Genomic DNA, 72,089 nt, shown 5'->3' with positions numbered 1-72,089 from the left:
TTTCATTGTCAGGAAGCTGAGACAGACTCAGAGAGAATTTTTGAGGAATTGTGACAAACCAATATTATTAGCATTGATGGAGTCTGCTGTGGAGCTGAGGTTGTGAGGGTATGCTCAGGCTGATAGGTAACCTGACAGAGAAAATGGCTAGAGTCTGGCCGAAACTGATTTTGGCAACTGTCCAGAGCCTGCTGCTGATACTAAGCCATGCATACAGCGGCCATAGACCTTTTCGTGACATAGCTTTCATTCATTACTCACAGTCTGTTTCTTTCCTTGTCAGAGTTTGCCTATGGAGGGCATCCCTACCCTTTCAGTGGGATTTTCGAGATCACACCTGGCAGTGCGGTAGAACTTGGCGAGACCTTTAAATTCAAGTAAGGGTGCTTTTCCACATCCTCCTTCCACCTTGTAACCCCCAGTGTAAGAAGAAGTCTCCTCTAGAACTTTCCCTCTCCTCCTTACTGCCTTCTTACACAATCCTGGCTCAAAGGCAGCCCTGCGGGGATTTTGAAAGTGTACACCATACAGGGAATAGTGCTGAGCTGCCTTCTGCAGAGTTTTAAAGCATACTTACAAATGAAGGTAGTTCTCTTTCCCTGTTAGGTTTGTTTTCAGTGCTACAAGTTTCACATGTCAGTGAAAATGAGAATAACAGTATGTTACGCAGAGCCAGAGCACAGGAAAATAGAGCTAGTCTTTTCATGAGTACCACCTATTTATGGATATCACACAAAGTATTGGAGGTACTCTCCTATGTTTATTACTACTTTATTGCAAGGGACAGATTAGCTGCTGGAGGAGTCTGAGAACAGGCCACATTAAGACACTATTTAAGGTGTTCAGTCTTTGGGAGATGGGGCTTGACCTTCATAGATTGCCACTTGACATTAGGGGTGTTGGAGGCTTAGCCTTCTAGAAGATTGGACACTATAGAGTGAATATTGAGAGAAATGATAGGCTTAAGGTATATGCTTTTCTACAAGATTCTCATCTTAATTCTTCCCCCCTTGCCCCCACCATGAAAACTGTCTACATCATGGGCACTTCTGTCCTACTGGAAGTTTCTGCTGAAGGGCGAAGGACAGGGTGGGAAGCAAGCAGACCCCTAGAATTGAGACTTCCCAGGTGGTGAGCAGGAAGCTGTTAGGCTGTTGCTTGTGCTGTACCTGCTTTGTGGATAATTTGAGGATATTAGTCTGCTATTTTGTTAGTTAGGGTTTCTTTGTCAGCCTCAGATATGCATGCTTGTGTTTGAAGCCTAGCCTTCTTGCCAATGCCTTGTTATCTCCTTTTGTCTGGAGCCACATCAGCATCTTTACCGTATCTTTCCATGTCTCCTGTTGTGTGTTTTGTTTTCAACTAGAGAATCCATTGCCTTGGGCACCACAGATTTCACAGAAGAGGATGTGGATAAAATAATGGAAGAGCTGGGCAAGGAGTACAAAGGCAACGCATACCATCTGATGCACAAGAACTGCAATCACTTCTCTGCTGCTCTTGCTGAGGTTGGCATAGCTATTCTTTCTGTATGTGAGCATTACTGCAGACTTCAAGCAGCGAAGATCAGGGAAGTGGGTTACCACAGCCTGCAGGCCAGAGCCCATAGTTGGATCTACTGTCTCTGTCCTTAACAGTTTTGGAAGCCCTTTGCTATTTAAAAGGGTCAGTATGGTGGAGATGCAGCAGGTTGATTGCAGGTTTTGTCTAAACTATGTGGGAAATCAGGAGTCTGGGGAATCAGGAGTGTAGAGCCATGCATTTTAGCTTCTGAGCAGGAATTCGAAGGCCTATCTAGCATGCAAATTTGCACTTTTTTATAGCAAGAATACAAACAGCTTTATATGATCTGCAAAGGTCTTTAATGGCAAAGGAGTAAAAATGGCTTATCAGTGTTCTGCTAATACAAATTTATGATATTCATGAAGTAAGCGCCTTTTTCCTCATTTAATATATACCATTCACCCCCCCCCAAAAGGCACGGAAAAAAGTATTGAGAAAACATAGATTTTTTTTCTCTGTTGCTTATACATTTTAATGGACAAAAAATCACTGTGAATTACAATAGAGCAGTTATAAAACTGAATAGAAGTTATTTAAACTCTGCTAGATGGAAAAAACGTTGGTCATCTGAACATCAGAAGAATCTTGAAAAAGAAAAAAAAAAGTTAAAATAATTAGTTCCTGCCATAATGTGTCTTGTAATTTCCTTGTTGAATATCTTTGTAACTTCTGTCATAATGCTTATCTTACACCTCCTTGTTTTGAAAACAAACTGCTGTAGAATAGATTTAAAGTGAGGGAAATCCACCTGTGCCCTTATGAAAAAACAAACTGAAAGTAATTCCTGGGATAACTATAAGTTTTCCTGCAAGGACCTGCAGGTTTGAGGTCCCAACAATACCAGTGCTTTGCAGGAATACTCACTGCAGCAGTGGGCAAAGTGGAAGTATGCTGTGAATAATGTCAGAGGTACGGAGAAAGACATGTAATTCCACATACTGTCCCCAAAAGTGCTTTTGGGCATAGAAAAGGATAGGTGCATGCAGACGCAGGGAATCATGAAACAGCTTGTCAGAGGGGCTCTTTTCAAGGTAGGAACATGGCTCATGATTGCCCTGCAAATCCACAATGCAATTTGAACTTGCAGAAGGCAGATAGTAGGCAAGGCAAATGCGTGCTTGGTAAGGCTTGCACCCCCAAATGCAAAGGTGAAAAGTTGACTGTCGGGGTTCAAATGTGAGCATGTAAGAATATGCTGCTGATGCACAGACACATGGTACAGGTACAGTTCCTGAGGACAGGTTCTTTAGAGAAGCAGCAGGTTACAGTGATGCTTTGATAACAGTAGCTTGAGGATCAGAGGAAGGTCAGAGTAGTTTTTTTTTTTTCTGTGAAAGTTTTCTGCTCCAGGTTCTTATCAAGTCTGATGATACTATTCAGTGCTGAGTGTCAGGATCACACCATGCCACTGTAAAAGATTCTGAAAAAGCTATTGCTGCTCAGCCCATTCACAAACAGCAGATCCCTCATTTGACATTCCACCAGCACCTTCACCATGGGAAGGGAGAAAAACATCCTTGAATGAGCACCTGAACTGGAAAATAAGTGGAATGAGTCAAGGAAATCACACTTTCTTTCTTAATCAAGGAACCAGAATGATCACCATATAAAGAAACTCTTCAGCAGCTTGCTTTGGGCCACACGACACAATTATTAAAGTGTGGCTTTCAAGCACCAGAGAAGATAACTCCTCTTATTCCCTTGTAGTCTTAACAGTGTTGGGACAGCAATAATGTCAGTGGATTCTATGAAGTCTTTTGACAAGATACAAAGATAATGTTTATTATTAGGAAATGGATTGAGAAGCATTGGTTTGATTCACCTTGAAGACTGCTGATGTTGCAACTTTTTCTGAGGACTGCAGCAACAGAAGGCCACTGTTTTACTCTTATCATGTCTCTGCTAATTGTTCTTGAAAGGAGTATGATTTCTTTCTGATCTGTATGCATAATTTAAGTACCACAGAAAAGGTCATAGCCCTCTGTATGTTTTAGCAGTTTCTCAGCTTGGAGTTATTCATTTGTCTCACAGCTGCTGTAAAACCACGCTACATATATATTAAAAGAGAAGAGCAGGCAGGAGAAGGGTGAGCCTGTGTCAGTAGGACCATTTTGGATCCCTAAGAACACTGTTTGAGAATCCCTAGGAGCCCCCAGAACAAAACGTGGTTCAGAAATACTTGGGTGAACTGGGAGGAATTCCATTTGAGTCAGCAAAAGCTGAATTTGGCTGCAGGACTGCTAAACTTGCTCTGAAGAGTGACCTGAGGGATGGCAAAGCAGAGTTAAATGTCCCTATTCACTTCCTAAATGATCACATCATTTTCATTTCTATCTAGAGAAAACTATCTAAAAAGACTAGAACTGACCCAGTGGTTAGTGAATGGTACACACCCACATGTGATCTTTCTTCAGAAGGTTCTTTAAGGCCATCTGGACTTGAAGGATTGCAATCCTTTGAGGAAAACAGATTGGCATTTCATTATCCAGCTTCCTTTTATACTCATTAATTCTTTTCACTCCTTTAGTCCTTTACATATTAAAGGATCCATTCCCTCTGTGCTCAGCATTTTGAATCCAAGAGACAGAGCTCAGATGCCATTTGCGTAAATGGCTGGAACTCAAACTAATCGTTAGAGCTGAACTTGAGTTTTCCGAGTAAACATTTTTGGTTGAAAATAACAACTCATTGAAAGTAGAGCTTTTAAGAGGGATCTACCTTCCCTCTACCCGCCTTTAATAAAACTTGTAGTAGAAGAAGTGTTGTGGGTTCAAACAGAGCTTTTAACTGGAGAGGGGCACACATTTTCAAGTGACAAAAAGCTCCCTGGATGAAGAGAAGCTGGGGTGTGGGAGAGCAAGTTGGACCAAAGATTTATTCCAACTTGCTCTTTTCTGCTGTGTTCCAGCAAGGACTCTCCCGAATACTAGCCATGAGGCATTCTGGAGTAGGATGTCTTTCTGTCTCTCCTGTGGGAAGCATCCCACCTCAGCAATTTACATGAAGAGAGATAATACATTTTGGCAGGAGAAAAGAGAAATCCTAAATTGAAATTAGCATGCTCGCAGTTTTAGAAACTCATTTTTAAAGTCATGGGATTTGTGGAAGTTTCCAGAGGGAAAAAAAAAAAGAAACTATTTGGGGGATTGAAAGGGGGGGTTGGTTTTGCTCTGAGGTGGCCATAGAAAATAGGCCTGGGAGATAACAAAGTGAGCTTGGACTCATTCTTCTTTGACATAGGAGGGGATGAGAATCTTCTAAGCACCTGAGGTGATTTAGATCAGCATTGGAAAATCCTTTAACATCCTAGATAGGGCGGGCCCCTACAGGTAAGGATTATAGACTCTGTCACAACCAAATGCTTTGCAGCCACAGATTGTTTCAGAGGTCTTAGTGCCACAGTGCTAGGATCTGCACCCTGGGAAGTAAATAGCTCCCAGCCTCCTGGAGTTGGCAGGACTCTCTCAACTGTGATAGTCCAAAAGGAGGTCGCCCATTGGAAATACCCTGGTGATTAGCATGTGGGGTCTGCACAGTGAATTCTGCAACTTGATGATTATTGAAGACTAAAGGAGGCATGTGGCATACCAACTATTGATGCTGACACCATGGATTATTAAACCTGCAGGCCAGATTGAATTGAAAAGCTTGGGAAAGCCACACAAAGTGAATCTTTCTGGGAGGCACTGGGTGATCTTGGTACAATTAGGCTTGCATGTGGATCACATCTAGGTTGGACGCTAGGGTTTCTTTCCCCTTCTCTGTGTATTATGGGTAAAGAGCTGTCTTAGTGATAGTAGGGATGGGGAGGAGGAGAGGATTTGTCCTTGTGTCAGTGTTATAGCAGCCAAGGCAATATGCATCTCCTGTAACTGAGCTGCAGTGTAAGGTATCTCTGCAACTGGTATTAGAGCTATGTCTGATAGATATTTCTTTGGTGGTGTGGCTGCCTTGGTTGTCCTTTGTCACAGAGGTTGGAGTCTTGGTGGGAAGAAAGGGAGCTTGCTTTACTGGCATAGGGCATGCAGCTGCACTGAACTACTAGCAGCTGGGAGCCAGAGCGTATCCTTTTCTCTCCAGCTATTCGCTTTTACTTTCTCAAACAAGGCAAAACTGATGGCACATATCAACTTACCTCAGAGTACTCTTTTCCTTAAAGGAGTTTGACTTTCAGCAAATTCTCTGAAAGAAGTAGGTTTGCTGAGTCACAGAAACAAGAGGGCAGCTTTTTAACCATCAATGAATAATTCAACCCTAAAGCTTTTCAAGGCTGTCCCCAGACACATGTGAGCCCTGGCTATAATGTTATTTAAATCTAGGAAGCTTTTCTTAGCCTGAAAAAGCTATTGGAGAGAAAGGATTAAACACCAGAAAAGAGAACTTCAGATGTCATTTGTGTCACAGTCGGAAGAACAATGGCTCTTACAAACTAGACTTCAGCATGTCCTAAGTAGCCAAGTAATCCCCATGGTTTCCTTAGTCAACAATTCCTTTTTGTTTGACTCTTTTGTGATGAGGAGAGAGGCTTTGTGAGAAAGGTGTTTTGCTATATAAAAGCACTTGTGCCATTCTGTTGTAGTGGGGACAGAACACTTCAGTCAGATAATAAGGGTCGGGATGGGGGGGGGGGACACGAAATAACCCTCAGTTCTTTCAGGGCATGAAAGAACAGCAGGAAAGGTTTATTTCCTGGTGCCTGTGTCAGTCCTCACTGAAACTAATGGAAAGATGTTCTTGATGTCACTAGCCTTGGAATAACATTAGCTCTACGGGGAGCAGGCTGTGCTTGTTTGCTGTTTTTAAATACCACACACATTTAGAAGAAGTTTATTAATAAAGACATCTTGCATCCATAAGTTATCCCCATGGTTTCAGATGGATGTCATTTTTCTTTCATTTCTGCCTGCAAGTATGCATTGTTTGACTGCATGCTATTTAAGCAACTGCTATATTACATTCCAGATGTGGCTCATTTGCAGGAGAGGAAAAAAAAAGAGGTTTCTAGATGTAGCTTGTAAACTAGTTCAATTTATGAAGTATTTGGAGACCCCTTGGAATGAAGGCTGCTGTAAAAGTATAAACTTCTTTTCCATCATCAACATTTCTACCCTTACTGTCCTGAAGGAGTCTTCTAGCCTAACAAAAACGCTTAGAGCAATAACCCAGATAAACACCTTTCAGCTCTCTTAGTCCATCTCTTAGTCCCCATCTATCTGCTTGCACAGGAGAATGGTACTAGATGGCAAGTAATTTGATTCAGAAATCAGCTGTCCCCCAAATGGCAAATTATTAGCACATCATTTCAATTTTTTTGAAAATGGTCTGATTTTTGCCATTTATGTCTCTGCAGTTACTCCAGGTTTTCACTTAAAAGTGGTCTATCTAGCCTGGTGGTGGTGTTAATATGGATGTTTTGCACTATCTATTTTGCAGCTTGCTTTATCTGCTTTTTTTCAGCTGTCTTCCCAAAACCAAAAGCCCTGTGTCCTTACCTGTTACAAATAAACATAATTCCTTGGAGCTAAGTCAGTTCTTACCATCTGGGGAACTAATCTCTAGTCATGTCACCAGGAAGCCTTGAAGTCTATGTGTGCATGGGAACAGATGCCTCCTTTTCACAAATGAAGACAGCAAGGAAAAGCCCTGTACTTTTCACCAATGTCAGTTGATAAATGGAATGTGTCGGAAGAGTAAATGAACACCTAGTGTGTTGATAGGTTTTTGAGGACTGGAAGCGTAGCATGGTAGTTCAGTGAACTATGGATAGCAGAAAGTCTTCTTCTGTTCCTGGAGTGTCTCTCTCTTCTCATCATGTCCTCGTCCTCAACAACTTGCTGTTTACTAATATTAGGAAACAATGCTTGAGACTGAAAAACAGGCTTTTCTTGGTTAGCTATTCAGAAAAAAAGATGCTATCTGTGTCCATCATTCTATTGGCAAAGCTTGGCATAGTCATGTTCATCATAGCCATAACACCTGAAAGGATGACCATATGAGGCACAGCTATTCTCAGTCATTGGTCTGGAAACAGGACCTGCTAGAGGAAAAGAGTTTGTTTTTGCACCATGAAGAATGGCATGATTATACGAATGAATTACAGTTGTGCATTTATTTGGTGAGAGAGCCATTATTTTAAATGTCACCAACAAGCCTAGACTTAATTATATTCTTCTATGGTCATCTATTATGAAGCCGCTTGCTGCCTACCATGTCACCCTGCAGCTGCTGGCTGTACTTCTAAGTGTTGATTATAAGGGCTTTCAAGCTCAGAGCAGCTACAGCCTTGCTGCAGGTACATAATTAAATAGTGATGCCAGTCATAGTTTGGCTCTGAATGTGGTTCATCAAGATGTCATGTAGTCACATTTGCAGCCACTGTCCCTTTCCACTGGAGGCCTGGTCAGTGAAGGTAAAACAGCACCGTAAGTGCTGAGGTGTTGTAAACTAGCTGTCTCATTTGGCCCAGAGCGACTCCATCTTCTCTGCCCTTGGCATCTCTCTGTATGGAGACTCCCACGAGGAGGCAGCTCTATCCCACTGCCATTGGGGTGCAGAGATTTGTCTGATATGTTCCCATTAGCATCATAGGGGGAGCAAGACTGTTGGTATGAGTGACCTATCACTCTTCTTACCACTCTCCCTTTTCCTTACTCTTGGCTAGTCTCAGTGAGGTGGTGCAAATGTTCCTTCTGCTTTATCTGGGAGGAATGCCAGCAATCCCAGGGAGAGCTTGTATGAGAGGCAGTGTCCTGCCCGCTGTGGAACAGAAAGGGATTGCACAGAAGATCAGGGGCATTTTAGACAGCTGCTTGGATTCATTTGAAAGGCTTTTACCCTTCTTCCCTTTGCCTGAGGATACTATCTCCTAGAATAGTGTTAATATGGATGTTTTGCACTATCTATTTTGCAGCTTGCTTTATCTCATCCTAGCCTCATTACTGAGCTCATTCATCATCATCTACTATTTCTCAGCTGCTCCCTTTCCCCTGTAAGACAGAGGCCATTTTTGGCTCTACTGAATGTGAACTGCATGCAGCTTCATGGCCCAGTGCCACTTAGTCTATTCTGTTGTCTCTACAGGCTAGTTATATTCCCTAAAGTGTAAATTGTAGTTTTTACCCTCTAACTATACAATAAATCAATTTTAAGCAATTGATTCTAGCATGCCAAATACACTAAGGTGAGACTGTGCTTTCAGATGTGTTGCAAAGACTTGCATCTCTTTCAGGAATGTTATTTTGCATACACATACCCTATGCATCAGCCAATAAGGAATGCAAAGCTAGAGTAATACTCCTTGTTGAGGTACTTAAATTACCCTAGCTCTGCCAACACTGGGCACTAGTGCTAACAGTTTAGCTTTTGCAAGGTGATAAAAAACAGTCTTCCTTTGTATTGGGTTTATGGTTTATTCCATATTTGGCCAAGTACTAATTTTATTACATTGCCATGCTTCTGTTTTTACATATGTTTTCTGGCTGCCCTAACAAACCCTGCAAGCTTTGCCTGGGCAGATGTGCTAGTTTGTATATAATGGCCTTTTTGTGAAATTATAATCATAGAATCATAGAATGGTAAGGTTGGAAGGGACCCCTGGAGATCATCTAGTCCAACCCTCACCATAGCCTGTACAGGGATTGAACCCACGACCTTGGCATTAGCAGCACCACACTCTAACCAACTGAACTAAACCTGCCCCAATAAGAATCTGTGCCATACTACCTTGGCCTCATAGGAGTCAACTCATGCAAAGACTGTGGAAAGACTCTAAAAGCTTTGCTCCTACAGTGCTGTGAGAAACATGTCAAACTCCTTAGGTACCGGAAAAACCCTTTGCATTTTCTAAGGTAGACTAAGGGAAATATTATACAACAGCACAATGGATACATGCCTTATGTGGAGGCCGCCTCAATTTTAGCATAGCTGCTATGCGAGTGGCAGTGGGTGGTTTAGTAGATATTCAGTGCTGAACTCTCAAAGGCTCAATGTCCAAACAGAAATTGGACTAGTTCAAATTTTGTTTGAGAGACTTAACATTGCCACTGCACATCTTGATTTTAATGGATGGGAGCATTATGTAGTGCATTTGGGAGAGACTGTTGAGGTATATCTGCCCCAAACGTATGTAACAGCTAGTTGCAGTTCTGACAGACCAAAACAAGAGATCAGGCTGCCTACCCTCTTCATGAAGGGCGGTCTGCATTTCTTCTGAGGTTTGAAGGAGGGGTTGCTCTCCCCTCAGACTTTGGACATCTGTAGAGACAGCGATGAGCGAGGAGGAGTGGATCTGACTTCAAGTATGCTGACACATTAGTGGGGCAGCTGGACCCTTCTGGCCCACCGTCTTGGTAAATCTGGAAACGTCCTGTGTTCTTTGGCAGGGTAAGAGGTGGGAGAAGGAATGGATGAAGAGTAGAGTACACCTAGAAGGCATTCCTACTTTTCTACAGCCTGCCTGAGTTTAGCAATCACATCATCCTCAGAGTTCTGTCCCCATGGGAAAAGGACATCCATTTGCCACCAGTAGTTTAGGGTTTTGTAGTGGTGAGTTTAGTGAAGCCAGTAACTTCCAATACTCTGTCTGGAGACTGAGCAAGCATTGGTGAGAGTATTATTCAGAACACAGTTTGTGGCATTAGTATTATGCAGACTTCACTGACTACTGTTTTGTCAATTGTTCTCTATAGCTTTGGCTCTGTAGAAAAGCCTGAGATCTATTTACCATGTCTTGCTAACTAGACTGCATCTTTTTCCTCTGTCTCACATTATCATCTTCAGTTTATTTTCTAGGTATCAAAATGTCCAAGGTGATTTTGAGGATATGCTTATAAACCTGAATATATCACTACTATTTAAGGAAACACTGAACTGGCTGAGAAGTGTAAGGTTGCAGAATGTAGGATGAGGAGAAAGAGTATAGGATTTAGGAGAAATTTAGATAACTGCATCCAAAGTGGAGATTCTAAAAATCTATGCTGTGCTAGAGCTATTAGAGCTCCATCAGAACTTACTTAAAAAATAAAAAAAAAAACTTTTTTCCTAAGTACCTTGTGTTACACTTTTGTGCATGGCCTTACTCACCCTAATTGTGTCATCCAGCACAGCTCAAAACCTATTGCATGCAAGAGCTTTCTCCTAGCATCTAGAACTAATCAGCCCTTCAACTTCTTTTGAAGGCTCAATCTGTTGGACTATCTCAGCTCATGCTTTCTATATGCTAATAGCCTCAAACTGCTCACAAAATATAGCACAGACTTTTACTCTTTGTTAAAACATAGCTAGAGAAGTAAGAGGACAACAGCAGGTCATTGATTAGCATTATCCTCCAGAAGGCAGAAGATGGGATTTAAACCTGTGTCTCCCAGCTGCTAGGCTAAAAGTGCTCCCCCAGCCACAGTAAATCTTTAAGGTCTCATTGAGTGACTATGTGAATCCTAGATTTTAGGGCATTTTGGGGAGGAAAGAGTCATTGGTTGCTGTCCTTACTCCCAGGGCTGTTTGTTCATTTTACCCAGTGACTGTTTAGTGCAAAATGGTGTGGCTTAGGATGTTCAGAGGCTCTTTTTATATCCCAAATTAGTTGCTTCTTGATGAGTTGAAATGCTGGTGTGGATTTGACAGCTGCCCAGAAATAGCACCCAAACTGTCAGGTTCCATTTCTCCCTCACATTTGGCTTCTGCCATGAATGTCTGAACTGCTATTTCCACTTGAATCTACAGATGCCAGCTGGGTCATCTGCAGCTGTTGTGCAGAGTCCACAGAAGAAACTGTAGCTATGAGAGACTCATCTCTCTATCATGAAGTGCCACACAGTGGAAGCTGTAAGTATGTGCAGCCTCCAGAGAATTTCTGCCAGAAATGGGAATTGGTCTCTCAGTAGGTAATTAGAAGCTACACCCACTATCCCATAATGCTGGATTTCAGTCTGTGGTAGTGAGGATCTCAGCAGGGTAAGCAGAGAATCTTCAGGGACCTCGCAGTGAGGGAAAGATGAGGAAAAGCTATGCTCAGCAATCTCCTACTCATGAGAGGCTTGTAAAGCTTATGGAATCCCTACCTTGGCTGAAGTGCTTCAGATTTTCTTGCTAGTAGCCCAGCCTCTCAGGTACTCCTCAGGGTTGCCCATCTCAAACACTGTTCTGCCTCAGCTAGATGTCTAAGCTATAACTAACTCCTGATATATTTTTCAGACTTACATTTCACATAGGCTTAGCCCTTTCGTCTCCCTGTTTGCTTCTTAAAGATTCTTCTCCAGTCAGCCAGATACCGACAGGGTCAGCTGCTTTCTTGAGAAATGTCAAGGTTAAGCTCCGCTAAAGGTGTATTACATTTTCTAGAGTGGTGGGTTGGTATTTCCTGAAAGGATGATAGCAGGTTAATTTGATTTGATGGTCAAGACCAGTCATTCCAACCCGTAACAGTTTATCTGCTGAGCCTGAAAAGACAGGCGCATGACCTTTTGCAGAGAGGATTGTCTCCTTGAAGAAAAACACTTGTTTGGCAAGTGCGATACCTAAAAAAGAATTCTGCCAGTGGAAACAATTGGTGGTTCCAGCGTTATGATGTGAATTGTTGTTCCAGTGTGCAGTTTTCATTCAATAATTGCTCTGAAGAGCTGCAGTAGGTAGATTTTCTGTGGATCTAGATACAATTGGAAAACACCTACTTCATCTTGCTTGTACTGCTTTATTTAAGCTTCGCTGGCTTAAATCTCATTACAGTCAGGTTTATTTGATGTTTTTCTATTAACTATGTAGTGCTGGATACTGCAGGACAACAGACTTCACAGCAAGGAGTTGAAAAGAGAGGACCAGGCTGTGGTGTTATTGGCATTCCCTACAGTTGCCTTTCTGCTCCTGTTGAGCCTCACGCTCTGCTCTACAGCAGTGCCGAGGCTGAACTGGCAAGAGACAAGGACAAGCCAGACTGAGGAAAGGGAAACCACTTTGACTTCATCAGTATTTTTAATCTTCTTAAACTGCCCTTTGCTGATTGATAGCCTGCTGCCCACATATCTCTCAGTTCTTTTTATGGCTCTTCCTTGCCTCACTGATTCATTCTGGGTGAAGAAGCTCCTATAAACAAAAAGAAAAGTCCTCAGCATCACTTCCAGACTGAGAAGTGTTATTTCAGTTGCCAGGGATCTGCTTAGGAAAGAAAGCCAAATCTTAAAACAGTATTGCCATTCCAGGCACTCTTACCTTTTACTGTTGCTTCTGCTAATTTTCCAAAGCATCATTGTTATCCTAGTAATATCTGTGGGAAATTCTTAATGGCTTATGACTGCTTGAGAACTCAACTCACATACATGCACACATCACAAGCAATCTAAACAGAGTCATTATCTGCATTGGTAATATGTTGCCTAAGTTTCTGAAGAGGAAGAAAGAGAAATGCTACAAAATCCAGAGGCAATTCTACTGCATTTGTTGGCTTTGGCTCAGGTTCACTGCTTCGGTAGATAAAACTTTAAAAGTGTTGTGCAATTCAGCATTCTTCTTCTGAAAATGATCAGAAGTGTCTGATGAGAACATCAAATGGATCAGCAAATTTTCTATGAATGAGTCTAACATGCAGGTGGAGAGGACCTATGTTTATGACAGACTCTAGCAATGGAAACTAGGGCTGCTAATAAAGGAATTGCCCCAGAATACAAATTCTTAAGACTAGAGATTCATGTGGTTGAGTCTGAGGTTAAGTAGAACGCAGCAGTGATAAGGACTGCAACCAAAGTTCTCAGGTTGTAATTTATAAAGTAGTGGGTAAAGAACAGGGGTCTGTGCTTGCAAGTGATTTTAGCAGTCAAATCATTCTGTTCACTCTCTGATGCCTAATAATAATGTCTTCAATTTCACATACTGATTTCTCCACTTTGAAACAATGCATGCCAATGTAAAGTGAGTTCCCTAGTCAAATTAGCACAGTCACAGTTTTGATTTTTTCCACACCTTACTGGAAATTCCATGCTGCTGGAGTAAGCTAATTTCCTTGGGGTAAGCTAATTTCCTTCCTCAAAGTGACTATTGGAGCAGGACTTTTTTTTTTTTTTTTTTGTCAAGGATATGCACATGAAGGGTCTACTGGGCATTTGCCATAAGAATTACAGTGCTACATGGCCCATTCAAGGACTGTGTTCGTTGTACAGAAAACCTGAAAAAATTTTTAAGTATCTAAACAATACATTTCCATAGTTAGCAGCAGACATCTCAACAAATATTCTCTTCGGTGATGACAAACAGACACCCTATTAGTTTTTGCAGCAATTAGTATTTAATTAGCTAAGTATAATTTTAAACTGGGAGAAGGTGGGAGGAAGAGCAAGGGAATTTATTACCTGCCTAAGATGCAGTATGGACAACTCTGGGACCACTGAGCCACATAAAACATGAAACAAAGTCTGCAGGGTAGAATTTCCTCTCCTCTGTCTTGCTCTAGAGCAGACAGCGGTGGGAGGGAAGGAGAACTCAGGTATTGTGACTGTTGTAGCTGCCTCAGACTGCAGGCTCTAGTATGCTTGTGTAGGGCCATACAGGCAGTATATTTACTACAGATCGATTCTTGAAGCATCCCAGCTGGTTACTTCCACATGCTCTGTCTGTGTCTGGTAAGGGAAATGGTAAAATGCCAAGGGAAATTTTCCTTATGTGGCCTAATCCAGATACAGCTACTAAAATCTGGCACCTGTGCATATATGTGGCCAAATGCTAGAGAAGAAAGGTCTGCAGTATGCATCAAATTGTTTCATTCTACTGAATATGATATGACTGCTAGCAAAAGAATATATTTGCTAGCAGCATGTAACCCAAGTCAATGCCATGAGCATGTATGATGAAACATGGGCTTTATGAGATGCTGGGCATTTATGCTTGTTGCTTTCTTTCTCAAATTTAGGAAATACTATACAAAGAAAAATTAAAAGACAATGTGCTACAATAGGAAAAGGACCATTAGATACTGTGATTAGTGCTATTTTGTGGCTTGACTGACCTGGTGTGTTAGTATGAGGGAAAAAGTGAGCAGAAAGAATAGCTTTCCAGGCATCTTCATTCACCTAATCAGGCCCAGCTGTCAGACTCCTCAAGGTCCAGCCAGCAACAGCCTGAATCTTTTTCTAATATTTTTGAGCAACTTGCAACATGAGTGTCATGGTCTTAATTGAGAGGCACCAGCTAGGCCTTTCTTCTCACCCCTGGACTACCTGGAGAACAGAGCAGCCAAATGAGTTGAGGGCCACAGACTGTATTCCCCTGTCTCCTCTATGTTGCCGATCAAGGGCTGTAGCTGGCAGGGCTCTCTATGTGCGTCTAGTAGGCTAGTCACTTGAGTCTAAAGCTGTTTCTGACTGCAAAAGATACACTCTGTTTTCAAACAGCTATTTTCTGAGCAATGGAGAATTCATGCTGCTGAGATGGTGATGCTGATGGGGATAACATTGCCACCATATGTATGTTTTGGTACTATTAACCATGCTCCTTTCCTGTTTGCTCCACAGATCCTATGTGGGAAAGAGATCCCTCGCTGGGTAAACCGCCTGGCCTACTTCAGCTCGTGCATCCCCTTCCTCCAGAGCTGCCTCCCCAAGGAGTGGCTGACCCCAGCAGCCCTGCAGAGTCACATCAGCCTCGGCCTCCACAAGGAGGAGCAGGGGGACACAACAGACGAGGAGTCTCCCTCCACCTCTGCAACCCCCTCAGCCTCAGGCACCTCGCGAACCTGTAGACATACTCGAGTCTAAGTTGTGCCCAGCATGCCCTCGAACACTATTCTCCTCTCTCTAGTACTATTTCTTTCTGATGCACCCTTTCGCACACCTTGGTTTCTCTCTCCTCTTTTTCTTTGCTTGAAAATGCAGCCGGAGGGAAGCCCCCTTCTACTCAGAGGGTGAAGCTACAGTCCCTTTTCGAAGGGCTGCCATGATTGTTGCTTGGCAAAATGACTGTGAATTTCAACACTGAGCTGAGGAGTGTGGTGACTGAACTGGATTCTCCTCCCAGGGCCTCTGTGCCCCTCGATCCACGGTGAACTGCTGGCTCTCTAGGGCATGAGAGCATGCGTATGGGCAAGGGATCACCATACTGTGAAGTTCCTTGTCTGGAACTGTTTTACCTTTCTATCTTTTCCCCCACCCACTTAAGCCTACCAGCCTCCTCTCCATTTTTGGCAGGGGTTGCCATTCCCCTGTGACATATTTCCTGCCAACACTTAATGAAGGAAGCTGAGCCAGAGCCCAGCTTTCTTATCTCTTAGACCAGCAACAAGCCCCAGTAAGCCCCCACCCTTTTGTAGTTATCAGGTTTCTAAATCATTTGAAGGACAAATGAAAGGTGCTGCTGTTCTACAACCACCAGTTTTCAGTACTCAAATTTAAAACCTTGAATGACTGCTCTACTCTTGAAAACAAAAACAAAAAGAACCTAGAAAATAAATGTGTTACCATGACTTTTCTTTGGGATCAAAAAAGAGGATGGAGCGAGTGCTTAGAGGCAGCTACCGAGTAGGTGCAGAGACGACTGTTTCCCATATCAGTGCTCCTTAGCACAGACCCCTTTCAGTTCCCCTACTTCTAGGCAGTGTTCCTCATTCGCTCTCTTTCCCTTTTCCCCTGGTAGGGGAATATCTCTCCTTGTTGCAGGTTATACTTTGAGGAATGGCCCTCTCAAGCAGTAGGGTGAGGAGAAGGAATTTGCTGGTAAGTTCAGTATTTCTGTCAGCTTTTCCTCCTGCACTCACAGACCTAAAACAAACGACCCTCCCCCAGGGTATCTTTGAGCAAATCCAAGAAGATAAAAACTATGTAACTGGTGAACCCAAAGAATGTCCACTAGGGCTATGCCAGGAAGCATGGATGACCCTTCCCACGTGTGGGCCACCAAGGTGCCTTCTGTTATGTGCACTATTTCAGTGGCGTGAAAAATGGGCACAGCTGGCTCACTGGTTTCTCCAGGCTAGATCTTGAGAAGAATCTGCCTGGTCCTTGTATATATTTATTCTCATTCTGATGGCTGAGGAGAAAGCTGAGGAGGAGAAAAGGACAGATGCAGCAATTCTTCCACTGAGTTACCTAACCAGAAGTTCTACTCAGAAGGTGCAGGAGAGTACCAAAGGGGAAATCCAGGCCGCCTTTCTCCCTTGCAACTCTTTTGGCTACACAAAGGAGGATGTATAGAGCATTGACAGGGGGCTGCCATTTTAGGAACGATGTTCTCAACAGCTCCTACCAAGTCGTAATTTCCTTCCTCCGTACAGAAAGAAACCCAAGCCATGTTTTTTTCCCTTTTATTGGTCACAGTGAGACCAAGAGCATGCTAAGTCAAACCAGCTGTTTCTTTAGCTCAGGTATGCAGAGGTGCGTCCTCTCAGGGTGGAAGGTCCTTATTATAAGCAGCCCTGATCTACTCTTTTCTGCACTTAGTGGTTTGTTATGTGTGTGCGTGCATATGCATGGGCATGCAGGTACACGTGTGCACAGAGAAATGAAGGAAGATAAAGCATGATGTGAAGTTATTGGAAGGAGGATTAGAGAAAGCTGTCAGACTCTAAGGGAGGCTTAGAGGCTTTAAGATCATCTATTGGTTGGAAATACAACTGTCAGAGGATGGTCAAACTCCACCTCCTCCTGTGGGAATGCATGTTTGTGCAATAAAACCTTTACAACATGCCCCCATTTTCATCCTGTGAACAAATTGCTGCAAGTTCTGCACAGAACGAAAATCATGTTCCTTATTAACCTCGGCTACTCACAGCCAATACTGCATTATGAGTAATTTTACAACTCCTGGTATCCAGACATAGCACCCTTCTTGATCACCTTGGTTTGTTTAGGGATGTTTAATAAGATTTCTGTCCCGTTCTCCATTCTGCTGCCCAGAAGCAACATTATGCAATGTACTGTTGCACTCTCTGTATCTCTGCAGTTATGGTCATTGTAGCCTAAACCGGCAGTGCAAGCTCCATTTTTCTGAAGTTCCCAGGTGCCCACCAATAACCAGCAGCGCATTACATGCAGTGGCTTTTACAATGCCTTTTTAAGGTCCGTCTCTGGAGGGAAGTGAGAAGAGGCATTCCCAGTGCTTTTTCTCAGGTGGGGAAAAGTGCGGTCGTAAACAGCTAGCTCCTGATGCAACAAAAGCCAGCCAGTCATCACCCTAATGTTTCCATTCTGCACCTGAGCTCCAAAAACCATCACGTACTGAGGGCAGAACTAGGGATCCAGTGGCACAAGTTTCACAAGGAAAAGTCTCTCACAGTATTTCAAAAAGTAAAGCACTCAACTGGCTGTACTGTAAACCAGGCAGGCAAGCTGCATTCAACACCCTTGGGGAGATGGGTATGTGCTTGAAGAGCAACCACTGGGGCAAGCGGTCAGTATTATAAAAAACAGATGTTTATCTACTCTGTTTGGCAGTCTGTTTATGGTAATAGGAGCCACAATAAGGATGACGAATATGAAACCTCTGCTGTAAGTCAAAACCAGAATACGTTCCAATCTTCAAAAGGATTTCTCCCTACCCCTCTCTGTTCAAGATTATTGACCAATAATGACAAGAACAAAGGGACACTGTGGAAATAAAACATACATTGATGATAGCTTTATCTCTGTAATTTAACAGCATTTTAGATTATTAAAAATGGAGACATTTTTGAAGTCTAATTTACTGTTCATCTCTGGCACAGTCTGTTTCAGGCACTTTTCTTATCCTTCCAAACACCAGATTTGACTGCTGATACTTAGCTTCACATTCCCTTTCTCTTGCACATTCCAATTCTGCTGTTTTAGATTCTAAAACCATGGGAAAGTTTTAGACACCAACAGTTATCAATGAAAACAAAAGAGCAGTTTGTGAATCTTGAAGAGAATTTCCAGTAGCATTAACACCCACTCAACCCTTCTTCCTATTGCCAGGAGCTTTTAAAGTGGGGAGGGAGGAGGCTGCTGACTCTACACATGGGCATCAGCAGCTGTGGGTCATTTTGCTTACAGAGAGCTAACAGTAGCCAAGTGAGACAGCAAGAGTGAAGGTAAGGTAGAATATTATGAGAAAAGACAAACTGTTTCCAGGGAAAGTTAGGCTGAGAGGAAAGAGATAAGCAATAATCTCTTTTCTCAGCACTTCTGTATCTGTAACAGCGACTCTCTTAATTTCAGGATATTGTTCCTATGGGATGTTTTTGTCTTCCTCCCGAGTGATTTGAGACCTACAGCTCTCAAATGCTTACAAAGTTCAGAAAGAAATAGCTTTTATTTCAGAGACCCTGTGTGAATTAGTCCATGAGTCTATGCTCTGTGACAAGTTCATCCCAGTCTTTGCGCAGTGCAGAGAGGAAAACAGCTGTCCTCTTGCTGTCATCACTCCCAGCTGAGAGTTTATGTTTCTGTAATTCAGGCCCATGCTGGCTTCATGTTTCTGATGTATGCAAGAAGCAACCATATCCTACTATATTAATCTTTTTTTTTTATTATTCTTCAGTTCTGTTTGTTTGTCTTTAGTGTGGAAAGGCTTCCAGAAAAAGTGGTCACTGAATTGCAGTAACACTAGTTTTGGCTTGTTGTTATGTATGTATGTTTGACTTTCCTTTCTAGTTTGTGTATGCGTGGTGGCTTGTTGGCATGTTCAGAAAACTTAAGTAAAGCACCTCCACTGTACGCTTGGAGAAGACCAAAGGAAGTAATCATCAGAGTTGCATTTTCCAAAATTTTTTAAATTACTCTGCGTTGAAGCAGCAGGTGCTGCGTTCCACTTTGTTAAAGGGAGAGCTTTCATTCTTCCAGTTCCACTCTGCCCTTCCCACAGGCTACCAGCACATGGCAGAGCCTTTGGCTGCAGTAATATGTGAAAACGACACAGCTTGTGCCTGGAGGATACTTATCTTATGTACTCTTATCCCCCAAACTTCAGCACTCTACAGCTGCGCATGTAGCTGTGGCTGAGTAGTGCTTGAGAGGATGACAGAGCATACGCAAATACAACCAGGAATGAATGATTTATGGTTCCGAGTCTCAGAGCAGACCATCCTTTAATACTGTTATAGCTACCTAGTTTTCAGGGGGCTATAAAAGCTTCTGCATCTGTTGGTTTAGTATTTTATTTTAGTGATTAATTCCAGTAGTCTCTGGTTGCAGGCTAAATGGGGCTGTTTTTCACGGGGTTATGCTTCTTATGGCTGTGGCTGTGTCCCACAGTTGATTAACCTGTCTGCTTAGGAAGAGGAGACTCACAGTGCAGCCTTTTCCAGAGCTCATCTGCGTGCTCTCTCTTCTCTCCAGTTGCCATTATGATTTTTGAGCTCTTGACTCCTCTGTCACATGACTGAAATGAACCAGGAAATACAGTGTGATTGGGATGAGGGATAAAAGTGCAAGCAAACAGATTGTATAACCATGGCAATCTTATTTCCTTAGGAAACCAGACCAAATGAAAGACATTGTTAGTCACTTGACCTTGAGGACTGCTTTCACGGTGAACTTTGATGGCAAATTCAAAACTACAGCACAGCCCTCAATGAAGATGTGTGTTCACATACAAAAGCTCGTGAGTGTGTATGTGTGCGTGTGTGTAGCTTAACAGTGTTGGGACAACTTGCCTTTTGCTACAAGCTAGCTATGTTCTGGTCATTGACTGCGTGAATACTAACACAGCCCTCAGGTCTCACTAGGGTGCGTAGGAGTTGCATGTGTTTCTCACCAATGGCACCCTCATTGCTTATCAATCCTGAATGGTAATGTCCCCCGCTATTCCAGTCCTGCTCTCCTTCCCAACCCTGCCAGGGCATCACAACTGTAAGCTGCAGAAGCCACTTGCTTTCCTGACATGCCTCTGTCCCAGATCAGGCCCTCAGTTCTGCAGGCTGGCTTTAGAGATGTGTGAAGCGAGGTGAAATCCCTAGGTCTGAGGAGACTCAGTCCATCTGAACCAGGCAGCATTTGAATGTTTTTGCAGAGGGGTAGATTTTTGTCTTTGACTCCCACTTTGCCCAAGCCAAGTTCTTTTGCCAAATAATCACCCTGCTGAAGCACTTTTATCGTTGATCACAGAATCACTTCAGAACACACAAAAATTTCAAGAATTTGAGTCAAGGGCTCTCACCTGAAGGTCACGTTTTTTTCAGTTCAACATAAAACAGACAAGTATATTCAGTGAGCCTATTAACCCTACACATTTGAAACATGTTTCTGATGCTGGAAGTCTTTACATAGTACATATGAATGTGCAATCCTAAATTTTCTTTGGCCCCCAAATTACAGTATCTAGAGCTCACTGAACAAGAAAAGGCAATCCTCAGCTTGCTGACACATGGAACAGCACTCTCTTCACTGCTGGGAATGCTGCAGAAACTATCAATGCTCACATGGATTTTTCTTCATTATGCACAGCATGAGCTTTTGTTTCATCCCAAACGATTCGCTGCAGGCTTTTCCATTTTTTTACCTCCCTCTCTGACAACCATTCTCTGTCACCATGGGGAAACATGTTCTTTCTTTCACCTTCAAGACTTTTGAAGGGAGCTTCTCCTGAGGGACTCCCTGTGGTAAACCACCTGGCCAAGTGGTAGCACTGAGCTCCCTGTCAGCCTCGGGGTTACCTGGAGAGCCTTTTTCTCTCTAGTCTTTTGCTGTTTTTTTTTTTTTCCTAGTTTCTGTGGCTTCAAAGGTGTCTGTACTGACACAAAACTCTGCTCCCTCTCTGCATGCACACATCCAAAAGGAACTTTATTTTAATAGTATACTTCAGGGTCAGGCCTGAGTTACTGCAGTTTTGTGCATGGTACTTTCACCCTAAGGGACTATGCTGTAGCAAGTAACTGTATTTTCACTGTCCTAGAATACAGACTGAACTACCAGTCATTAATGCAATATTACATTCTCTTTAATATAATAAGATATAATAATACCTATGCAATGGTTTGTGCTATTAGTAGTAAGGTGCCATCGTAGGTGCCAAAATAATGAACACCAAGAGTAACAGTATAGAGCTTAGCAGCCCTGAAGACAAGAATGCCAGTTATGGCAGAACACATACAAACACATAGCAAGAATAGGATGTCTGAACAAACGAGTTTTCAGGAGGAATAAAGGGAGGGCGGATTTCACTCCATATGCCATAGATCACAAATAAAAAATAAAAGGAGCAGAAATCTCACAGGAGCTGCAGGGTAGTCCACGCTTGGCAACCATGAAGCCTTACCATTTCAAGTCTCATTTCCCCTTCCAACACTCACACGCTGTTAATAGCATCTCTTGGGTTTAAATCCTAGCTGCTTGCTTACGCGGCAGATGCTATGGTTCCAGATCCGCCCCTTCTCTCCCGTGGACATGGTGGAAGCTGCGTATGACCTAAGCGCGCAGCTATGCCTGGTGCAGGGCACAGGGATGTGCTCCCCAACCAAGCCTGCCATGTTTCTCCTGAGAAAAGCCGCTGGCGGGGGATGACATTGTCCACGGGCCAGTCTACAGACGGCACTGTGTTACCATTAGGTACAGGCATGCCAGCTTTGCATGCTCAAGAAAAGCCCTTTAATTCAGTTTTTATTATATGTATATCTGGATGTGTGCGTGTAACACAGAGAAGTCCGGTAAGTATTCTGTAGCCCCTTTTAATCAGTAACGTTTTAAAGCACAAACCCTCCAAGTTCTTTCCTACTCTGGCAAAAAGACGTTTAAAAGAACAGGAAAAATAGGAAAACTGCGAGATGAAAACGGGAGTCAGTCAGAAACGAGTGTAAATGCCGCTCCTCCGAGCAAACCCGTGCCAGAGGCGAACGCTCTGGCCCAGGAACAACGTTAAATTTGCACCCGACACTTCCTCGAGTTTCGGTAGGACTTAAAGGGCGCTCACGAAGCCCGCGTTCAGGGCCGCTCCTCGCGGCTCAGGGGAGGCCAGAGGAGGCAGGGTCTGGGCGGGCGGGCCCGGGCACGCAGCTTAGGCCCGGCTTCAGCCCCCCGAAAGGCACAGCGCGGGGGGGGGGGGGGGGCGAGCAAGCTGCTGCCGCGGGGCCGCCAGGTGCCCGCCAGCCGCGACCGTGGGCTGCCCGGGGCGCTGCGCGACGTGGAGGGAGGAGGAGGAGGAGGAGGGACGCCGCCGCGGCTCGGCCGCCGGAGGGCGAGGAGCAGCGGAACCAAGGTTCTCCGCGCGCGTTGCCCCGGCGCGGGGAGGACCGCTGCGGCGGCGGACTCGCGCGCTCCCGGAAGTGCTGCGGAAGGGGCCGCCGGAGGCGCGAAGGAGCCGCTCGGGGCCGATGGGCCGGGAGGGCTCATGGAGCGGCTCCGCAGGCTGTGGAGGGGGCGGACGATGACCTTCGGGATCCCCCTGCTGGTGAGCAGCGCGGGGCGGGCGCGCCGGCCGCGGGGACAGCGGGGCAGGCGGCGGCCGGCCGGCAGGGGGCGGCGCGGGCGCGGCGCGGCGGCCGCTTCCCGCGGGCGGGGGCGGGAGGGGGGTGGCCGCGCGCGCGCGCGAGCCCCGCCCCCGGGGGCCGCGTGCGGAGCCGAGCCGTTGGCGCGGCCGTTGCCGCCCTCAGCCGCGCCCCAACGGCCGGGGGAGCCGGCCCCGCCCCGCCCGGCCCCGCCCCGCCCGGCCCCGCCGCGCGCGCAGCGCCCGCCGGTGGTTTCCCTGCCAGGGCTGCCCGCGTGGCTCCGTGAACTCCAGAGTGGTAGGTGAGGCACAGCTAGGTGGGTAGCTGGGATCAGAAAAGATCGGTGAAATCAGGGGGATAAAACAAAGTTATGAAATGGACGGCACAAGGTAAAATAGGTCACACGTGTCTATACTAAATGCCCAGGCACGCTAGATGAAAAATAACTGCGATGCTCCTAGGTAGAAGCAGCTTGGTGAGAAGATTCTGTGGATCCCCTTTTTTTCTGTTTAAACAATTTTTTTTCATGAAAAGGAAGCAAATCTGAAGGTGGACAAAGAATAGGGCAAAGGAAAATTCCACTACTTTAAATACTGTTATAGAAATTAATAATATCCTCAGATTTTGAACAGCACACCTCAGAAAAATTAAGTGGTCCAAAGAATGACAGTAGTACAATGACCCTTATTAAAATTAGGACCATCGTATTTTAAGTATGTGTTGAAAAGGTTAAGGTTATTTATTTTAAAGTGACATATGTCACTTGACTGAAGTTTACAGAATACAGAACTTTAGAGAAAATATAAATTGAACACATCTATCTTAAAATAGGGATAAAGGTGTTTGTAAGAAATGGGAACTAATAAAACAACTCTTACCAACTAACAACTATTATAAAAACAATCACTTGGATCAGCAAATCCAATCCCTGGTATTTCAAACAACCTCATCATGTAACATCTTTCAAAAACTGCACAGGCACAATGTTAAAGCTGTTGAGATATCCTATGCATGCATATATATCTAAAAGACTGCCCAGAACTTTGCTTCTTTGATGCAAACTTGGATGTTGGCATAAATTTTATGGATGATGCTGTAAGCAGCTTGGTAGATATGACCAGAAGAATTTTGACAAAATCTCTGAATTAAGATGAAATACAGCAAATATGCATGTAAAGAGCTAAATTTAGGAAAAGGAAAAATATGTGAAGTATAGGTAGCAGGAATGTGGGAAAAAAATTGGCTTGTAATGTTGTGAAAAAATAGAAATGTCATTATAAGATACATAAATTGATGCCGAAAGTAAAATAAATCATGGAATTCTCCTCCAGACTACTCAAAAGTTGTCAAATGCAGTTATTTTCTAGATTTGTGGTACCATTGTAAAGAAGATGATGACAAACTCTGGAAAGTCTAGAGGAAAGCATCCTAAAAGTTGTAGAATGCATTCTACTAATGAGGGAATGAGAAATTTGGGAAGTTCAGTACAGCTCTTCATGTATGGAGTATTGTGAATGTTTCTCATATCCAGTGAAGGAAGTACCAAAATAAATCAATGTTAGTGCAGACATTGGGAAAATATTTCTTTTTGTTGGGATACAACACTCATAATCCATACTTCTGAGCAGGTCAAACAACCATCTATCAGAGATGTTGTAGATATTCTCAGTTCTGCTTTGGTGCTGGGGCAAGGACTTCAACTATCCAGTCCAACGTGTGTCTGTGATTGTCCTTTTGCACGCACATGCACAAATGTGTATTAAAAGTATTTCCTCCTTTTTAGTGTAAATTAGCTTGATAATTTTTTCTATGTTCATTTGAGTTTGGCACTGTTAGAATATTCTAAGTTTAAAAGGGAATTTCTTAGTTGATCTGTAAAACCTCAAACTGACAACGTTTCAGAGTAAAATGTGTAAATCACAGTTTTCAGTTATGCTTTCTCAGGGTTTTTTTTATGAGTACCAACAGTACTGTGGGCGCTGGGAATTAAATCTGCCAGAAACCTTGATTAATGAGTGGTGTTTTCCTTAACTCTGTAAACTTTGCACACAGGGTATCTCTGCATGGCATAGCAGAATGCATGTAGGAGAGTAATGTAACCTGGCATGGAACATCTTAACAGCTTGAGAGCTACAGGGTGTGTATCCTAAAGCATTAAGATGATTACATCCGTGTAGATGTTGGGATGAACTCTAGTGACCTTACAGATATATCTGTGAAATTTGCTGTAGTATTGGAGGGCTGTACTAGCTCTGTGAGATGAAGTGCACATCTCTGTGTCAGAGATGTTGGCATTTTTATTTCCTACTATGGTAGGAGCTTGTCCTACCAGTTGTCCTATTTTTTTTTACCAGAAGAAAGAAAAAAGCATCTCCCCAACATCAGAACCTGAATATGCGTATCTGTGGATTCATCCTGTTTGCTGGTGAAGTCTGGGTCATCTGGAAGCAATGACTGATGCTCAGAAATATTTTTAAGTGGTATTTTGTTGTGCTGTGTGTTACTGAAAGTCTTACATGGCTAATATGTAGGAAAATTCACTAGATTATTATCATTTAAATTTATTTAAATGACTGGTTGCCCAAAATTTTCTTTAAATTCAATGTTCCTGATTCATTTCATTAAAAACTGATGAATTCTCAATCCTTGACTGTTGAATATTAGATACACTTTTTTCCCAGTGTTTTTAGAGGATCTGGCCATAAAAGAAGACATGGAAGCTTAGAAATAAGGAAAACTCTTCCTAGGAGTAATCGTGTTTCTGAGATCTGTTGCTGCCATCAATGTCTACGTATAAAGACTGTTATTACATTATCTTCTGATACTGTATGAAAAATGATTACTACAATTTTTCACTTTTAGATGTCAGTGTTATCATTGTTAACATCATTCTTATCATCGCCTTGAACAAGTCATAATGTTGAAATACAGGATTTTTATTAATATACATTACTTCATGTAACTTTACAGTAAAATTGACGTATGCAGAATGCTTAATTTAGATCTTAATATGCTTTTGAGAGATAAGTAGAAGTTAACATTTACTCACGAGAAGAAAACACTGGCTTCTAATATTTGAAGGTGAATTGTGATTGCTTGCAAAAGCCCACTAGTATTACTTCTGTAGCCTAGAAAAGCAATAAATACAAAAGTATTTTTAGAATTTTAAAATACTTGCTCCCAATCAGTGATTCACAAACTGTCAATGTTTCTATGACTTGTATTCTAAATATTGCGTAAGTTTATGGTGAGATATGTCCTCATTCCCTGGTGTGCTTCTGCTTTGCATCTATTTAGCTGTGTGCATTTGAATCCACAGTAGCGTGTGGAACTGTTCCAGACAAAACCATGCTCTGAACTGTCTGTGCCAGAGTGGAAGCCAGCATGCTCAAGCTGAATGGTCTTCTGTGGGCTCTAGTTTGTGCAGTCTGAATTATCTGACTTCCATCTTTCAGTTGACTGTCAGGTCTTCAAATTTTTGAGCTTATCTTTTGAATCAATGCCTTCATTTTTTTTTAATTCTTAATCTTTGAGTACTATTTTCCAGATAAACATTCATCAAACAGACACTTTTTAATATTCCAGATTCACCCCTCTGTTTCATTTTAAAATAAAAAATGTATTCATGCTGTTTAATGCTCTTAAAATGGACTAATCTGACACTTGGCAGCCTGAAGTTCCTTTCTGAGCCTCAGAAAAGAAACATAAGCACAGACTTCCCCATTTTCCACTCTGTATGCATAGTCCTGCTGTAAGTCTCCACCTTCTTCAGGGGAGGACGTAAAGATATAAGGTTAATATTAATTGTATAGTACATTCAGCATTTAGCCCCTGTCCAACACTGTCAACAGGAAGATTTTTCTGGACCAGTAGTATTTTTGTTTGGTTTCTTAGTGTAGATATGAGTTTATCATTGTTTTAACAAAGAACATCAGATTGCCATCACAGGAAAACAGTTTCTCATCACAGCGTACTTTGGCTGGATCTGAGCCTATGAGTAATGGTAACAATTTTTGTAAGAAATGGAACTTTAACTTTTTAGAATTTTAGGAAGGAAGGATAGTGGTATTCAGAAATGCAGCTTGACTCTTATAACAGACTTGGTTTTCAAACAGCTGCAGCTGCTGGGTGAAATTCCATTGTCATCTTACTAGTCCAAGTACTGTACGTGATGCAAAATGACAACACTGTGGCTGAAATTGCCCATTTTTGCTAATTCTCACACTAAGGAACATATGGGTTGCTGTCTCTTCTGTATTGTTCTCAGATTGGTTTATACTAAATGCATTTTCTACACTCTGCAACCTATAATGAAATTGACAGTTTTAATGAACAAGTTTTTTTTTTCTTCCTAGGACGTGGAATAGTAGCACTCAAAGTATGTGACCTGTTTCTGTTTTATTTTGTGGCCTGTAGCCATTCATATTTTCAACGTTCAGGATCACTGCTTTGAACTTCGATTATATTGATCCAAATAACCTGATACCTTGGATCAAGTTTAATACTCTGCACGAAGTTCCATATTCTATAAAACCTACATTATTCTACTCTACTCTGCTGTTACCAGTGGCTCCAGTTTATACTAGCTGCTCTCATATGGTTGGGCAACATGGTGTCAATGTGGTCTTATATTGACATATTTCATTTGCTGTTTTTGCCATGTAACGTGATTCAGTCCTTCTGCAATTTGTGGATTCTGTCATACACATAAGTCAGTGCATTCTCATATTTTGTACTGTATTTGAATCAAATCAGTATTAAGGCATTTGTAGTTCTTGTGTTTTTTCCCCAAAGGAGGCCTCTGACTTGCACTGAAAATAATTTCCATCTGCTGCAGAAAAGAAGAAAGAGGACACCCTATTCTGCTTGGGGACTGGAGGGGAAAGTAAGGAGAGGGAGGATTTAGTAAGTTTCTGAGAGAAGACTGCGCTGTTTTTATCCCTTTTAGCAGTTTTAGAGTTAGAGCCAAGTGTGGAAATGGCTGTGGAAAATAAACATTGAGAGTTAGTACTTTGAGGAGGATGCTTCAGGTCAAAGTTACTTGCATAGGTCTTTTGTGGGTCTGGCAGTTTGCAGTGCTGCTGCCCAAGTTGCTTTATTTAGGGAATAAATAAGAGACTTCAGTCTTCTGGGCATTCAAATTGACATCTTTCACCAGCCCTGAACTGCACATATGACAGTTCTTTAAAAAGAAAACCTCCAAAACCTTTTAACTGTGATCACTGCAAACTAAAATAAAATCATTCACATAACTGTTATGGTTTTGAAGCTGCATGATGAATAGCTGGAGGGTTTTGCTGCAGCCATACTGAAGAAGAGGCTAGAAAATTACCATGTTCTTCCCCAGTGATACATATTATAATGTTTTCCTGCCTTCTTTCCACCAATGCATAATCTGTGTTGCCAGCACGGAATATTGTGGTATGATTAATTTAGGGATTTATGACAAAAGGAATGTGATCTTGTAATCTGGCTTTCCCAATCAATGCTACAGCAGAAATGAGTCTTTCTAGCAACAGGGATGCTATGATACAGCAAATTGCTAGTGATGCCAGAGAAATAGTTTCTTGTTATTTTGTTAACCCAAGGGGCTGAAGATGGCTGCTTCCTGCTTATGCAGGAAGCAAAAAAGAAGGGATCTGCTGTAAATGTAGATTCTTGTGAGTTCCTCAGTAAACAGCTCATTGTAGTTGGTGACAAACATGAGCATTGCCATCCTAAGGTGCATCTAAGTTATCAGTCTGATGCCATCCATAACTAATTACATAACCTACATCCCAATGAAGAGGTGAACAAATAGAATTTTTAGAAAAATGTTATTAAAGAGAATTTTATGTCTTTTTTTGCATAAAACATTTATTGAGGTTGCTGAATGTATGTGACAGATGGTGCTCTTATGTCACATCCTATCTTTCATTTTATTTTGCAACATGCAGGTCTTCCATGCATGCATAATTACATTACAACATTGTGAGGGGGGGCTGTGTAGTCGCTGAGACATAAAGGAATAATCCAGTGGTGAGGTCTTTAATGGGGGGTTGTGCTAGCAGTACTGTCAAGCTGTTTGCGCTGAATAGTGTTAAGTGCTGGCTACCTAGTAAGTTTTATCATTTTTAAGATAAACTTCAGTGTAAAGAAAAAAGTGAAAACATACTATTGCTTCATCCATCTGCTGAATGCATTTAAATAACTGGACAGATGATATTAATTACATAATAACATTTCTTCTCTCCATATTCTGTATCATGTAAAACAGTAGCAGTTCCCTCACAGCTTAAAGAGTGCAGGTATTTTTGAACCTTCCAGGTTGGGTAATGTTTAGATGTACACGTCCTGTCATTTTATGAAGTAAACCAGGTATCTGTATGGTTCTAATGTTGGAATGAAGAAAAATACATCCTAATATTCATTATATGTGGAATTATTCCTCCATTTTCAGTTAACTGGAGTGTTAACTTGTGTCCGAGTTCCTTACAACTTTTTCAGCCTGATTCTTTTATTTGTATTTTATCCTGAATAGCTTCTGCTTGGATTTGTCCTGTGTTTTTTATGTCTGGACTAGTGAATGGAACATACTGGACTTTGCTTTGTCCTTGGCTTAAAGTGAGATCTTGGGCAAATTCACCCATTTTACTGCTTTTTTTTTTTAAGTTCAGAATGTTTATCAAAGGATTTAGAAATTGTTATCTCCATCTTACAAAGCTAGAAATATATGTGAAATGAACAGAATCTCTGTTCATCTGACAATCTAATAATGTTGCTGAAATGTTTTACTTGAAGTTTATCACACTTCTGATTATTCTACTGCTGTATCTTAATGTTTCGTTGTTGTTTGTATATATGCATTCTTCCATTAAGTACAGTTAACGTAAATGAAAGTAATGAGGACATCTTCCCTCATAATGCAAAGGAGAAAAGAAATGCTTAAACCAAGGGTAACATTTCCACTCAACAGATTATGTTACCAAGTCTTGTATTACCTTTTAATACTATTATAGTTGCATAAACTCATTGATGTCCCCTTGTTTTAATCTTCATTTTTTTTAATGGCCTTTGAACATAGTTTTCAAAAATATAGTTGGTTTAATAGCTATCCATTGCTGTTTCAGCTTGTGTAGATGAAGACAATTCAGGTTCAATGTTGTCAGCTAACTGCATTGATGTGCTATTGGTTGATTAAAAGTGTTCAATATAACTGATTCTGAAACCCTTATGCAATAAAATCTTAGACATTATGTTTGGTTCCTCAGAACTTTGGTCAAATAAGATTGTAAAACTTTATTTATGTTTTTTATGCATATTCTATGCTTTTGAAAATTATGCAGTATCATATAATCTTAAACCTGACCTTCCAGCATTACACTGTTTAATATTTTAGTGACATTTGTAATTTCTTACAGCATTGATGTGCTTTGGTTCTGATAAGCTGAACTGATGTTTGTAATATAAATCACTCATTGCAGTAAAGCATAAAGGCAGGTATACTGATGTGCATGTTAAGTGAAATATGCAACTTGCCAGGCTATGAAGACCTCTTATGTGGTATGAAGAGCAAAAGTAAACCAGAATCTAAGCTTTTGGGGCCTTTAGTAGCATAAAGGTGATGTGAGTAAAATTACAGTTTCAGGCCCAAACCTGCACCTAAGGAGCAGGTGTATGTATATCAACTTGTTTATAGCTACTTTATATCAACTTTCTTGTATAGCTACAAATGTGTAATGCAGTATATAATAAACTGTTGTTGTCAAAAAGTGACAGGATGTGATGAGAGGAAATACCTGGAGTAGGATATGGCTTATTCATGCAATAACCTTACGTAGTTTTAAATGGTCAAAGCTAAAGAGTGTGGTAATTCTTTATTAATTGGAAAGTGGCTCTCCTAAGTGACAGTGTATCTTTTTATTATGTTAAGTAATAGCTGGGTTGTGAGGAATAGGCTAGGTAAGGGTCTTCCTTCTGTTCATACTGCATCTCAGAATGGTATACTTGGTGCAAGTTTGTTTTGGGGCAAACTATTTTTTGATGAGTATCATGAGCAATTACTGCTTTCCATGTAGTTTAATAACTGTGTACTGAAACCCTTTCTAGTGCAGCTGTGATAGCCATTTGAAAATATGCTAATGTACAGAGATGATAAACGACAGTTTGTGACAGCTATAAACTTTTCTATACTACTTCTGATTTCTGTTTGTTAACAGTATGAAGTCAGTTATGTTAACCTTTAGGCTGTTTATTAGCATAGTACTCATTAGCAATTAAAGAAGACCAGTTAAAGAAAATTTTTCTGAGATGTCAACCATATTAGGATTCAATTATTGTCTGATCCTTGAGACTTTAAGCATTTTGTGTTATTGTATCTGCAGCTGACATCTTAAGATTTATTTAATCAAATCAGAAGTAATATTCAGGTTCCTTTTAACTATTTTAAAGACTTTCATCTTCAGCTTCCTGTTACTCTTAGTTATCAAAATACTGACTCACGAGGAAGAGGTTTTTTTTCTTTTATATGAATACCTTCTTTTCAATTCTGTATTTTGTTGATTGAATGTTTGCAAGAGCATCGTTAATTCTTTGACTAGTGATGGTGGTAGTATGGTGCCATCCGATTTTGGGTAGGTCAGATTTGTAATCACTAAAAATTACTTGTTTTTCTGATTGGAATTGTAGCTTTTTAAAATTGTAGTTCTGTGACCTAGCAGCTAGATGTTTATATCACAAAATTTTGATCTGTTTGTTTCTAATTGTCAGCTACATTCTCAGCCTTATCAAAGTGGCCAAAGCAGAAAGAGTTTTTGGATCCTTTAATGCCTGGCTGCTGGTCAAGGGTTCCCTATTCTGTGAACAGAGAAGGTTAGTTTCTGGGTTACCAACCTGTAGGCTTTGTGAGCCTTTGTGGTTTCACTGACATAAACTTGGGGTAGCGTTCTGTTTGGAAACAGCACAGGCTGTTCCTATAAGCCTTACACATTTCATGTAATTAGCCAGCATTCTGTAGAAAACACCAGCTGCAGCAATAGCCTGTAATGAAGGAACATAGCAGCAATGTGGTGTGATAAAATAGTGGGGTTTTTTTGTTTTATTTTGTTTTTGTTTTTTTTATAGCTCAGGTCCTTAGAGCATCCCTATGCCTCCACCTTCCTTAGAAGTGCAGCTCTTTGAAACCTTTTGGCCTTCTGTGCATCTGCCAGGGGACCTTAAGGGAGAACAGCAGATGGAGCCTGTCATATCAGAGCAAGAGCATGCGCCCAAATTCTTCAACACAATAGCTAGATTTTTAAGCTGATTTCTAAGACCTTAATGGTGTTTCTTAACAATACTGAATCTTGATTGATCTTTTTATTTTTAAAGATAGAGACACATAGACAATTTTATGACATCCCTCTGTCATAAGAAAGAACAGTTTATTTTTTTTTAATTCAGATTTGAAATTCTGCCTTCCCCCATTTTTCCCTTTATTAGTCTTTTTCATACATTTCACAGGTATGGAGGGAATTACAAGGCAGCTAATGAGGCAATAATAAAGATGCAGGTACGCTGGATTTGATTTCTTAGCCTACATGGTAATATGTCATTGAACCACAGTTCCAATCAGGTAGTTTGTTTCAGAAGCTTAATCGGATCCTTTATGTACAGACGTTAGTATAAATCAACACAGTGTTATTACTTCACCATTAAATTTTGAAAATGGTGAAAATAAATCCCATGACAATGAGGTAAAGGTTCCTGTACTGCAGTTATGTCAGGAAGCCATATGGGAAATAAAAAAAATGGGGGTGGTGGAGGAAGCCCCTAGAAAATTTGAGTCATGAAGCAGCTCTTTCTGTATAAGAGGACATTTGTTAAATCTGTAGGCCCAGAGAGTGTAAGAGAAATCTGACTTTCTCCTGTACATGTATTCCACGGAGGTTATTATCTTTAGTTCCTGGTGTTTCTGTTGGAAGAATAGTAGGTCCCTTGTAAATGCAGTGGGTCAGTATGCAAAGCATTTTTTTTAATAGTCCAGGCAAATCTGTTTTTATTTGGTTGTTTTTCAGTTGTACATTGTTGGTGGATCTTTTGGACTCCGTGAATTTGCTCAGATAAGATATGATGTCCACAAACTTCATGGCAAGGTAATTAAAATGTTTTTCCTTATTTTTCGTATATATTCTGATGTGTAAAGAATTTCAAGAACAAGCTAAGTATTGGTATTGGGGATTTGCCTTTCACCACTGGGCCCAGGGCTATAGCTGGGTCTCTTAGGTAGTGAGTAGTGTAATTAACAATAAAGAAGTTGAAATGATGATAGATCTTTTTACTATCTGTGAAGCTGATGAACATCAATACTGCAAAATTTCTGTCCCTTCAGTTGATTAAAATAGGCAGTACTGAATCCAGATAAAGGAGATGTGACACATTTAGAATGAGGATATTACAAAGGTTTCTTATGTGATTTGAATTAAGAAAATACAGATATTTTAAAAGGTGCCCAATAATGTTTCAATTTTGTTTTCAAACAATATTTGACATCTGAAGTCGATAAGGTTAAAGATGGGTTAGTGGAGATGGCCAGTTGTTGATGCTAGGTAGTCACGGTCTACTTGAAAAAATTGAGTTGCCTAAAATGAACAGATACCTTAATCTTGTGCTATGTCCTGTTCTTTAAGCTTTATGCAAGAAGCAAGAGCTGCCTTCTCCCATCAGTCTTCATTAAGTCTTTACACAGCGTGGCAAAATGAAAAAGCCTTTCCTCATTTCCCAAGGAAGAAACTTTTCTTTAAATGAACAGGAAACCTTCTGATTAGGGGAAATAACTTCCTTACGAGTGCTGCTTACACTTCCAGGGCCTTTGTACTCATTCTGAATTGAATGTAACTAGTCAGCTTGACCTAGCTAAATAGTAATGACCTAGTCTTGTAGTGACCTAATCTTGCTGCATCTGATTAAGGTTCCAAATTGTTTATGAATTTTTTGGGAAGGAGCATGTCATTTCAACAAAAACTAATATTGATTTGCTTTCTCCTGAAAAACCTGAATTTTCCGTTGCCATACAGAGAGGATTTCTGTTTTCCATATTGCTGCCTTTCAGACAGCATGGAGCTATGAGATACAAGGCCCTTTGAATTTTAAAGGTCATACAGCATTTCATATAAAAAGTCTTCGTGTGGAATTCCAGACAGTGTGCTTAAGAGGCCCATTATGCTGTAACCAACAGAGGAGTGGGCTTACTGTGGCTTTCTAATATCGTCAAGTTTGTTGTATCGTGAGCAATGGAGAACCCCTTGCTTTATCTTAGACATTTGTAGTTGGCCACCAAGTTCATTTAAATACTTTCCATTTTCTTTGGGTTGTGTACCTGAATATGGCCTTTGAAGCACCATGTGGCCCATTCTTGCTCACAGCCCTGTATTTGGCATAACTTGCAGGATAGGGGAGAGTAATCTTACTGCTGTTTTCCCCAGTGCTGTCTTCTGAGAAATTATTCTCTGCCTGTCTTCCTTTTTTTTGGACTAGTTGGACCTTTTAGGTTTTTTTCAAACCAAATGGTGACAACAGCAGGGGCAAGAACTTGCCTATTGTGTTTTTGTTGGTTCCTTAGTCAGATTCATGCACTATGAATTGGCTTCTGCGATCTGCAGTATGTCCACAGCCCATAAAAAAACCATGCTAGTATTTATGCGTATTCAGATATATGAGGCTCCTTGTCCCAGCGTGTATAATCAAGGGAGGCATCACTGAATTAGACAGTAATACATGAAAGCTCTGAGGGGAAGCTACTACACCCTGGAGTTCTTAAGCTCTGAACATCTAAAAGAGGACAACTGGATTCTACTATAGCTTGTATTACTTAAGGACTGCAGCATCTTTTTTGTGTTTTCTTTTTCTTTCTATTATTATTTTATTTAGGAATAGGTGGAAGTTAAATAGAGAACAGTGCAGTATTGGCTGAGAACTAGCAACATCAACATTGTCCTGGTTATAGATAGACAAATCAAAGCCATGTATTCTGTTTCTGTGTTCATAAAAATAGTTAAGAACCATTTTAATTCATAGACAGGAGAAGAGATTTGAATATATTGCAACTGATAAAAAGAAGCAAACCTGGTGTAGAATGTCACAAAACTCAGGAAAAGAACAGTAATCTATGTAATTTAAAACAATATTGAAAATCCTGATGATCATAGATCTGTTTGTCACTGTTTATGATACATTTAAATAGAGTATTTTGTTATATAACACACTTAGACCAGTGCAAGCCCTTATCAGAAAAGGAAAGGACAAGCACTCCTTTTGGGTGGATGGGCAGTAATATGCAAATTGAAATAGACACATTAAAATAAATAAGATTTTTTTGTTACAGTTGCTCCTTTGAAATAATAACAAAGCTTAATTGAGTGACACTTTTCCTGCAAAGAACTCAAAAAATTTCCATAGAATTTAAATGAATTAAACTTCATAGCCTCACTGTCTGAAAAGGCAGGATTATTATTTCCACTTTACTGCTGAAGAAATGGAGGTTACAAAAAGTTAAGTAACCTATACAAATGCAGGCATGGATTCACATTCAGGATTCTTGTACAAAACAAGAATGTTTTGAAGAATTTTGCTTTGTGACCTGATGAATGTTTGATAAAGTAGTAAAATTCAAGAGAAAGTGGTAGTTTGGATGATGGTGGGAATATGATTTGGTGGCGATGTGTAGGGCTGAGGCTCGAGTTAGGATTGGGAGAGAGACAGATCCTAGAGCTTTGCTGGAGTGGTGCCGGGAGGTGGCTGCCGAGAATAAAAGTAGGTGCAAAAAGTATTCCACCCTTGTAACTTGTTCATCTGGACCACGTCTGGGATCTTGGGTTAGGGCTCTGCTGATGGGTAGGTCTAGAGCTGGGAGAGAGACAGCCTAGATCTGCAGTTGGAGCAGGGCTATTAACATCCCAAGAACAGATTTTTATCTGTTTAGAATAGCATCTTTGGACATCAGGGCATAATATATGTCCATTTCTTTTAAAAGCAAGAAGTATTTCAGGTATACTTTAATTTACTCAGGATACCTAGATCAATTGTATTCTCTCAGTACACTGAATGTTCTCAGTTTACATTTAACATATGCTGAGATTCCTATTGATGTAAATGCCTATTTATACTAGTCAGAATTCCTCAAGCTAGTCAGGGACTTCTCCATTATCTATTCTTGCAAAAATGTCTATTAGTGGAGAACTCTTTAGGTTAGGTAATTATTTCATTTTCTCAGAGAAATTTATGCAGATCGAAGTTGGCTGTAGAAAGCCAGGTATACTTAGGGTAAAATCATGTAAAATTTTGTGGAGAAAAAATGAATAGGTTTGTATAGAGATGATTCTAAAAGCATATATTCCTTTGTCTTATTTTAGCATTATATGTAATTGAATAAAGATGCCTATTTTAAAAGTCTTTTTTAATAGAAATATTAACTTCTATTAAATTTACAGAAAATTCTTCCAAAGGGAGAAGTACATAACCCCAGTCTGTCTTTTTTTTTTTTTTTTTTCTTTCTTCTTTGGGGTCCATTGTTGTGGTGATCCAATGCATGACACAGGCTTACTGATTCAGATCAAATATCAGTCAAACATATGGAATGTCTTGGTCTGTGCTGTTGGCCTATTAGTTACTGTAGAAGGCTGAAAAAAAGCAACATATTAACTATCTGGGAAAATCTGTGCTATAAGCCCATCAGCAAAACCTTCTGACTAATAAAACAGAACTTTTATGTTCCAAAAATATTATTGCCAGGAAGAATCTTGGAGAGCATGGGGATGGAATAAGACTGAGCAAGGATACGTGCACTAGAGCCATTTCTAGGAAAACTAGAATCTCAACATAATTTTGGCAGGAAGCAAAACATGATAGCCTTTGAAGTCTGCAAATAAATCCTAGTGTGGAATATGAGTGTAAGATAATGTCACTATATTGACATTCCAGTGTTCACAAAATACGTAGGATCTTATTGACCTTTCCTTGTACTTTTTCCTATGCAAAGTGAGTGCATCTCAAAAGCAAAATGCTAACAAATCAGAAAAATAAAATTTTTTGTCTTACTGAAATATAAATTATTGCAGCAAGTAGAGGCAATGAAGAGTCAAAATTCAGAAATGCAATCTTCTCACCTATATGATTTTTACCCTTGAATCAGCTGTTCATTAAAATGTGTGTGGCCACTGTGTGGCACTCTAGGAGTTAAAATCCCAGCATGTGCTATGCATGAGAATAAAGGATTGACCTATTCTTTCAGATCATCATCTTGTACAAGCATTAAAACTGCAAATCTAGAAAGATTACAAACGAAGTGTAACAGAACCCTAACTTAGTAACAGAGTACAGATAGAGAAGTGTACTCATTAGGAAGTGTGCTAGGAGCATAAAGCTTTCTTTATGCAGTCTGAGCAGATTGCCTTAACATTTCTGTAAAGAGAATGCCAGTGTTTTAAGCTCCTTGGCCAATCTTTTTTGACCAACTGACTGGTGTGTAATTACCCGTGAGAGATGACATAGGCACATGCAGAGAGTTAGTGCTGCCATTGTCAATTCTCTTTTAATTGTATTTAATTGGTGTTGTGAAGTCATGAAAGGATGTTAGTGTAAGGATCTTGGCTTTCATTTTGTAATCCTAATCCTTGGAGTTGTGAACAAGAGCACACCTGATGGACTGAGGATTCTCCTGGGAGCTCTGTAGTCCTTCCAAAAAGAGGAGAAATAGGAGTGGAGGAGAAAAGACAAATAATATTATGGCTGATGACACTGTGACATTTTGTTGTTTTACAACTGTTCTCATAATTGAGCTTGATAGCAATTTAGTTGCGTTGACTGAGAGGTTATAGCCTTTGAATGTTATTGGTGAGTACCCAATGCTGGCCTTTCTCACTGTGATTTGAAGCCCAAGAATGGGTGTTAGTGGACACAGAGCAGCATATGATGATTTAAACAGCTACTGTTAATATAATGGGAAATCCTGTTTGTATCTTGTTCAAGTTCTTGCTTCTATTCCCACCTCTACTGTGGAACTCCTTTTTGTGTGCAAGAGAGTCACTGAATTTTAGTGAGTATTAACTCTGTCTGTTAAGTGAGAGTCTGTAATTGATCTGCTGCTCTACTTTTTTACAGGGAATAGTTAATTAATTCAAATAGAAGGAATTATTTAAATTCAAATAAGTTTTTCAAAAAACAGTTTCTCAGGTGAGATCCATTAATTCAGATGTTTTGGGCCAAGTTGAAATAGTTCAGGAGGAAACAGGAGCAAGATAATTGATCTATTTCTATCAGGCCTTTATATCTGGTGAGAATGTAGGGTTTGCCTCAGGAGTGCCCAGGAAACCAGTCCAGCATTTTCCACTTATTGTAAGTGGAGTGCCAAAAAGTAAGCGGTACCTGTCTGTTAGAATACGTCTTTGTTGTAGTTGAACATATTGCTCCACTTCACAGACAAACTGTAATTTGAAACAAACTATTGAGTTGAAATAATGACTGCTGCAGCAGCATGATATTTGAGTGAGGTTGTGGTATTTACCCAAAAAGGGAAATCTGCAAGTGACTAGAGAAGATTGTGCTGTGTTGTTGGCTGCCACACTCATGTTGCTGGCTTTACGTAAACTAGCTCAGGTATGTCTGCTGGAACTGCAGTCACAGGCATGCCTTAACGTATCACCACTAAAATTGTCTGTTGGTTATTGCTTCTGTCTTACCTAACTCTAAACTGGAGCGGGACAGGATTTCTCTGCCCAACAGACTGTGAAATTATCCTTTGAATAAGAAAAGGGGCTTTTTTGGGGGGGCTGGTTTTGTTTGTTGATTTTTTTTTTTACTAGAAAAGATATATTACAGAATTTAATGTACTTTGAATGATTATTGTAAAGTTTGTGTGGTTTCTGAGCAGTTGGCCATGTTTCTGTAAATCATGCTATTCCTCTTCTTTTAAATCATGTATTTCAGGTGAGATGAGTTTTAAAAAAAAATCACCCAAATCTCTGAATATGTCTGTAGTATTTAAAATCACATAAATAACCCTATTTTTTATCACAGTTTTACAATATCAACAGATTGTGCCTGTCATTAAACATGTTGTTAGCTGCTAATGTTAGGCACAGCTATTTTACTCCAAGGCTCTCCTGTCTTTTTTCATGTGAGGATCTGCAGCTGTGTTAGAAAAAGCTATTTGCGCATTTTTATATAAACCCAAACTATCAGAAAATAGTAAGAATTTAACTAGGATACCAAACAGTATTATAACTGGATATAAAAGTATGTTTCCACTCCCCAACCCCACGGCTGGTCAGTGACTGAAAACTGCAAGGTGTTTCTATTGCAGTTCTTAATAAATAAAGATACACGCTTGAAATCAGATTACATCTTGGTGTTTCCAAAGATCTTAAGTCGGACCAATACTAAACAGAGATCACCATATCTATGAGTAACCTGTATAGGCAAACTAACTGTGATTAGATTGGTTTGGACTGGAGAAGCACATGCTTTTACAGTGTATCCTAATGATAGCCATGGGACGTAAGTGCCAGCCCAGGTCGTTCTATGTGCTCAGCTACCGTCTATGTTCTGTAGACTTTCTGCTTGATTTTGTTCCAAGTGGACATATCTTCTAGACTCCCTGGTATGCCAACACGCCCTATGAATGTTAAGTTCAATTTAAATTAACACTGTTAGTACTTAAAATAGTCTAAATTTGATTATGTGTATTATTAGAGTTATGTAAGTAAAATTTAAATGCTCTGTACCTGCTCAACTGAATCTAATCTGTTTGTTTATGTTTGTGTTGCTGTACACTAAGTCTGGGATTTATCTTGCTTACATTCCCATTATCTTAAATGACGTGACTGGCTTGAGATGGCTGTCCAGGCAGTCTTTGTGGGTGATTTGAGTGAGAAATGCCTCTAGAGCATGCTTTATTCCATTTTATAAGAGATGCTTGAGAAAAGTATTGTTCTTTTTTGACCACAGGAAAAGTAAGGAGATTGAGCTCAATGCTTAACTATTACCATATTTCAGTGAGATGAGTGGCATCCATAGTGTATGAACAAATTTAGTTTAAATTTAGCCAGTAGATGAGATAACTCCAGCTAACTTTAGGTGGAGAAGTGTTATATAGAATTTTGGACACACATCCTAAAATGGGATTTATTGCTCTCTAGAGATACCTGTCTCTATTCAGTGACTATAGGAGGAGCCAAAACAGAGAGTTTATGCTTCAAGTCAAAAGTTTAGATAGCTAAAATTAGATGAGGTGAAACCCACTATAAATATTCTTTCCCTGAAGCTTAATCGGCAAACAGTAGAGGTGAGTGGAGGATAAAGGAACTCTTAATTAATCTATTACTTGTCTTTTTGATATTGTATGATTCTGGAGAGAGTTTATTTCAGCTTCTCCCATAACTTCATATAAAGCAGTATTAAAAGTTCTGTTTGATTTGAATGTGATGAAAATTAAATCAAAATCTCTTTAATTGGTGTTTGGTGGATTTTTTTTTTTTTTTTTTTTTTTGGAATGGGGAAGGTATCTTTTCTAAATTTGTCAGCAAGAGAACATGGAATAATTGTGGTATCTGTCACTGACCTTAGAGGAAGAATTAAGTCTTTTCATCTAGCCAGGCTTCATTCACTTAATTGGTTTCAGTACGCTAATTAAACTAGCACTGCATGCATAGCAAGGGATTGATGATGACGACGATGATTGTTCTTTTCTCCTGCCTCCCTAGCAAGTCAGGTTGGCTTGAGTCTCAAGTCTAATGCAGAGAAACTGGCTGATTTCCTTGTGTAAGTTGATTTTTCTAAGACTGAATTGATTAATGAGCTTGGCCCTAGGTCCTCCAAAAATTAAGAAGAAAACTACACTAAAATGTTGTTTGGTTCTTTAAGGATTTGAGAGAGAAATGTATTTATGTTTATTTACAGGGAAAAAAAAAAAAACTTTGACAATCATTTATCTATATTTAATAAAGCACATTTTACTGAATTAGACCAGACTTTGCTTTCAAGCATGGCCTGCTCAGGGGAGGGTTTTAGAGTTTGGATGTAAAATGAGGCAGCCTGGCTCCTGACTGATAGATATCTAGGCAAGTGCCATTTTTGTGTCTGTTGGCAGGAAAACTTTGAACTTGTTACTTCTTTAGACTGGTTCTTCAGAATCAGTGAGTAATTCCAATTATACAGCATGGCACAGAAGTGAAAGGATGGAAGAGTTTTCTATAGTGTGTATTATAGTGGTACCAGATGTTTGTTCAGAAATCAGTTTTCTCTCTTGTTTCAGTTCAACACAGGGAGATTGTATGGAAATAAACTTTCTAGCCATACTACCTGTAAAGATTTTGAGGTTCAGCTACTAATGTTGGATTCATGTATTTAGCGCTGATTTCTGCAAAAACTAATCCATTTTGCTTGACCTCAGATGACTTCCCTGCTTTGTCTCTGAACAGCTGCTTACTGAACTATATGACACCAGATGGAGGTATATGTTTTCACTTTTAGACATCCTTTCATTTTAGGACATTAATCAGCATTCTTCTGTAAAAGGCCAGTATGTAGTCAATCTTAAGTTCAAAAAGATTTTGTTGCTGTGTTTTTAAGGCTGATATCATGCATGTGCTATTGAATGCGTTCAGTGATTTGATCCACCTGCAGCCACTGCTTATTGTCACCACAAAGAGCTCAAAGCACTATAGGACAACCTGGAGATAAGATTTTGCCCCATCCCTGACCTCTAATGCTATCTTGTGTCAAGTTAAAGAAAAAGCAGACCAAGGCCATCTAGCCTGTTCTTGTGAGACCAGGAGACTCAGCAATACCTGAAGACCTCTATTAATACCCTAAAGCAGATATGACATCTTAGAATCCCAATACAGTTGGTAAAGTTGGGACAATATCATTAAATTAGGATAGGATGATGATGATGATAATAGCATTGAAATTCCTTTGGTAACGTGTGTGTTCAACGAGGAAGAATTAAAGCTGTGTATATTGTTAACTTTGAAATATCTGGCTTTTATGAATCTTTAGTTTCAATCTTGTCATACTGGGGCAGCATAATTTTTTGGTAATGAATATTAAAAAGTATCATTAATGATACTTAATGTGGACAGAGACCTTAAATAATAACCTGGATTGCTGTGGTACTGTCTTTCACTGAAACCTTATCAAGTGTTTTGGGGGGGATTTTGTAAGTTTTATGAAGGAAAGCCCTAAACTTATCTATCAGAGTTTCCAGGTATGTAGTGGTTACTACTACTGTAGTAATCACAGGGTTTTTTCTACTATCCATGCTATAATGTCCGAAAAGCCTTACAAGCATTATTGAATGAGAGAGAAAGTGTGATCATGGACTGCTGGTTAGATTATGTCTGTGGAGCAGAGAAAACCTGGCTTCTAATTCCTATGCTATTTAGAGTTCCTGTAATTTTATCAAATGAGTATGTGATATTAAATGTATTGAAGATGGGTCTCTTGTTTTCAGGGCAATGCTGTTGTTACGAGGTCAATTTGACCTTTTTCTGAGATGAAGGGTTTATTCTTTTTCTTTAAAACAAATGAGCAAAAAGCCTTGGCCACCTCCCTCTGAGATAGCTCAAGGTTATGTATCCTGCCTGGAAGGAGGCATGTTCTTGAAGCTCATGATAAGCTGTCTAATACTTGAAACAAATGTGGGAGGAAGACTTAAACTCTTCAGCCTCTCCTATTGTCTGTCTGTAGTGATTGCTGCTCTAATTGCTGCCTAGCATGTACATCTTCCTCAGCCCCCTTTCTAACCATCTGAATCTTCACTCAGTTTTTGGAGTCCAGACATCTGATTTAGGGCTGTGGATTTTGCTACACAACCGGATGCTAGGTCCATGTGAATCTAGTTCTGAATCTTCAGACATACCTACAGAAATACAGAAATACAGAAATACAGAAATTCAGAAATACCAATGTGCTCATTGCTATTTTACCCGTTTTGGACTAGTAAATACCCTGGTGGCCCTGTGCATTGTTCCAGCTTTCTCAGAGTGTACATAAACTGTGGGTGCACTTAGAGGATTGCCTTAGAGCGAGTGCTTTATGTGAGAGCTTCCGTATTTCTGTCCAGAAAATTCAGAATAGAAATTGGCTTCTCTCTGGCGTATCTTGTAGATATATAGGCATATGATAGATATAATCAGTAAGATCAACACGCTCAGTACACTAGGATATTCTGTGCAGTTTTATACAAGGTAAGTCTTTGTTCAGATGCAGTAAATTCCCTGTGCATATACTTTGTCCAGGATTTCCAAGCATCAGGCAGGCACATCAGAGCTACTGCCTGACTTTATTGCTTAGCATCTGGAAATTCCAGGCAAATGGCCAAATTTATCTTTTTCTGCCTGGACAGAATTTCTGAGTGGAAAAAAAAGGGCCATGTCTGGAGAAACCTGAACATCTGGCAGCTTTACCTCAGATTATTAAGCTACTCTGTGACAAAATTCAAAATAGATTGCAAGTCTTCTGAGTTCCTTGATTTTAAACAGAAGCCATTTTTTCATTTCATAATTTTTATGATATGACTTTTTCTGTTGTAAAAATTCGATTTGGATCAAGAGAAGGTTATTAACTGGAGGCACTCATTTTTAATGTTCCATATTGCAAGTGGAGCTAATTTCGGTATATAAAATATTGATTTCAAATTTTTATGTTTTACACAGTACGAAGAATTCTGTTTGGTTGTTTTAAATTTTGTCACATTGACACAATTAATTACTAGGATTTTTGTTTTGCAATTGAAGTGGTTATAAGCATGTAATTTAGCTTCAGACAGCTTTTAGCTAAAAATATAATTTAATATCCCACTTTTTTTTTCCCTCACATCCTAGCTTTCCAGACTATTCTGGTGAAACTAACAGTAGTGGTGTCAGTAGACTGGGCTCAAGCAGAAGAATGAAGCTCCAAGTCCCTAAACCAGGATTTTTGGGTCTTGACTGTAGATATCAACAATTTTTGCAAAGAACATGTGGACTTCCGTGTAGTAAATTTTAAACTTACTGACCAACTTGCTTTTCAAAGTTGCTTTTTACAGACTTCTTTGAAGTAGCCCAAGTATCTTTGGTTGAAAACCTTTTATCCTGTAGTGTTGCTGTTCTGTGATTTCTTGTCTAATGGACCTTCCCGTTCTTCTCTATGTTTTGAGGCTAAAAGGACTCAAATAAATTGGTTCTGTTACTGAGTACAGTTATGCAGCAGTCTTAAATGGCAGAACGCAAACTCATATTAGGAATACAATCACTAATGAGAGGGGAAACACATAATCTGTCTCTCTTCAAATAACTGTCACTGCACAAAGCATTTATAGTTTCAGTTGTGATTCAGTATGTGATACATTTCCCCTGGAGTCAGCACTAACCTCCTGTATGTTGTGTCAGGCAGTGTTTAACTGCCTTTTTTTGGATGTGGTATAAAAATGGAGCTTTGCTTTTAGAACCTTAATGAGTCCCAAAATTAATGTAGCTGGTACAAAGTCATATCTTGCCTCCGTGGAGTGGAGCTCGGGGAGGATAGAAGGTATTTGAGTTTGTTTGCTCTCCCTGGTGGATAGGCTGCATTTATGGGGTCAAGGAATTCACAGACTCTAACAGTCCCTCTGCTTTTGAACCCTCGAAGACTATATGCTATTCATAAACCCTAGAGAGTGTCATCTCTGGTTTAGAGCAGGAGGCTTGTTTAAGTATTCCCAGAGAATCCTTTCTTTCATCATTGATTATTGAGAGGGTGTAGGAATATAAGCTTTGTGGATACCACACAGAGAAGAGAGATTAATTTGTCTTACGAAAATCTAAAACCTGTGATTTAAAATCATTTTCATTCAAAACTCCCACTGAATTTAGTAGTTGCTTCATTGGGTGTCGGACATTTAGCCCTTAGAAATATAATAATAGCCAGACATAAGGATCTGTTTTGTTTTTTAATATTGGAAGTATGACATATTTCTTTTTTATTTTTTCTTTGCTGTAAATAGATATGTTGCACTTGAAATGATATAGTTAGGCACAAGATCCATCTGATCAGAACACCCTCTGGCAGATCAGAACCATCAGTTTTCTTTCTGTAAGTGTGAAGTATTAGAATAGCTTTTTTCCTCTTCCTATAAAACTTCACTAGATGTCAGTGTAGAAAGTATTTCTACTTAAATACTATGCAAGCTTTAGAGTGAGAAGCTTTATTATCAAGTATAATGCCTTTAAAACATGCAGATTTAGGGTGGCATTTATTACAACTCCGTGGTTGTGTTTTTTCAATAGGTAATTTGTTTAAATTCATGACAACCAAAAAAATTTTGTTAAGTTCACATACAATTCGGCAAATTGTTTCTGTTAAAATAACTGTAAAAGAAAAGTCAAAATTTGTTTCAGTATTTACAGAAAGTTTTTAGATTTGTGTTATAAGTCAAAATAATGTTTTGAAACAATTCTTAATAGAGAAAAAAAAAAGCAATATATTTTAGTTTTGTTCAACTGAATATTTCCCATCAACAAAAATTTGTGCATATATTTTATTGTTATTGGTCTTTGAAAGTTGTATTCTTTCATGTGAGGACAAGAAAAAGAGACTTTTTTACCCATTTAATTAGCAAGTATGTTTTCATATTGCGCAACGTAAGGCTTAGATACTAACTTACTAATTTAGAGAAAGAAAAATACGTAGGCAGATTATATGTGTATATATAGATATAATTTGTAAGTGTGCTTGTGCATATACAACTGGAGTACGCATCTGTTGACATTTGAAGAACCAGTCTAACTCTCTTCCTGAATGATAAAGTATTTAGGGGGGGGCAGGTGTTTGGGTTTTTTTGATTTTTTTTTAATTGAAACTTCAGTGCCCTTGAAGTTTGGTCTTTTGTGGATTTGTTAGATTTTTCCCTTTAAATGAATTCTTCTGCATTTCTAGACTGATATGCTGTGCAAAAGATGGTGGCTTAGATATGATACCGTGACTCTGGTTGTACTGTATTGTTCGTGTAAGCTGCTACCACCAGTGCTAGCTTACCAAAGGTAGTTTAATTGAACAATAAGCAAATACCTAAATACAGAGATATTTCTGCAGAGGTGCAGGGCTGATAAGGAGGACACTCTCTGCAATCCTGTTTTGACTGCTAGTACAGCAGTAAAAAGATTTTTTGAGATAGGAACATGGACTGCTGGCATGCTGGCTTTAACTGCTGCTTCATAATTTCTGTCTTGAGGTTGCTTGCTTCTAACATAAACTTCAGTGACCTTTATGATTTTTGGGGATGCCACAGAGAGATCAGTTCTGTCCAGAGCTAGGATATGACTAAGGGAGTGGAAAGGAGAGCTTAAACTGTATGTGCATAATCTTTCCAGAGTTGTAGGCCTGTAGCAATTAAAAAGCAATCTTTTAAAAATATGATAAAAATGGTGACTCTGCAGTAATTATATCCAAAAGTTGCATTTTGTCATTATTATTTGCAACTATTTTTACCTCTAAATGGAGGATACTTAAGTTCTTTTCCCTAAATACCAGTCTTACAAACTCACACTCCAAGGCTCCTCACATTTATGTTATGCCTTCAGGAGCAGATACATTGCTCTTGGAAGGTTTGTGCAGATAGAACCAATTAACCTTACAATTAGGCTATAGAAAATGATTCTTTTGTAAATTTTCAAGAAGTCCTATTTCGGTTCCCTTTGTGTTTGTTCAACTTTCTCCAAAGTAAAAGCTTTTGCTTTTGTCACATATGATTTTTGAATGCAGGAGTTCCATATTTTTCAGTATAAAACTGGATTTAAGAAATTTTCTTTTGTGTACATTAGTTACTACCTTAATAATAGTAGCTAGATAACATGGTGGTGGGCTAATTTAAATAGGCTGAAAATATATGTATTAGACATGTACTTTTTCATACATTAACAGCAGAAGCATCATAAAGAATTTTGAGACATTTTTAGGTCGTTTCAAAGTGCTTGCAAGTAAGTTAGGGTATGGTGAGACCATATTTAAGAACTTAAAATCTTTTAGTAGACCCTAGCCTCTTTGAAGCAAAGAAGAACAGAAGAAAGTTTTAAAGTACTGCCTTCTGTAACATTTCCTTTTTCTGAACTGGTACCGTAAGGACATTTAGTTTATATCCTGTACTTAAAGATGTTTAAGTGGTTGTAACAGAACAAGTGTAGCATGCTAAAGAGGTTTTACAAAGGTGCCTTGGGAAATTGTCTTCCAGTACTTTAGAAATAGGTGTTTTATTCTTTGTGCTCTTTCACCCATCCATCAGTGTTTTGTGGTACCTCAATTCAGCAAATTCTGCAACTCTGTTGTTCCAAGGTGAGTCTGTGACCAGCGGACCACGTTTAAGAAAGAACATTCTACTGCCTTACTACATTGCATTCTGTGATGATGGATAAAAGCTGAATTCTTTGCTAATAAAGCAGGCTGAGCCACTCTTGTCTTTCTCACACATTTTACAGCAGGTGTCTCTAAGCATGCTTTGTCTAATTGACTTGAGAGGTCGTAAACTTTAAAAGTTTCTTGTTTGGAAGAACGTAGAAAGGAAATATTGATAAGACAGAAATAAATGAAAAATTGCACAAAATACTTATCAAGTTCCTACTTAACAAGTTCCTCCTTTTGTACTGTTGGGTTGCAGGGATGTAGCAAAGTTCAGGAATGCCAGCTTTGAGGTCCTGTATCGGAGAGCTGTGTGCTGACTTTAAGCCGAGAGAGATGGATGGGTCTGTACTTAGAATTCATCTTCAGGCATGTGGCAAGGTTAACTTTTCTTGCAGGAACTTTTAGAAAACACTGATGGTCTCGCTTTTAGTTGCACTTTTTTTTTTTCATTGGAATGTTTTATTTTATACTGGAAGGAAAACTTTGTGCTGAATTTTACTGTGAAATGAAATTTATGACAGAGTACTCAGAGCCAAAGTTTGAGGTGCTTATTTATGTTTTAGAAATCAAATAAATAAATATGCACGTGCAAATCAGGCAGGATATGAAAGCATGCAAATCACTGATTAAATGCTTGAGTACATTTTTCTTCCATTTGAAAGCTATAGAACCCTTCTTAGTTTTGATTAATTATATATGAAGAAATCTAGATACATTTAAGTGTTTGCTGAACTAGAAGATGGTTTGGTTGTTCTGTAACAACTTATATTATCATGTGAAAACATGTGGTCCACAGTTTGGGATTTAGGTAAATTTAAATCCCTCTCTTTTTAGTCTTTTAATCCACCTAGAAACAAGTACCAGATTTGGATTTTGAGAGATCACTGGTCCAGTGATCTAAGTATCTACTATACTCTATGAACTGCTGTTGTAATAAGATTTTTATATACCTTCTTTGGAAATAATCTGCATTGATTTCTGTCAGGCTGGATAAAATATTTTTCTGTTCTACTACAGCAGTGTTTCTGTTCTTAAAAAGGAAAGGGCCTAAGGACACAAACTCAAATTGCAGATCTGGTCTCAGATGTTCCTAGTGTTCAGAAGCTTGGATTCCTATCCAAGTTTACACAGTAGCCTTACCTCAGTGTTTTGTATGTATTAAATATTATAAATAATACAGTTAAAAGATGCTGTGAGTGAAGGTGCATGTTATAGAAAGCTTTGCCTTTCCTTTCCCTGTTATGCTTCAACTTTCTTCCCTTAATTCTTTAAGTAAAATGGGACTTAGTTTAGCTGCAGTTTGCACTACACGTCCCTACTCCTGGGATTTATCCCTTCTTGTCTAAAGCTTCTTAACCTGCTCATAAACCACAGCTTGGAATATTTATAACACAGATTTTTGTAAAAATTTATGGGAGTCTTCTCAAGGAAGACTGATCCTCTCAAGATTACTGACTTCCCATTTAGAGGAGTAGACGGTAGACGTATGGTAAATGTTTTCAAGGAAAATAGTCTTCTATAAGGAGAGCTAGAACTTGCAACACTGGGTTATTTTAGATTTAAAAATGAGTAGAGACAGCAAAATACAGAGCTTTATATAAGTAGTCATTTTGTGGACTCTGTGCTGTGGATAGTGCAGGAGAATTGCATCCCCTCAGTTTATACTGGTGTACACAGCTGAAAAAAAACAATGTTCAGGAAATCCAGTCCATTGCCCCTTTCCATTTTCAAAGAAAAAGCTGAAATCTTGGTGGAATATTATTTTGTGGAGAGTAAAGTAGAAAAGGATACTTATATTTTACTAGATGTAACTAACCTAGCTGTAGGGTAGAAACTTCTACTGCCTTCTGGAAATGTTTATTAGAGGGAAAGTTTTGTAGGCTGTAAAACTTTGTGTCACAGATACTTGGTCAGTACTAGCCAGCTTTTGGACACATGTATGCAATTTATTGCACCGACTTGTGTGAGGGTGATGTTACAAGCACAGTCCTTTCCTCATAACATAATTGGCTCCTGACAGTTTTGTTTTTTAGTATCAGTGAACCCTTGATTTTAGTAGATGTAGTATGTTCAAGATTAGGTTTGTGCTGAAGCTTGTGACCACAAATAGTAAGCACATGGACAAATAAGAAGTAACAGTTATAACTAAAAGGGAATGACAGCTTGTAACAGTAGGCTATTTCAATTACAAGTCCAAGCATATATTTATTATTGATGACTGGAATGCTACCCTGAAAATCAGAACATGAATCAACTTGCCCATCCTTTCTGAGTGCTAAATGGGAGTGACACTGCTAATCTGCTTTGTATTCCTATGTTTAGCGTCTAAAGGTGATAGTGTTGTTTTTCTTTGGGTTCTTTCATGGCAAAACTATCCGTTTTATATCCTTGAAATAAAATTAGTGACATTCACAAATTTCACAGTCATCCTCTGTCTGTATTATTTGCTTCTAAACCAAAATGAACTGTGGTCTTTGAGGATCAGCGCAAAATTGTTGACTAGAGATTTTTTTTTTTAGTAGCAGCAGATTTTGGTTTATATCTATGCCAGAAGTATGTGTGTCACAAACAAAAAATACCCATTACTCAAAAGAGTGTAGAGAGGCCAACAGTTTATCACAGCACACTGCAGGAGTCCCCGGTTTGATGGGGCCAGTGAGCACAAGGTATTCTTGCTTTGTTCTGAAGTGATACTCCTTTTCTGTACCCCGTCATCTATCTTAGAAGTGTATTTGTCAGAAGAGTCTAATTGGAAAACTGAAATGTCTGCCTTAAAGCAAGAAGTGACAGCCACTTTTAAAAGGATTTTAGGCACTTAGAGCCTCAGGCAGCTGCCTGCCAACATTTTAAAGAATATTTTGGTGTTTAAGTCTGTTAGATTTAGCTATCTTTTTTTTTGGGGGGGGGAAACTTGAGAATCTTTGAAAATTTAGTAAGGGCAAATCTGAGGGAATAATAAAGGATGAAATAGGGCAGTGTTCTAGTTAAATAACTTGTTCTTAAACCTCTTTTGAAGTTTGTCTATATACCTACTCTCTCACCTCCAATTGATGTAATATTGATTAAACCTATTTAGTGCAAAAGACCTTGAAAATAGTATTTCACTCATTTTTTTCATGCAAGTTCCACATAGAAAAAAAATCAGGAAAAAGCTTTGAAAGATGATATTTACAGTATTGGTGTCGAAGCCTTGCAGACAGCTTCTCATGGAAGCTGTCCAAATACTTGCATCAAGTGTTTCAATAGTTTTTCAGTAAGGGCTTTAATGTGGAGTTATACTGTAATTGGAAAAAGGACACACATCTCTGAATTCCGTATTTAGAGACAGAGCTAAATCTAAACAGAGCTTCTGAGATTTTGTTTAACAAGAAGTAATCCCCTAACGGAATAGGGATATTGTCTTTTGCCTCCTAAAAAAAGGTGCAGAGGACACTGTCAGGCTGTTTTTGCATCCGGGCTTTTTCTGCTCCCTCCATCATCACTAATAATAAAATTTATATTCATAATATAGTTGATGATTCGCTTGCCAGTACGTAGCTGAATACTTTTTGCTCACTCAGCTGTACCTGTATTGGCATGGCGATCATAATGGAAGCAAAATGCATTTTTTTGTACTTGGATCATGTGGCAGAAGTGTAAGGTAAAGGAGATAGATACCATTTGGTATCTCCATTGGTCACTTTCCTGGCTCTGCCTATATTGTGTTTTCAGCTATGGTCTGTGATCATGGCTGACATTCACATTTACCTGCCTTTTCAGAATGAAAATGTGAACATTCAGTTTTTCTTTTCTTGTGATGTTGCAAAGATCACAAACTTTGAAGACAGAACTCAATTTATTTCTCAACTATGGTATTGATGGCCCGCCTGGATGCAACCCTGTCTAATATGCTCTAGGTGACCCTGCTGAGCGGGGAGGTTGGACTAGATGATCTCCAGAGGTCCCTTCCAACCTTACTGATTCTGTGATTCTGAAAGTAAGTTATAACTTGACTGTGTACTTTTGGCAACTGAAAAGTAGGGTTGTAGGGTTTTGCAACCAAGAGTTAGAACATAGGATGACTCCATTTCTGTGCAGGGTCAGGTATGTTTCAATTTTTCTATGTGGGTAAGGATGTGGGAAATAAAAATAGTAAAGATAAAAGGAAATAAGTATTCTCTCTCTGAAACTTTTGTGGAATTTCAGTCAAAATATATGTTCTACAATATGGACTTAGGTCTTTTGTGTGTCTGTATAGTAAACGTTCAGAGATTGCCAAGGTGTGCATATAGTTTGCCATAAAAATGATTTAATCTGTCTTTTTCTGTAGGTTATTTTGCTGGATACAATTCATGCTTCTAAAGAAGCAGCAATTTAGCTTCATTTCTCATTGGGAATGAACAGGGTAACCTTTTTCTGAGAAATTTCAGCTAGCCTCCTTGATTGCGGAGCTTCATTTTTGTCAGTGTTACAGCTACAGCATGAAATAGTCATGAGTGTTGGGATTCTGTGTGTCTCAGTTTTAGCCAGTCTCCTTTCATTTTGCAGACAGAGGAGAGTTAATACACAAGGAAATGAGCTGAGAACAAAAGGGCCTGGAGGGAGGAGAAGGCAGCAGTAACTTCCCTGTTTGTTTCCCTTTAGCTTATACAAGTGCAGCCATGCAAACACCACATTTTGAATAAACTCTCAAATTTGCTAGAATAAAACTTGATAATGGGATATTGAGGTGTCTATGTAAGTTAAATTCTGGCTGTGATTAATTAAGTAAGTATGCTGCTACAACTGTGTTATCTTGGTTGCCTTACTATTAAGTGAAAAGAAAACACCAGGAGGAAATAAAACATGCTCACTTACTTCTGTACTTTCTGGAGCATTTAAAATCTTTATCATTTACTTCCTGTTGTCTGTGTGTGTATTATGTGAAGGCCATCCGTAACAATAGTGTTTGCATTTAGTTCTGAATACGTGGAGGTCCGTGATCACTCATGTCTCTGTAAAAGCATGCTTCAAAGTGCATCTGGATCCCCAGAGAGTTCCCATTTTGTGCACTTCTGATGTATGTGCTCATTGTTCTGCCAAAGCATAGCTGTTGTTGGAGGTCATGGTCGCAGAAAGAGATGGCAGTCCATCTTTAGTGAGGGGCAGTTCTGTGGATGTCTGGAATACCAAGGCAGAAACATAGCATTTCATTTCTGTTTGATGTGGAGGGCCATTATAGTACTCTTTTTAGAAAACTTTATTACAAAGAAAGTGAGAGCTGTATTCTGTACAAACTTTAAACGTTTTTAGACATTCTGGCTTAGTTCCCCAGTTTAGTGAGTTGCAGGAGAGTTGCAAATACATGTGTTGCTATGGCCAGCTCTGGCTGGATAGGGAAATCTGACCTCAGGCCATGCACCGGTGGTGTTAGACTTGGCTGCCTGAGCATCCTCAGGAACAGAGGTCTCACAGGCTGCATACTAACTAGCAGGCAAGTGTCTGTGATCAAGAAGGGCGTTATGACCTATGGAAGTTCCTCAGAGCAATTCCCATTAGTATAAAGTGGCAGATACATATTTCAGACCTCTGAGGATCAGAAGCTAGGTGACTTTCACATAGTCACGTTTGTGCTGGGGCAGAATCTCAAGCTGGATTCTCCCACAGCCCAGACAAATTCCCTAATGGGTGTCACCTCTTTTTTGTTTTTTTAGACTGCTTATAGAAATTTGAGTTTTATTATGATGAAGACACCAGACTGCTAAAAAACTTGGTAAAACTCTGAGCCCTTTTCACACAGGTCAGGAAGCAGCTAATTAAGAATAACAACTTTTGTTCACTAAACTAGTTGTAGTTGTACAAGTGAACTATACACAGTGCTCTTACACACCTAGTTTGTTTACACTGCTTGTATTTAAGGTCTAAAAATGAGAATGTTTATTCTTGGTAGATTTATTTGGTATTTTAATTGATTAGCTTAAAGACAGTATCCAAACATTGCATATTTAGCTGTTGTTTCTCAGAGGGTAACATAGGATGCTTTCTCTAAAGAAGGAGAATGCTAATTATTCTCTTTCCTTTGTTTTTGCTCTCAGGCTGGTGCAGGACAGACATAACTTTAGCAAAAGGGAGAGAGGAACGTAACTTCCTCAGGGCTCAGTTATGCAAAATTCATCTGCTGTGGTTCACTGATATTTATATTCTTAAATTTGTTCCTTGCAGATCCAACTTGTCTAGAAGGTAGCAGGAATCGCCAACAGTTTCTGGTACAGAGTCAAAAGTAGGAAAGAACAGTGTGTTCATCAAAAAGTGGAAGTCTGACTCATGTTTAGAATTTGTAAACCAGAATATACTGCATGTCTATTCACTGGACACACCATACAGGAATAAAATACTCAGTTTGATCACATTTTTCTCTTTATTGGTCACTCTGTTTTATTTGTTTGAGGTTTTATTTGACAGTTTCAAACTAAACATTTCTAGATTTAAGTGTCTAGAGTTAATGGAATTGCAGGATATTCTCTAGTTAAAAATGTGCTTCCTTTTTGATTTGAAAAGAATGGCTGTTGATCTGTCTTTTTTTCATCCCAATTGTTATATTGTGTACTTCATTATAGCATCTAAACAAATGACATGTAAACTCTACCCTCAATTTCAGCCTTGTTTAGAGGGGAGAAGGGTCTGCATACACCAACATTTAGTTTATTTGAGGATTTATTAGAAAAAAAAAATCTTTCTTAAAAGCAAACATTTTTTACTATATTTTTGTCTTACAGGTTGATCCTGCTTTGAAAGAAAAATTAAAGCAGAATAATGTGACACTGGAGTCTGAATATAAGGTACAATAAATCTGTTGCTCGAGGCTCGTAGCCTTGGCTACCCTTGATTACCCTGGCCGCTGGTGGGGTGTATCTGTCCCTAACTAAAATTAGATCAGCCATCTGCCTTTGATTCACTGATGTCCAATAAAAACAAAGGTTTATGTAAAGAAAGATTTTTGAACATGTAGTGCTTCTTTCTAACACAGCTTTACTTTGATGTCCGGGTGCCAAGTACAGTGGTGCACACAAAATCCAACATTTTTGCAGTTAGCCTAGTCTATAATAAAGTAGAGCTGATGTTGCCCTTAGTTGGAATGTGTATATACTTATGTTAACACTTCTATTGCATAAGTTGTAACGATCTTTAGAGCAAATTACAGAACAATATCGTTGGCATGCTGCCCATTACTATTTCTTGCTTCTTAAGCTTCTGTGTAGCTCTCAAACAACTGTCTTCCCTTTTTCTCCCTTACAGAAAACTCTGTAGAGAGATATTTACTCCTTTTCTCAACAATGCATTTTCCTCAAATGTTACTCAGCTCCAAAATGGATGTTTTGGCCAGTTTAATATCCAGAGTTTCATAAATCTTCAGGCTTGGAAAAAGCCTTGTTAGGAAAACTGGAAAAAAAACTCCCTGTATCCAGAAACAAAAGAGAAAGCTATTAGATAACTTTAAAAATTTTAAAATTATTTGGATCAAATGTCCAACTAACATTATGTATCTCTGTGCTCTTTATATTGAACACAGGTTTTATTTTTCTTTCAATACAACTTTACTACCACAGGTCTTTCAAGAGTTTGATTACACCCACAGCTCTTATACTTAGTTATCCAAATGGCAATACATGGTTTTGCTAATTAAACCTTTTCCATTGGATTACTCTTTTGTGACTTGCCTATGAAATAAAAGTAAAACTTACCTTTTGCACTTTTACATATATAATTTCATAGAACATATGCCTGTGTGCCAGATTTATGATTTACAATTACTGGAAACTTTTGAGGTATCCTTCTTCTACAAAGAATTGTGATTTACAGTGGAATAAAAAGATTTATTCTCTGAGTACGTATGGAAAGCTCAATTGGAAACTTACAACATACAAATGCATTAAGTTCTAATCACCTCTGGGATTCTTCTGTGTCTCACTTTAAATAGAACAGACTATAAGGCTGCTCTGATTTATTTGTATGTAAGAACCACAAGCAGCAAAAAGAACCATGTCCCTCCATTTTACTCACTACCTGAACTCAAAATGAACTGATCTGTGTTCTAATATACCTTACTTTCTCTCCAACAAGACAAGTAAATAGTTGAAGGATAGTATTTAAATTGCCATAATTGCATTGGCTTTATAGGGAAATCAATAGTAATAAAATACAACTGGCATAACAACATATTATGAGCCTACTTGTGTAATGAGGCTTTTTCATGATGAGCAGAAATGACCGAAACAACTTTTTTTTTTTTTTTTTTAATCTAAACTGTGGAGAGTCCCTAGGCTAAAACTTTAGTACAGTTTGGGTGTTACAGAGGGTAGACCAGTTCAGGAATTCAAATGTATTTGAATTTTCATATAATTAGAATAGATTCAGATTGTTTTAAACTATAATCTCAATGTATGATCTACTGTGAGCACTAGCATGCAAGTGCTAGGTATATTCATTTCTTACTTCAGTGAAACTTGAGGAACCACCAGCAGTTCGGCAGGCATGTACTTAACAGGCTCTATATGAGCGTTTGATAATTTTAATCAATAATACCTCTCTATTGTGAAACCTAACCCATCACTGAGTTACTCCTGACATTCAGGAGAGTAGTTTTCTGGGTCACGTGTTCCATGATGGGTTTTCTTTCCTTGATTTATTCCCCTACTTATCCGATACTTAAGAAATTATACAGCTCTTAAGAACATCTTCGAATTCTCTATACAGGTCACGTTGGAGGATTACATTAATGGCTGTTAATAAATATACTATGAAAATAGATCAAGGACGGTTTAAGAAAATGTTGCTATTTTGATATGAAAAAGCCTTATTTTCTGGCGTTGTTAGTGTTAATAACAGCCTCTGCAGCTGTTACTGAGGATAGCAAGCCAACCCTTTCGAAGTATGGTTACCTGATACATGCAAAACTTCCATTGGTCTTATTCTCCAAATAGAAATTTGCATATTGAATGCATACTGAATTTAGAAGGTCAGTTTCTGCTAAAAGTTTACATTCTTTTGGGCTTATTGCAAAAGATAAAGCTGTTTCTGATATTTTGAGCATCCAGTGTGATGGTGATGGTGAAAAAAGATGCAATCAAATACTAAATTTATTGTGAGGAAATTAACATAAAGATATTTTCATCTTCTAGTTCAGTAAACATTATGATCTCAAACTATACAATATTTATGTTATTTCATGTAGGAGTATTTCTGGCCAGGATATTATTTTGAGAAGGAGAAAATTTGCATGTGTAATACATACTGTGTTTCTTATCTCAGATCTGTTAATGATGCCATTCCTCTTGTGCCTTGGGACATGCCAAAGCAGCAAGCTACCTTTGCATGTGTTCCCAATTGTTTATTCATTCCTCTCACACAGTCATGTATCCTCATATGGCCAATTAGTCCATGTTGCTCCCGTTTGCCTAATAAATCATGGCTCTGTTCTGCAACTGGCCCTGGTAGTAATGTCAGTGTAGTCTTACTGCTAAGCTGGGCCTTGTAGAACGAACTTAAAAAAAAAAAATCAAGTATTAACCTGAGGCAAAAGTCTAGAGTATTTTATTTGAAAGCACAAAAATGTTATTTGAAAGAGGAGGATAAGTGATTGTCCTGATGAATAACAAACATTCTCCTGGATGTTTAAGGATCACAGACATTCATTTTCATTGGTTTTAGTGCAATTTCAGAATAACATTACTTATTCTAGCACTTGCTTTCTGTATTTTTGTGAGGATTGTTATCTAGTACAGATTAAAGAATCTGGCCTCAGTAGGTCAAATTAGACCCTGAAATAAGTAATTGTTACTTAGGAGTTTTCAACCAAATAAAAAATATCTTAATCGTTTATTAGTAGCTTAGATAATTAACATTTTACAATGAAAAATTTGATTAACTTTCAGTTAGATACGTTTTTAACCAGTGGGGAACTGAAAGCAGAAAAAAGTACAATAAATAACAAATGTAATACAGTTGAAAACAGTAAATGAGAAGTTATGAAGCAGGGAAATTTGATAAAGGAGGCTAAGGATGTCAGAGAGTTGTTTGATAACAGGGCTGTCAAGGATGTGGATAATAAGATTGTATTGCAGTAAAGTAAGAATAAAATAAATCTTAGCAAGGATGTAAAATCATTACTAATCAGGTTGACAAAGTAGAAACATTCCAAAAATATATTTTTATTCCATTTAGAGAAAGAAAAGGTCCTTCATAGTCAAATCAGAAGAGAGAAGGGTTATACTTCCAAACAACCAAACAAGATGTTAGTTAATATCTGTTGGCCTCTGATGGTTTATAGGCAAGAGTTCCAAGAAAACAATGGGAAGATTTCAATGGCCACTGAAAATATCAAAGTGTAGTTGTGCCTGGGAATTATCAATGAGCAGGAAGAAGAGATTTTTTTAAAAGTACTCAATAGTGCCTAGATATGTCTCAAATCTTACAGATTTTTTTTTTCAGTGATCTGGAAGGAATTTTAAAATCATTCCTGATGTGCAAGTGACACAAAGGTTCTGATGTGGTCAAAGCATAGAAAGGCAGCCACACAGAGCGGTTGGTATTACTTGGTAGAATGGGTGAATGAGTAAAGTGCCTGTTAAAATAGCCAGGTATTTGTTTAAAAATGGGGAATATAATTGCCTGTGAATAGTCAGTCTAGAGAATAATCCTTCCTTGACTAAAAGTGCATACAATCAGTTTTTAGTCTTCACAGTGTGATAGCTCACAAGAGGTCAACGTGAACTCTAGATAAAAATTTTGTAACTGTTCTGAGAATTATATTGGAAGTATTGTAATTACAGAATTACAATGATTATCTCAGACAGTTCAAAAAATAGAAGGAGGTTATGTGAAAATATTACCTGTATATCTATTGTCTGAAGAGTAAAAGAAAATGGAATTTGAATAAGCTCTCCTAAAAATGTTCAAGCCAATTAATGCTAATTTAAATTGATCTGAGGGATTGTAGGCACAGCAGGATGGGCAAAACATTTTTTTCATGAAGTGACAGTGTAGCAATGTCGCAATTTACAGTTTTGAAAAGATACATCAGAGTGTATGGACGTGAGAACTATTCTGGAAGATAATTCCTAAATGCCAGGAAACCTGCAAACATCCTGTTGCTGCCATTATCAGCACCAGAAGACTGCTGATTTTGTTAAAAATTGTTGCTAGCACTTTAACTTATTGAATTGTTTTACTTCAGTGTCTGTAAAAATACTACTGGATAAACAAGCTGAGCTGTTTGGGAGATAACAAAAATGTTGGAATAAAATCCATCCTAAGCAACTGTTGTCGTGCTAAATGTGGTTGAGATATGATTTTTTTTTCTTCCTTTAATCACTGTCCCCTTTCCTGTTCTTCTCATCTTTGTTACTATGTTGTTAAGAAATGCTATTTACAGCTAACCGTTAGATGCTGACTGTCCTTCAGGTTGCATCTGGGACAAATCCAACAGGAAGTTTCTTGCACTTCGGTGTACTTAAATGTAAAATGGTCTTGAGATTTTTTGTTTCACTCTGAGTTTTCGTCAGTTAATATTTTGCAGAGGAAGACAGAGTGATATTAGCATATCACAAACAGACACTGCCATGGGTAGGACAGTTAAAATAGTTCATGTTAGACATTTTATACTGAATGGATTTACAGTCTACAGCCAATTAGACCATTTGCTCCTCTTTTTCTTACCCTCTCAAAACTTCTGCGTATCATAGTTCAAAGTGTGATCAGAGAAAGACAGGTCGGTGGAACTGACTGAAAGATATGGCACAGGATCTTAGAAAGGGTTCTAGTGGAAAAGCCTTTACACAGGGTGATAAGATACCTTTCATACAAAGGCTTGCAAGACATCACTTTTTACTGCCCTTATTTCTGGAATTCATTAATACTAAATAGTCCTATAAATTCTTTTCTGGTAATGGTTATAACGTGTCTCCTTGTACAGGATTTTCCGTAACTTGGAACTGTTTCCTCCATTTATGTTGCATTTGCACTTTTGTTGTCCCTGTCTTAGATATGAAGAGAAGACACGGATTTCTCATCGGTAAAAAACAGAGAAAGGAAGTTAACAGTGCGCATAGACAGCAAATGTGATCAGGGCATACAAATACCTGGAATAAATAATCTCTCCTTCTCCTTTCTCCTCTCTTCAAAATAATATTCTCTGTAGCTATTTGCAGTCCCTGCATACTTTTTTTAATCCTAGAGGAACTGACCAACTCTTAACTTGTTAGGTTCAATAGTGCATTTTCTCAATCGCAAAACAAAGTTTGAGTAGGGAAAATGACATCCATAGAGCATGACTGAATTCTTTCATTTATTGTCCTAAGGGATGCTGCTAGCTTCTGCCAGGCAGCCTTGGGAACCTTTTCTTATGCAGCTGCCTACATAGAATTGTTAAGCACATCTGTCACACTAATGGGCCCCCAGTGGGGAGTTGCTGGATCTTTAATGTGAAATACCTGTGCAGTAACTTTCAGTGCAGTGTGTGGGAATTCAGCTATACAGTTGAGGCTGTATACATTCCTCTTACTGACTGCCTCTTAAGAGAATACACCGTAACAGGTAATTTCCAAATAATCTGTTGTCTCAGCAACCCAGTAAATAGCTTTTTACAAGAATATCTTCCTAGTTGATTTGCCTTGTTTTTTGTTTATTTGATTGTTCATTTGTTTTTGGTTAATTCCATAAACAGTATCTGGAATATTCATTTTGTTTTGCATAGTTCCTGATGATGCCCACGTGAACACTCAAGCTGTGTCTGAAATACTTCTAAAGGTCTTTTACAAGGTTCTGCATGTTGTTTGCTTGCTTCTCAAACGATGTTTAAGCACTTTATATAGTGTAGAAACACTCTGCAGCAGCAAGTTCCTGTAACATAGTGGGGCACTGTTTGTCTTGAGAGGCTAACTAGTTAAAGGGAAAAGGAGATGTAAGATGATGGTGGAGACTGGCCATTAGAACTGGGATCTTGTATGATCATTTGTTGAAATAAACTGAGGAAGTTAGCCATAAAGCGATAGCATGGCTATTTTAGGCATTTTGGGATAGTATTGGTATGTGGAACAAGGAAAGTGATGTTTCAGGGGTGACAGAGGGGTTAGGTTGGTTTGAGAAGAGGAATCATTTTGATGTAGAAGAGGATGGTAGCCAATCAAGGAATCAGGTAAGAAAACATATGAGTAGGACAGAAAACAACCTTTAAAGGAGCCATTTTATATACTTGCTACTGGAGTGAACAGTAATGTATTTTTCCTAATTAGTTGTTCTAAGTTTTCTGTTCTCATAGGATTTTTAAACATGCAACCAAAAAGAAGAGAAGCGGTCAACAGAAAACAATTATCATCTCTTCCACTGTCTTTAAGATAATCTTACTATCTACTCATTTTACCCTAGTGAAAAACAGTGATAATTTTTACTGGGCTATGTAAGACAATTTGGACTTCATATTTGAAATGTTGAATGTTGTTGGCAAAATTTGACATAGTTAGAGACTCTACAACTGCTGTCATAGGATCATAGTGCTAAAGAAAAAAAAATCTCCAGTATGATTCAAGGTGGGTTTTGTCTGTTCTTAGGCTTGTACAAACTATCATTTTGCCATTTTTTAAATTTGCCAATACTTTGTTTCTGCATCAGAGCAGTTGTCAATGAGTATTTTGGGGACCACTTGAAGAAATTTTTAAGTATTAAAATGTATATTGAAATCATTCACTGTTTTTATATAGGGGCAAAAAATAAATTCTTTCAAAAGATTCTTTCAAAAAATGAAAATAACAAATGCAGAAGAGGAAGTGATACCTTTGGGTGCATTAGGAAGAGTGTTGCCAGCAGGTCAAGGGAGGTGATCCTGCCCCTTTACTCAGCCCTGGGGAGGCCTCATCTCGAGTACTGTGTCCAATTCTGGCCTCCCCAGTACAAGAGAGACATGGAGCTACTGGAGAGAGTCCAGCGAGGGATACAAAGATGATCAGAGGACTGGAACACCTGCCCTACGAGGAAAGGCTGTGAGAGCTGGGCCTCTTCAGCCTGGGGAAGAGAAGCCTGAGGAGGGATCTTATGATCTTATCAATGTGTATAAGTATCCGAAGGGAGGGTGTCAAGGGGACGGGGACAAACTCTTTTCAGTTGTCCCATGTGACAGGACAAGAGGCAATGGGCACAAATTGAAGCACAGGAAGTTCCGCCTGATCGTGAGGGGGAATTTCTTCCCTGTGAGAGTGACGGAGCACTGGACCAGGTTGCCCAGAGAGGCTGTGGAGTCTCCTTCTCTGGAGATCTTCAAGGCCCGCCTGGATGCAACCCTGTCTAATATGTTCTAGGTGACCCTGCTTGAGCAGGGAGGTTGGACTAGCTCATCTGCAGGGTCCCTTCCAACCTTACTGATTCTGTGATTCTGTGAAATGGGATAGGAGAATGAGGTAACAATTCAAGTATGCAAAGATAGGACTACAAGAAAAACAGATTTACGGAAGTAAAATGTACTTTATAGTGAGAGTGCTTAACATGAAACTTAGGTAATAGCAATCAAATGTAGGAAAGCTGTGCTAGCAAGGAGGAAATGGATACTGCATACTTTTTATCTAAATAATAACTTTATTTTTAATGTTGAATGTTGACTCCTGTTTTAACCTCAGACTTTGTCATATATCTGATAAGAGTTGAGTTGTGCCCAAAGATAGATGGGAGACAGCACTGACAAGTTGAAATGCTGAAGGAAATGCTGTTAGCAATTCAGTATGTATACTCCATCTTGTTAATGGCATTCTTCCCAGAAAGTTTCTTCCCAGAGAGCCAGTGTCCTGTTTTACCATCTTCCAGCTCTAGCTTGGAAATAAAGGAACTACAATGCAGTTCAGACACAAATGACCCTCTCACCACCATTTCACAAGAAAAACCCTCGTCTTTACCTTCTAAAACTTCCTCTTCATTCTTGAAAAGCTTTAAGTAGGTGCCTTGATCCTTCTCAGATGGAATACTCTTGCTGGTTTGATTTTAAAGGCCTACGGCATTCCTATAGAATGAAAGGCAGCATTTATTTGCAAGTTACACTGATTTGCGTGGTATATACTAAGCAGTATTGTTGAGAAACGGTGTTATGATGGTTAGCAATATAATGGGGGACTGACACCCATGTTACAGTTCTTACTGAGTGGACAGGGAATATTAGCCACAGAGTAGAAACGGGAGGATTTATTTTGTTTTTAGTCCAGAAATTTGCCCAACAACACAAGTCAAAAAGTAGCCGCTGACATCATGAAAAAAAATAATTATGCCTGAAAGGTTTGAAGTTGCTCTGTTAACATCTAGCCAAAAACAGTTTTTCAGTGTTATACACAAAAAGTGAAAAAATTGTCCATGCTTCAAAGTATTCATAGTCCAAGTAAGATGTTTAAAACAAACCTTGTCTGTGTAGTCAGCCTGAAGAATTCAGTGGGCTTTGGGGGGCTCTGGACAGAGACCAATGTGTAAATCCGTACTGATCTCTTCCTCCCAGCCACAGAACTGGAGGAGTTTTCAGGTGTTGTTAGTGCTATTGCACTCATACACTGAGAAAGCTCTCATGTCCCATTCAGCCAAGCTCAGCTGTATATTGTTGAAAAAGAGCCTGTAAACATCCCCCAAATCTGTCTGTGGCAGCTCCTTTTTTAGGGGGGCCTACTGCAGTGACCAGAGGTACCTTTAAAAGGTTTGATATGAAGTTGGCAAGACAAACACTCAAAGTTGGGAAGTCACTTGTTCTCGTTTGTTTAGCTAGGTCACCAAAGCTGTAAATTCAGGGATACACCATTATAGCAAAGATTTCTCTTTCTGATGCGCATAAAACACAGCTTAATGAGACTTACATATAATACAGAAACAGAAACTTTCCCACATATACTTCACTGCTTAATTAAAGTGGAAGTTGCTGAATTTTGAGTGTCTGATAATGAAGGTATAATGTTGTGTTATTCTGTACTTTATATATTCAATATTGCAGATTTTCATTTTTGCTCAAGGAAAGAAGATAAGCTGAAAGAAAACGGCACATGCAATTTGTGAGTTCTCTTGACTTTACCTATAGAACTTTTGAACCCTTTGAAAGAAGAAGTCCCTCTTAAACGGTGCACAGGTGTAAGGCATAAATGGCACTGGCTTTTCTCAGGATTTCTGCGGATTTTAGGATGTTCTTCATTTTAAGATGTGAAACTGCTTGTCATTTAGGAAGAAATCGTGACAGACACAATTTCCCAGACCGATAGCTCTCTGCCTAATGTTATTTTCTACTACTTGAAAAAATCAAGTCTGTGTAATGATATGGTTTTAACTGGGTACTGAAATGTTTTGGTTTATTGACTAATTTCTATCATTATAGCGTCTTCACATAGGGCTCTGAGAGCCCTCTACAAACATTAATTAAGTTCTATGACACCTCTGAGATGAAACAAGTACTGTTCTCATTTTTCAAATTGGGAAAATGATGTGCAGACAAATTAGTGGTGCAGTTCTATGATACAAATCTTTTGATGAAATAGCCAATCATTTCCGTGATTCTATGATATTTCCATTTCTGTCTGTCTTATGATTCTTTGACCTGTGTGAAGTGTTTTGCCTAGCTTTATGCTTAAATGGGGTTAATTCATAAATAGTACATATTTGTTTTCCTTTTTTTTTTTTTTTTTTTTTTATTTGGAGCACAGCCCCACGTAGTGCTGAAATGGCATAACTGAGGGGAAAAGTAACCTATTGGGTCTCTTAAGAAAAGAAGAAAGTCTCTTAAGAAAATCCACCATAATTAGGTTAACTAGTTGTACCACAAATGAATGAGATAGCACTGCAAATAGTATCCAAGTACCAGAGTAGTTAGTGATGACAGTTGTTTTCATCATTATGATTTTTGCCAGTCTCTGGCAGAACTGAAAAGAAAGACAGATCTCTAAATTCTTTCATGTAAAAGAATATTTATTTTCTTGCTAAACAAAAAAATCTTTTTTTATCTGTAGCATTCACTATCCTAAATTGGATATGGATAAATATATATTGATTTGCATGTATATTAATAACATAAAAACTAAGTATTCTCTAGTTGGAAAAAAGTACTTTTTTAATTTAATGGGAACTTATCACAGATAATTAAATATAAAATTATGTCACTTTATTTTTTTTAATGTGTAACAGCAAGGTTTTATTAAGAAACTGAGACATCAGAGTGATGGCTCTGGAAAAGAGTTGCACAGAACCCAATAAGGCTTGATTAGTGTGATGACAAAGTGAAGATACTCAGTTATATAGCAAATTCTTAATTCTGCACCTCTGCATCTTTATGTCATAATAGAATTCTTCAGTGTATCTTTTGTGATCTTGAACCTATTTTGACACTCATTTAAGTACAGACTGTTTTGATGCACTTCTTCCACTGCATCTTTCAGCCCTGAAGACATTCTTCCCTAGCTAATGTTTTATCTGCAAATGGGCATGCTTATCATAATAATGGGAAATAATGGTTTCTTTTGAATTAGTCATTTCTTTCAGTGGTGCTCATCACAGATTTATTCCATCAGATCATGAAGTAAACAGGATTTTCTTATCCCCCTTCCACAGAGGGGAGGCAGAGAGACTAAAGCCAAAAATTTTTGCAAGCAACTACCTTGAATTAACTCAGTTCAAGCACCAATAGCTCTAAATTAATTTCTGCAGATTTCAATTTGTTCATTGTGAAATGAATGCTTATCCTGCAAGAGTAGAACTTGTTAAAAAAAAAAAAAAAATTAAGGCTGATGGAGGATCATGATTTTTACCTACCATCAAACTGTATTTGAACCAGCAATATGGGAGCGAAGGTCTGTCTGCACCTTATGAATCCCTTGGTGCCTGGCAAGCTGTTTAACAAAAATATTAACAGAGTCGAGTGTGTGGTGAACAGTTGAATATTCTTTTTTTGTTCTCTGTGCCTGTCTGCATAGTCACAGTTTTTTCTTGGAGTCACAGCTTCTGTCAGTCCAGTACTTTTAGGAGGCAGTTTAGCTGATTTAGGAAGTGAATCAGTAGGTTTAATGGACTACACTGATCTTACTTGAAAAAGCTAATTTGCAATATCCTTTGGGTTATTTGAGACAAGCAGGAAAAGTGTCTGATCTGATTACATTTCATTGTAGTGTCCAATGACTGACTATTTAGTACTTTTGAACTGGGAGACAAAGCTTTTCACTTGTAAGACTGCCAATTTATATGGATTTCAGTTTAGTAGAAGCTGAAAGTAGTTTACTATCATGTGATGTCTCTGTGAAATTAGATGGGCTCAGTCCAGGTAGCTTAAAAAAAATGGAAAGACACTCTCAGTTAGAATGAAAGAGATTGACTTAATCTAGGAGCAGTACTAGCATCTCACTTGAGCTCTTACTGTATAAAATAGTTTTGGCAATCTGGAAGGACTCTGTAACTTTTCTGCCTGTGCTGTACGTAATCAGTGGAGGGAAAGAAAACAGCCCTTTTTAGGATGATCAGCTTGGCCTTAATCTCAGCGACAAGATTGCTTAAAAATGTAGCTACATACTTAGGTTTTGATCTACATCTAATGTAGTCATTCACCTTGGAATAACACTATTTTAAGAATTTGTATCATGGTGACTAAATGGAAAGGTTAGATTTTATTTAGTTATGTGTGAGGTGGATACATCTGAAAATAAATACAAAGTAGACAAAAGCATTGAAGAACTGGAGTTTTCAGGTCCTCTTTAACTAGTGATTTTCCTTCTAAAGTTCATCTGAATGCAACAGAAGTCCTCTTTTCTTTCAAAAGTTTTACAGCATCATTTTTAGAAAATGTGATTGTCTGATCACTCTGCATTCTGATCACTGGACAGTTGTCTGTCCATCTAACTACAAAATTTTTGCAGCAGGTTATCAAGCAAAGTCTTTACAGGTGTCAAAAAATGTAAATGATCTCAATAAATATACTGTGAATGAAAAAAATTCAATATCTGTGTGTATTCAGCGGAATCTTTGATCCTTTTTTTTTTAGTTGACAAAAACTAGTTCTGTCAATAGATCTCATCTGCTCTGGAGTTTGCAGCAATTCCATTTCCTATGTATATCCCTTGGTGGTACAGTTCTGTCAGTATATCATGGTGCCTTTTTCAGGAACCTTTCTACATTTCTGTTTGAAACTGACAAAATGTTGTATCTTGTGCTAGTTTCTTTTGACTGGTTTGAAGTTTGGTTGTATATATTTTAAATGTTGCTTAGTGTTCAGGTTTTGAGAGCTGAGCAGTTATGGGAAGATAAAAGTTTAGAACCCCACAGGCTGCGTGGTGCCTTTGTGTTTAATAAAAACAGCATGCTTTCCTTCTTTTAAAGAACAGGGTTACTTTCAGTGTAGTTTCCTTTAAGTTTCTTTTGGAATTAGGTGTTAAATTCTGAATTTGCAATCAAAGTGGGTAGTTGCTAATGTATAGGTTGATGTTTACTTTCCCTAAACACTGTCCTTCCCCCTCCTTCTGTGTCAGTTTAGATCCCTTCTAGTTAAAATGAAGGATCAGCTAATTATGAAATAAAGTAGCAAAGATAATTATTTAGAAATACTTGTGCCAACTCCACTGTATGGAAAATTCAGCTGTTCCTACCTTGTGAAAGTCTGCTGTGTTTGTGCATGTGTTCTCATGTATGTTTTGCTGAATGATGCCTAATTTCTTTTGATACCTGACTAACCTCATTGCAATTTCTTCTGGTTGTAGAAGTGGCAGAAGAGTTTTACACAGAATGACCTAACAGTACCAGGCCTGTTCTATTTTAGCTGCTGAATTATTCTGCAACTGTTATTCAAGTCCCTCAGACCCTCAGTTTGTCATTTGTTTGGATGATTGATAGTAGGCAAATTAGACTGCAGGCTCAGGGCAGGGTTAAGCATCTTCTTATGTGTTCTTACGATGTTTTCTGAGATGAGGCCCTAATCACCCCCTAATCGAGGGTTTAAATCCCACTGCAGTACATATCACAGAATCACAGAATGGTGGAGGTTAGAAGGGACCTCTGGAGATCATCTAGTTTGATGCCCCTGCTCAAGCAGAGTTACTTAGAGCATGTTAGACAAGATCGTGTCCAGGTGGTTTTTAATATCTTCAGAGGAGACTCCACAACCTCTCTGGCAACCTGGTCCAGTGCTCTGTCACTCTCACAGTAAAGAAGTTCTTCCTTATATTCAGGTGGAACTTCCTGTATTTCGGTTTGTGCCCGTTGCCTCGTGTCCTGTCACTGGGCACCACTGAAAAGAGTCCTGCCCCATCCCCTTGACACCCTCCTTTACGGTATTTATGGACACTGGTAAGATCCCCTCTCAGTCTTCTCTTCCCCAGGCTAAACAGGCCCAGTTCTCGCAGCCGTTCCTCATAAGGCAGGTGCTCCAGCCCTCTGATCATCTTTGTAGCCCTGTGCTGGACTCTCTCCAGTAGCTCCATGTCTCCCTTGTATTGGGGAGCCCAGAATTGGACACAGTACTCGAGATGAGGCCTCCTCAGGGCTGAGTAGAGGGGCAGGATCACCTCCCTTGACCTGCTGGCAACACTCTTCCTAATGCACCCCAGGATACCATTGGCCTTCCTGGCCACAAGGGCACATTGCTGACTCATGGTCAACTTGTCATCCACCAGCACTCCCAGGTCCCTCTCTGCAGAGCTGCTTTCCAGTAGGTCAGCCCCCAGCCTGTACTGGTGCCTAGGGTTATTTCTTCATGTGTCTGATTAATAATACACAGTATTGTCCTCTTCAGTAGCACTTAGAATGCCCCTAGTTCCAGCAGTGGTGCAGCCCCCCTCATCAGTCTCTTGTTGGCAGAGTCCTCTTGTATCTCATGTAAAGTTACATTCTTCAGGTTGGTACAGAGAAATCTGAGGTCTGTGCCTAGTGGGAAAAGAGACTTCTATACCTCTGCTAGCCCTGTCTTCACAGTCCAACTAGTTCAAGTATAGGTATTGTGCAAGAAAATAGAAGTCATCCTACAGCAAGTGGGAGCACTTGCTCAAGTAACTATGGAACTTAGTCCAGAGTGAGTCATCTCCAGGGAAAAGGAAAATGATAGTGACCATCAGGAACTAGATTTGGGGTGGAAAGCTGCCTTTGGCCATCTCTGCTACCCTCAAATAAAAGCAAGTTCAACCATTCACTCACATTGTGTTTCAGTAAATCTGAATTAAAATAAGACTTTATGTGCACAAGATGTAGATTATCTTGTTTTGCCTTTGTGTATTTATTTATTTATTTTTTGACCTGGAATGGGAACTGTACAGCTTTAACAAATTTCAGTAAAATCTGTCTGCCTGCTATGCGAATTAACCTGTTCTGAGTGTGTCTTCAGACATACTTTTTGGAGAGTCATAGTGTACCTTTACCTTCTTCGACAGCAGCATTTTGTAGCTGAGGTCAGGAGAGTGCCTGGTTCGTCTCTTTTTTTGCACCTTTGAGACTGGATAAAGAGTGCAATCATTGGAGGAGGTAATTAAAATTTAGATAGTTTATAACTATCAGACAGTTTGAGCAGTTAGCATATCCCATGTGTGTCTTAGTGAGTGGTCTATCTATGACAGTTGGATGCCGTATGAAACTAGCAGAAACTATTGTATGTCTCTCTAGTTTAAACAGTGTGTGTTGAAGGAAATTGTTCTGTTATTGACACTCTTAGTGGTAGGTATTTTTTCCTTTCCAGGATGTCTTGCGTCTGTGCAGGCAGAATACTTCAGATCACTAATTTCTCATTTTCTGGTTGAACTAAACCAATACTTACTACTCCTTCTACCTTGGTACCATGCAGAGTTGCATTTGAAGGAACTAGAAAACAAGGTGAGAAAAGAAAGAAAGAGTGAATGCAAAATACTTCCCAGTCATATACAGGTGCTTCAGTGTGTCCTGTCTTACATTTTATCTGTGGATAGGCAGTTACAGTAATGCCCGTCTTAGGCATTTATTCAGCTATCTGTCTAACACCCACTCTTTTTCTCCTTGACATTGAACTTCTCCTTTGGGCTGAGTGAAAGTTAATCAGCCCAGAGTGATACTGAATTTATTGTGCAAAAAGGAAACAAATTAGAGTAATGCATAATTTAAGTCTTGGGGCACTCAAGCTGATACTGTTGTTTTTGCTGTTTATCTGCAGAAACTGGAAAAGTCTGACTTGGATAACTGGGAGAACATCAGAGGACCCCGTCTGTGGGAAGATTCCAGGACTATTCAGAAGCAACAGCGGGAGGCTAGCCGTCTGAGGACAGAGTGACTGAGCAAGCCTCCTTCAGTGCCTCTGGAAAATCATGTCTCAGGCTGGACTATCTAACTTTTTAATCCAATGTCAGATAGACATGGGAATGGGGGGAAGAGGAATCTGCACTGAGCAATCCATGCCAATGCAAATTAATGTGAGATCAATCAGAAAGACTATATTATATGAAGTTTTTTGCATCCATTTGCACAGAGCTCCACAGGCTGTGTATATGAATTCTTAATTAAAAAAATAGCTGATTATTCCACTGAAATTATCAGTCTTCCTTTCCCATTGTTTTTCGACAGCTATTGTTTAAAACTAAGATGCCTCAGCAAGGAATGACATCTCAAGAGTCAGCTTGTCAGTACCACAAGTTTTCACCCTAATGAGAATAACAGTGCTGTCATCTAGATGTGTGTGACCAGATAAATGCTGCTTCAGAGAGCTCCTGCATGACTTCAGGCTCTTAGCTTAGAAGGGACTCCACACACATAAGCTGTTCAGGAACAGTGGGCCCATTTTTGGCTAAATAATGGTCTGGTGTTGCATTTCCAGGAACTTGCCTATACACAAGCCTATGCAGAGTGTCAGTCAGTAATTGTTTAAATAACATTTGTGTAGCCATGATCAGACTTCTGTAATTAGTTTATTGATACTCTGGTGTGGGCAGGGATGTTTGCAGTGGAACTTCTCGGTTTGATTTGGAAAAATTCTTCCTCAATAAAAGCTGTGCTGTTTTTGTGTGAGCAAGTACAGTAACAGCATCTTCTTGACCCACTATTTAGTGGCAAAGTTCTCTTTACATATTATTTATCTATTATTATTATTATACATATTTCTATATATATTTTTACGTATATATTTGTACACATGCATATGGGTTTTTTGTCTTTTGATGAATTCCTCTATAATCTTTGGCTTTTTATTTCTGACTTTCTGTGCTAAACATTTGCTGTTGGAGGAAGCCAGGATAACATTCAGGACCATTCTGCTGAAACAGTCTGTAAAGATAAATCTAGCCAGTTCTTCAGATAAAATGAATCTTCTGATAAGGTGTTTCAGCACTCTCCTAAACTTTTCAGAGGAATGGAGTAGTGGAACACAGGTTAACAGTAGGTGATAGTTTCAAGGCAGTGACACCTATACATAGATCCCTTTGGAATTCGCAGATATATGATCTTACTCTTCTCTGCAAGAGATCTAAATTTAAATATCCTCCTAGAGATTTTGTTTAGGGTAGCCTCCTTATCCTCATGTAAATCCCCCCTCAGTATTTATTTTTTTTCAGTCTCTCAGTTATGAGGCCCACTTCTTCACTCAGAAAAAGGAGTCTTCATTAGATTTTAGAGAAGTTGTAAAGTAATTCTTACAGCATTAAATGAAATCTTAGCCATGTTTGTGCAGACTTTCTCTTGCTGAGGTTGTGAAGTTCATCAGAAAATGTTGTTTCTAATCTGGAATGAGACTGGAGCTGTGTGTTTCCTTATTCAATGTTATATACATCTTTAGTTCTAAATAAAAGTGTTAACAAATTAAAACATCTAGGAGAGGAACTAGAAGAGTAATACAGCAGCAATGTAACCATAAATGCTATAATGAAACAATTGAAAAATTAGATTATAGAGGCATTAAGCTATGCTAGAACTAGAAAAGAGGGGAGTGTGTTTCATTAGTTTATTATTCGTTTTTCCTTAAAAGATGAAACAACATTCTCAAGCAAATAGCATATAAAATAGGACAAAATAAAACTACATACCTTGCTAAACATCTTTTCAACTCTAGCAATTTCACATTTTGGTGCAGTGCCACTGGCAGCAACACGGTGATTGCTCAAATGACATCAGTGCATTAACCGCACTGGCAGAGTCATTAGGGCTCTCACTGATACCAATATCACTGCTGCTGTTAGTACTGTTATTGTACTGGCCAAACCACTGGAAATGTTTCTTTGAATTACCTCGTATACACCCATTTTGCGTGGATTCAGCAAATTCATTATTTCTTTGCCAGAGGATACACGTCTTCCTTTTCCCAGCACTGATTAAAGGAGAAGGAAAGTTGCCATTACTTTTTATATAGAAAGGCATGATTAGCTCCCTGTCTTGCCAGATCGACTCACGATACGGACCAGTACTGCTCCTGAAGTAAACACATAGCTCTCTAAAAGCAATGTCTATGGTCAAAATCACCCGTCTCCCTAGGGTAAGAAGCAAAGATATTTTTGCTGTTTCTCTTTTGTAAAGCTCTGATGCTTATCACTTTTCTTGATGAGCAAAACACTCACTAAACTAACTTCTGTATTTTAGATTCAACAATCTTAAGATGTGAATGTAAATAATTAGTTCTATGGAAAACACTTTTTCTGTAGCAACTTAGGACCCAGTTTTGCCTTTTGATATTTTTTCATTTTTTGCCTGATAGTTGTGGGTCCCCCTCCACTACCTCCTCCTTTATTTATTTATTTATTTATTTATTTATTTATTTATTTTGCATGAACAAAATCTGTTAGTGGCTTTCCTTCTAAAACCTGGGCACTACACTTCCTGTAGTTTCCAAGGTGTATTATTTGTAACTACCTTTTAAATGATGTCTCTAGAAAGT

The 72,089-nt window shown here is 39.1% G+C and overlaps 2 protein-coding genes across 2 annotated transcripts in view; both read left to right on the top strand.

Annotated features, from left to right (window-relative positions):
* Window positions 1–15,312, top strand: part of LOC134140696 (deubiquitinase DESI2-like) — a 21,682-nt gene extending 6,370 nt beyond the window's left edge. The window contains 3 exon segments of the mRNA XM_062576248.1: window positions 284–377; window positions 1,367–1,508; window positions 15,057–15,312. Of these exon segments, the coding sequence (XP_062432232.1) occupies window positions 284–377; window positions 1,367–1,508; window positions 15,057–15,299 (479 nt within the window). The 3' untranslated portion in view covers window positions 15,300–15,312.
* Window positions 15,313–22,746: 7,434 nt separating this feature from the next.
* On the top strand, window positions 22,747–70,234 carry LOC134141300 (cytochrome c oxidase assembly protein COX16 homolog, mitochondrial). The gene is made up of 4 exons (XM_062577419.1): window positions 22,747–22,875; window positions 32,947–33,024; window positions 54,013–54,075; window positions 69,387–70,234. The coding sequence occupies exons 1-4, from the start codon at window positions 22,816–22,818 to the stop codon at window positions 69,501–69,503; spliced, it is 318 nt and encodes a 105-aa protein (XP_062433403.1). The 5' UTR covers window positions 22,747–22,815; the 3' UTR covers window positions 69,504–70,234.
* The last annotated feature ends 1,855 nt before the right edge of the window (window positions 70,235–72,089 follow it).

This window comes from Rhea pennata, chromosome 5 (assembly GCF_028389875.1).
Source record: "Rhea pennata isolate bPtePen1 chromosome 5, bPtePen1.pri, whole genome shotgun sequence".
Taxonomy (NCBI): domain Eukaryota; kingdom Metazoa; phylum Chordata; class Aves; order Rheiformes; family Rheidae; genus Rhea; species Rhea pennata.
The sequence above is the reverse complement of the archived record's forward strand: the minus strand, read 5'-3'. Positions and strand labels throughout refer to the sequence as shown.

Excerpts from the sequence above, each read along its gene's own strand:
- LOC134141300 (XM_062577419.1), top strand. The coding sequence starts at position 22,816 with ATGGAGCGGCTCCGCAGGCTGTGGAGGGGGCGGACGATGACCTTCGGG. Across the intron at positions 33,025-54,012 it reads TCCACAAACTTCATGGCAAG|GTTGATCCTGCTTTGAAAGA; the intron begins GTAATTAAAATG and ends TTTGTCTTACAG. Across the intron at positions 54,076-69,386 it reads CACTGGAGTCTGAATATAAG|AAACTGGAAAAGTCTGACTT; the intron begins GTACAATAAATC and ends GTTTATCTGCAG.